This window comes from Somniosus microcephalus, unplaced genomic scaffold (assembly GCF_052327205.1).
Source record: "Somniosus microcephalus isolate GS21.2 unplaced genomic scaffold, FLI_Smic_1.0 unresolved_chr1, whole genome shotgun sequence".
Taxonomy (NCBI): domain Eukaryota; kingdom Metazoa; phylum Chordata; class Chondrichthyes; order Squaliformes; family Somniosidae; genus Somniosus; species Somniosus microcephalus.
This window is the reverse complement of record NW_028225179.1, coordinates 791960-863422: the sequence shown is the minus strand read 5'-3', so window position 1 is coordinate 863422 and position 71463 is coordinate 791960. Positions and strand designations below refer to the sequence as shown.

Genomic DNA, 71463 nt, shown 5'->3' with positions numbered 1-71463 from the left:
TCAGTTCCAAATACCGTAAATCTGTGAATTCAGGTAACCCACCCTCTGGTCACTGGAAACAGATTGTTCTTCTTAACTCTCCCCAAATCCTTCAAGTTTTTAATCACCTCCCTCAAATCTCCCCTTAATCTTCGCTGCTCCAACGAGAACAACCCAGCTTCTCCAGTCTCTGCACCTAACTGAAGTCTTTCATCACTGGTGCCACTCCAGTAAATCTTCACTGCACACTCTTTGAGGGCTTGACATCCTTCCTCACTGTGGAGCCCAGAATTGGCCACAATACTCCAGCTTGGGCCTAATTAGTCTTTTATGAAGTTTGAACATAAATTCCTTGCTTTTTCCTCAATTCCTCGATTTATAAAGTCATGGACCGCGAATGCCCTCCTTACAGCCTTCTCAACTTGTCCCACCACCTGCAAACACATGTGAACGTACACCCCGAGATCGCTCTGTTCCTGCACCCACTTTAAATGTAACACGTGGTTTATTTTGACTCTCCTGATACTTCCTACCAAACTTAATTAATTTGACAAATTTCCTCTGCCATGACCATTTCGCCGGTCTGTCTATGTCCTCCTGAAATCTGCCAATAACATACTCACTACTTATTACGTTGCCAACACATCCACAAACTTTGACATTTGACTCGCTATACCCAACTCCAGGTCATTTATATATAACAAGAAAAGAAATAATCCTAATACCCATCGCTGGGTGACCCACTGCAGCGAAAGCAGCGCATTACTGCCAGTGAAGCAAGATACCACATGGCCCAGCGAGGCCTCCTCATACACAGAACACATTGACAGTGAAATCCCAGGGCCTTCCAGCAACAGTTCGCGTTTTGTTTACCTCAGTGTGTAACTGCAGGGTCATTAGGTTTTGAATTAGGTAGTCAGAATGACCGAATGGTCTAAAGAGCTCTGTTTAAGTTGTAATTTTCTCTGGAGACGAGTGTTCGAATCCCACTTCTGACATTTTGTCCTTTACTTATACAGAACGATTTTTCCTAGATTTTTTGGAGGTAATTTTTCGGCCCAGTTGATTTATTCCTTCCAGAAAACAAAGCCCACTTCCATCCAAGGCAGGTTTGTTTTATTGGTTGTAAGTATGTATTGTGTTGGCAGTCAGCAGAACAGGGCCAGTGGAATCAATCCATTGTGTTCAAACTTGCAGTTCCACATCATAAATTATCAGATAGGACCCAACTCATTCCACAGCAATCTCCAGTGGCTTTGGAAGAAGGTTATTGTAAACTAGCATATTTACTTCAGGACTTAAAGGCACCCAATTAAAGTCTTTTTTTAGCAATCAATTACCTGTGATCCTTTAAAATATATTTGGGTGTGCCCATGTTAGATACACATGTATTTGCGAGTTGCTAATGTGTTGGCTGTAAATGATTTTGTGTCTCTGTTAGTTTCTAATATAGTTAGATGTTCTGTATTATTATTTAATATATTGGGTGGGGGATCTGTGTCAGTTATAAATGTATATCTGAGCGCTGCAAATGTCCAGTCCGACCACATTCTATCTTCCCATTGTCCCCACTTAGGACATGGCAGTCCAGCTGTTACATTCGGATTCAACTTTGCTTTCATTAACCATGTTGATATTTAGACAATGTGAAGTTTAGACGATAACAACTCTTGTTCCACCAGACTCGCTGCTACCACCTAAGCGTTCCTCAGTCTTTCTGATAAAACCTCATTTCCCACTCTGATATCTCCAGAGCATTGGTTACTCTCACTGATAGCTCCTCAGCGTCCCGTACCCTCTTCGATACATTCTGAGCGCCCCTTACTCTCTCTCATACCTCCCGAGCGCTCATTAACCTCTCTGATACCTCCTGAGTTCCCTTTCCCTCTACAATACCTTCTGAGTGTCCGTTACTCTCTCTGGTATCCATTTAGAGCCCACATACCCACGTGATACTATCTCAGAAACCCTTCAATTCCCTCACAGCCTCTGAGCTCCCCATTGCTCTGGCAATCCCCTCTGAGAAACTCTGAGACTCTCTGATGCCAGGAGCAAATTGTGTTTGGAATGTTGCAGCGCAGGACAATGTGGGCAGAAACGGCTGCCTTTACATCATGTGTGGGGAAAGTTAAGTAGATCTTGTGTGTGAGAAGATCACAGAAAAGTTTTGCTTGGAGCTGCGCCCTTGAGGCAAGTTTTGTGTTGTTGGGTAAACTGCTATCGTGAAAACACAAAATTAAAACAGAAAATGCTGGAAATATTCAATAGATCAGGCAGCATCTGAAGAGAAATTTTCCTTTTACCAGGACGTCACTGTCTACTTTGAATTCTACTTCACGTAACTTATATCTTACAATTTCAACACTGCCGTGCAAGAAACAGTTTGGGCTGAAATGAGGTCTTTGCTGATTTGTGCAAATAGAGTGAGGCAGCTAAACAAAACTTCCCACTGCGGATTGGGCAAGGAAAGGACTCAGATACAGGAGTCTTGAATGTGTTGAAAAAGATCTAGTCTTAAATGCAATAATGGTAGAATTCAAAACAATGCGTGTAGAGCACAGACAATTAGCGACCCACCGCCTTAAACTCTCAACCACCTCGCTCCATAAACACAGCTCAGAAAGCACTTTTATTTCCTTCTTTCTCACTGCAAAGCCCTTGACTCAATGCAAAAGCAATAGGAGAGCCGGCTTTCAATTATCAGTCACCAGTATCAGAAATGAGGTTACATTGGTGAGGTAGCGTGGCCGAGTGGTCTAAGGCACTGGGTTTAGGTGCAGGTTTTTTTGAGGGCTGTGGGTTCGAAAACCACTCCTGCCATAAAATTGTGTGGCTGTTGTTGTCTGAAGAAATGCTCGCTGCAAAGTTCAAAATAAAAAATATATGATGGAGCGAACGTTGATCAGGTCAAGCAGCATCTAGTGAGAAATGCACTTCATCAACAATCCCTTTATTAAGCAACATCATGCGTGAAAAAACTGTTCTTTTTATTCCTTCCTGGAATGTGGGCCTCGCTGGCAATCCCTAATTGTCCCTGAGAAGGCGATGGTGAGCCGCCTACTTGAACCGCTGCAGTCCGTGTGATGAAGGTACTCCCACAATGCTGTTAGAGAGGGACTTCCAGGATTTTGACCCAGCGACGATGAAGGAACGTTGATATATTTCCAACTCAGGCTGGTGTGTGACTTGGAGGGGTATATGGGGGTGATGGTGTTCCCATGCGCCTGCTGCCCTTGTTCTTCTAGGTGGTAGAGTTCGTGGGTTTGGCAGGTGCTGTTGAAGAAGCCTTGGCGAGTTGCTGCAATGCATCTTGTAGCTGGTACACACTGCAGCCGCGGTACACCACTGGTGAAGGGAGTGAATGTTTAAGGTGGTGAATGGGATGGCAATCAAGCGGGCTGCTTTGTCCTGTATGGTGTCGAGCTTCTTGAGTGTTGTTGGAGCTGCACTCATCCAAGCAATTGGAGAGTATTCCATCACACACTTGACTTGTGCCTTGTAGATGGTGGAAATGCCTTGGGGAGTCAGGAGATGAGACAATCGCCACAGAATACCCAGCATCGGACTTGCTCTTGTAGTCACAGTTTTCAGCGGCTCCCAGGCATGCCTCAAGCCGGGACCGGCAGCTCTCCACTGGTAGTGGCGGATTAGAGGGCGGGTATCCTGGCTGCTGCTGCTTCTGCCTCTTGCAGTCCGAGAGCCCGGGTGGCGGTTCACACCAATCTACCTTCTCTGGATTCGGTGTCACTTGCAAACTGTGGACCTAGTGGTGGGACGCCAGTGTATCTGCGTTCACAGTACAATGCTGTGTGTTTGAATCACTGCGGGATCACTGAGCTTTCACAGTGTGCAGTTCTGAGTTTATATCAGGGCAGTGTTTGAATGATTGAATATCCAGTTTTGGGGCAATAATTTTTTTCCGAATTAAGTGTCCCTTTTCTGTTACTTTTGATTACACTGTCAGTTTTTCTGTTCGAGAATATTTTTAAAATTTTATATGTGAACAATGTTGAAGGGATGTGCTGCGCTTACTGATTTTAGAATAACTCTCTCACCCACTAGATAGAGATTTCTGATGCAGTAACAGAGAGGGCTGATGAGCGCAATGCAATTGACGTGGTGTACATGGACTTCGAAAAGGTTTTTGACAATGTGACACTTAATAGGCTTGCCAGCAATGTTAAAGCCCATGGAATAAAAGGGACAGTTGTAGCATGGATACGAAATTGGCTAAGTACAGGAAACAGAGAGTTGTGGTGAACTGTTGCTTTTTGGACTTGAGGAAGTTTCACAGTGTTGATCCCCGGGCTCGGATCTGGGACCACTGCTTTTGTTGATATATATTAATGACTTGGGCCTAGGAGTTCAGGGCACAATTTCAAAACTTGCAGCTGATGCAAAACTTGGAAGTATATTGAACAGTGAGGAGGATAGTGACAGATTTCATGAGGTCATAGACAGCCTGGAGGAAAGCGCGGACACGTGGAAGATGAAATTTAATACAGAAAAGTGCGAAGTGATACATATTGGTCGAAAGAATGAGGAGAGGAAATGTAAACTAAAGGGTACAATCCTGCAGGGGATGCATGAAGAGAGAGACCTGGGGGTATATGTGCACAAATCTTTGAAGGTGGCAGGGCAAGTTGAGAAAGCAGTTAACAAATAAGGTTACAGGGTCCTGGACTTCATGAATAGATCTATAGATTACAAAAGCATGGAAATTATGATGATCCTGTGGGACACACTGGCTCGACTCCAACTGGAGTATTGTGTCCAATTCTGGGCACCACAATTTAGGAAGGATGTGAAGACCTTAGAGAGGGTGCAGAAAAAGATGAACGAGAATGATTCCAGTGATGAGGGAATTCAGTTACGTGGATAGACCGGAGAAGCTCAGGTTGATTTCCTTGGAGCAGAGAAGATTGAGAGGAAATTTAATAGAGGTTTTCAAAATCATGAGGGGTCTGGATAGAGTAGAGATAAACTGTTCCCATTGGCAGAAGTGTCGAGAACCAGAGGACACAGTTTGAATATGATTGGCAAAAAACCAAAGGCGACTTAAGCACAACCTATTTATACACAGCGAGTGGTTGGGATCTGGAATTCACTGCCTGAAAAGGTGGTGGAGGCAGTTCAATCATGGCTTTCAAAAGGGAGTTGAATAAGTATCTGAAGGAAAAAAAATGCAGGGCTACGGGAATGGGCGGGTGCCAGGTACTAGCTCAAGTGCTCTTGCCGAGAGCCGGCACGGCCTCGACGGGCTGAATGGCCTTCATCCGTGCTGTAAACATTCCATTCTATGATTCTATGAAAGGCGCTATATATATTCAAGTTGTTGTTGTTTACAGTTTGTTATAATATTCGTAACATGCAAAATCTAAAACTTTACAAAATTAAATCTACACAAATGTGTGGGGCTATTTTTTTGAAGGACATCCATTGCACCTTTGCTCTGGGCCGAGTAACACATCTTTCTGTTTATTTGTCTTTCTTCGGTTTGCTGATAAACGTTTAACTGGCGGCCAGTTCCCGTTAATGGTCACAAGCAGTAACAGACAGACAGAGCGTGTCTGACCATCCCAAGATGTGCAAAAGGCATCAGTTTAGGACAAATGCATCTAATGACGCTAATTTCTTATTTCTCTTGAAATGCCACTGAATTAACTGACTGGAGGAATTGCTTCAACTCCACGTGATCGGCTCAGTTCAACCTTGGGCCGAGTGGCGAGTGGTGCAAATAAGTTCTGCAACTGAATCATGAACATTCATCAAGGAAGGGAAACTGCCCCCATACACTTCCTGTTATACAAGTGGCTCCAGTCCATTCCGACTTTCATGATGCTTAATCCCCTCTGAGCTGGACTGACGAACCATTTTCAAGAAGGAGGTTCATCGTCTGCTCAGCAGAAAAGTCGATCTGCTGGATGTCCAGCTCTGCAGGACTGCATGTTCTTTCAGTATTTCTTTCCCCTTTTCTGCCCCTTTTGCGGGTTAGATCTGCCCTGGCGATCGACGTAAATGTAGCCCGGCAGCTCCAGCTCTTATTTATTCGAGCATTGTATGGAGCTTTAAACAGTATCGCAGCAAGCAGGAAAACCCGAGTGGATTTCAAGCCCAACGCATTAACCCTTCCGGCCATCGCAGCTGCAAGCGGCAGGTGCTGCACAGCCGGAGAGCATCGCTGCATGTATTGCTGTGTTATAATTGTATTTGCATTTATTTACGATTTAGTTACAAGCAACATAAGTACAAATATATACACAAAAATTACATTAATAATGAATACAGATGCGCCGCAGTACAATTGCAAATAAAACTGTTGCATTCAAATACATAAACACTAACACAAATAAATAAAATGTATTTGTATTCAACACAACAACTCACAACTACATTTGTTACTAACGCAGATTCAACAAAATACATTTACAACTATCAGAGATAAAAGAACATTTTACTCACTGCGGTTCCACGGCAAATGTTGCTGTGTCTGTTTTTGCTGTGCTTGTGCTCGGTGTGTAGGGAGGTTTGGCTGGGCCGGGGTATATCGTTTCCCAGGGATGGGCTGTAATACGCTGTCTGAGGCCACATGCACTGCTCTATTATATATAAGTAATGACCTGGACTTGGGTATACAGGGCATAATTTCTAAGATTCTATGATTCTACCGATCCAACGCTCGTTATAGACATTGCATGATTTTCATAGCTTAAGAATCGATGGCAACATAAATCGGGACATTCTTCTTAGGCAGTGCCTGGGAACCCGAGGATGGCTTGCTTCCACGTTAAAAATTAATTCTCAGGTGATTGATGAGTCCAATGCGCGACCTACAGACTCTGTCACAGGTGGGGCAGACGGTGGTTGAAGGGGCTGGTGGGTGGGATGCTTGGGTTAACATGAGCTCCTTGTGCTTGGCTTCCATTTGCTCCCGGCGAAGTGTCTCGAGGTGTTCAGTGCCTTCCCGGATGCTTCTCCGCCACTTTGTGCTGTCTTGGGCCAGGTTGTCAGTGGCGATGTTGCAGTTTTTCAAGGAGGCTTTGAGGTTGCCCTTAAAGCATTTCCTGGGGTTCTCTTGCTGTGTCGCAGTTGTGAGTCGAGCATTTGTTTTGCGAGTCTCGTACCGGGCATACGGACTAAATCGTCCGTGGTCAAAGCTTCGATGCTGGGGATGCTGGCCTGAGCGAGAACACTGATGGTGGTGCGCCTATCCTGCCAATGGATTTGCAGGATCTTGCAGAGGCAGCGTTGGTGCTTCCACTCCAGTGCTTTGAGTTGCCTGCTGTACATCGTCCATGTCTGGGAGGCATACAGGAGGGCAGGAATCACTACTGCTCTGTAGACCATGAGCTTGGTGCCGGATTTGAGGTCCTGGTCTTCAAACACTCTCTTCCGCAGGCGACCAAAGGCTGCACTGGTAACTGTGTTGGACTTGTCATCGATGTCTGCCCTTGTTGACAGTAGGTTCCCGAGGTAAGGAAAGTGGTCCAAGCTGTCCAAGGCCTTGTCCTGGTTTTTGATAATCAGGGTGCAGTACTGTGTGGCGGGTAGGTTGGTAGAGGACCTTCATCTTATGGATGTTTAGTGTAAGGCCCATGCTCTGGTACACTTCGGTGAAAGTGTTGATGATGGTTTGGCGTTCGACCTTGAAATGTATGCAGACGCAAGCATCGTCTGGATAATGTAATTAGACGACAGAGAATGGGACGACCTTGCATCTGGACTGGAGGCGATGGAGATTTCACAATTTCCCGTTTGTTCTGTAAATTAGCTTCACTCAAGCGGGGAGCTTACTGAGGGTGAGTTGGAGCATTGCAGCAAGGAAGATCGAGAAGAATGTTGGTGCGATGACACAGCCTTGCTTAACCCCGGTCCATACTTGAATTGGGTCTGTTGTGGAACCATACGTCAGGACCATGGCTTGCATATTGTCGTGAAGCAGGTGGAGGATGGTGGCAAACTTTTTAGGGCAGCCGAATTTGAGGAGGACACTCCATAATCCCTCACGGTTGACAGTGTCAAAGGTGTTTGTAGGTCAAGAAGGCCATGTACAGCAGTTGGTGCTGTTCCCTGCATTTCTCTTGTAATTGAGGCACGGTGAATGTCATGTCCATTGTGCTCTTTAGTGGGCGGAATCCGCATTGCGACTCTGGGAGGAGCTCTTCAGCCACTGGGGAGAAGGCAATTGATGAGGATTCTTGTGATGACTTTCCCTGGGGCAGATCGCAGGGAAACTCCTCTGTAATTATCGCAATCGGACGTGTCACCTTTCTTGAAGATGGTCATAATTACGGCATCTCTGAGATCCCCTGGCATGCACTCCTCCTTCCAGATAAGAGAAAGTAGTTCATGAATTCACAGCAGTAGTGCTTCTCTGCCATGTTTTAGTACCTCGTCAGGGATTCCATCTGCTCCTGTGCCTTTTTTGTTCTTCAGTTGTCGGATGGCCTTTTCAACCTCTTGCCGGCCTGGGGTTGTGATGAGGTGGTGGCGGGGAGCATGCTGCGGGATGGAGTTGAGTACACTTGCATCAAAGACAGATTCTTAGTTAAGGAGATCTTTGAAGTGCTCCTTCCAGCGGGATTTCACTGCCTCTCTGTTCTTGATGAGTACCTCGCCATTCTTGGCCCACAGTGGGGTAGGAGCTTGAGTGCTTGGTCCGTACGTGGTCTTGACTGCACTAAAGAATCCACGCACGTCGTGGTTGTTGGTTAGCTGCTGGATCTCCTGTGATTTATCCACCCACCATCTGTTTTTTTTGTCGCTAGTTTTATGTTGCACCTCGGCCTTCAGGCGGCTGTAGAGTTGCTTTCTTGCTTTCAAGTTCTGTTCCTGTTTCCAGGTCAGTCATGCCTTGTGCTTGTGGCTTATTAGCTCCTGGATCTCCTGGTCATTCTCGTCGAACCAGTCTTGGTTTTCCGGGTCGAGTGACCGAGCATCTCTTTACAGGTGCTTATTATGGAGGTCTTTATTGCAGACCAGGCGCTGTAGACACTCTGTGCCTCTGAATCACTGGGAGTCGTCAGGTTAATTGTGAGTTGCTGGCTGAATAGGGCTTTCTTAGCAGGGTCTTTGAGTGCTCCAGCGTTGATTTTCTTGTGGCATTGCTTCTGTTGCTGCCGCTGTTCTGTGGCTACGTTGATGGAGATGACAGAGTGGATTAGGCAGTGGACTGTCCAGCAATCGTCAGCTCCTGTCATGGCGCAGGTGATGCTGTCGTCCTTGTGGTCCCTCGCTTGGATGATGACGTAGTCCAGCAGATGGCAGTGCTTTGAGCGAGCATGTTTCCATGAAGCCTTGCACTTGACGCTCTGATGGAACAAGGTGTTGGTTACGTTCTAAGCATTTCATCAGGAGGAGGCTACCTTGGAGTTGGCTTTCCCTGTTCCCTATCTGCCGATCGCACCTCCACAGAGGTCTGTGTCCTTTTCAACTCTGGCATTGAAGTCACCAAGGAGGATCAGCTTGTAGCCCGTTGGGACTCGGGACTGGAGTAGAGTTCCTCTTTGTTCTCGTCTGTGACTTCCAGTGTTGGGACGTATGCACTGATGACCGCAGCGCACTGGTTCTGGGCTAAGGTGAGCCGTAGAGTCATCAGGCGTTCGCTTATTACACCAGGGGAGACTCTCAGACGTTCAACTAGCTCATTTTTTATGGTGAAGCCTATCCCATGGAGGCGGCATTCTTCTTCAGATTTGCCTTTCCAGAAGAAGGTTTAACCACCACCTTGCTCCTTGAGCTGGCCTTCCCCTGCATGCTAGGTCTCGCTTAGGGTGGCGACATCTATGTCTAAGTGGCTGAGTTCGCTGACAACGATAGCTGTACAGCATTCCGGGTTGTCGCTGTTGGGGTTGGCCATGAGGATCCCGATGTTCCAGGTCCCGAACTTCATTTTAAATGTTGGAAGATGCCTGTGCGTGAATTCTTCTAACGTGCAGTGGCCGTTTCACTCCAGCTACCACACGGGCTTGACAGAACAAGGTCTTGGTGCAATGGCAAGGGGATCAAAGATGATTGCAGACCAGGCTCTGCTACATCGGCCTAGCACACACAGCACACATGTAGGATCTTTATAGACATACAAACTTCGCTTATTGGGTTGAAATTTCGTCAGAGGTCACAGCCTCCCCAGCCCCCATGCGCTCCTGCCCCTTGCGAGGGAGTTTTTCAGGTTCAATTTACAGACTGGTTGAGTTGGTAATCAGGGGCGATGGAACCCTCAGTGCCCCCGGGTGAGACAGGGGTGAATCTGCCCGGGCCCGACCCTGAATGTGCGAATGTGGCAGAAAACACCAAGGGTGGTGGAGGAGATGGGTGGTGCTATGAACTGACAGCAAACCCCCTCCACAAGCAAAACTTGTCTCCGTCACAGAATCGAATGTCACTTCCGGGGCGATTGTTGCATCACTTGCTGCCTCCATGTCTTCTCACTGCCTTTGCTGATTCATTGTCCAAATCTGAGGCATCGCGCCAAACTAATGCAGAAACTCTGCTGCTGCCCAAGGATGGGCTCCTGCTGTCCCGATACATTACTGTCCTAACAGTTCATTAACTGACTGAGTGGAGCAGTGTGGCACTTTAGAAGACAGGTAGAGAAGGCAAAATCAGAGCTATTTCGGCCTCAAGTGCTCTGGTTATCAAGAATGGCTAACACATGGTTTGATTATGGATACCTCTTGAGTGCACTTGCTTCCACCAGCTGGCTCGTTGTTTTAGGGGTATGATTCTCGCTTCGGGTTTATTGGTTGGAACTTGAGAGAAGTCCCGGATTCAAATCCCGGGCGAGCCCTCGTTTTGTTCCCGGCTTTTGAACTTGAACTGCCGTTGAAAATTCAGAAAGCATGTTCCCAAATCAATCCGGGTGAATCTCAAGCGCAAGGGTGTTTGCAAATATTCTGGAATAAAGGCACCTCAACGACGTACACTTTATGTCAACGAGTTTTGCTGGAATTTGAATTTGCATTGGATGGACAGAAGTGGTGTCAAAGGCTGTCTGATTGGATGTGGCTGGCCATGAAATCATACACTGGCTGAACGGCAATGCGGCCAGTGGATTGTTGCTCTAGTGCTGTGATTCTCGCTAAGGCATTTCACTGACTGATATGCGAGAAGGCTTAGGTTCAAATCCCAAATGAGCGCAATATTGTAGTGAAAAGACGTCAGTTTATGGCGCAACACAACATATCTCGCCTCGTGCGTGCTGCAACATTGATGTATTAACAACTATGCACGCATTTAATGCTTCATTGCTGTGACTCGAGCTGCCTGTAATTTCAGGCTCCATAATCATATTTGATACGAAGCTGCCATACAGCGATTCTGCTTTGTCAAAAGTTGAACACGAAATGAAAATGTTCTTGTTCCCTCCGGGTTTCCATAGCTACCCAGCTTCCTGTTCTGTACACAGGGGTGGTGGATGAATGAGACTTGGTGCGAGTTAGGACTCGGGCAGCCAGGATGATCTCAGATTTACGGAGGATACAACGTGGGAGACCGGCCAGGCGTGCATTTTAATTGTCAAGTCTAGAGTTAAGAAAGGCATGGATGAGCTTTTTAGCAGCAGATGAGCCGAGGCAGGGATGGAGTCGGGCGATGTCCCGGAGGTGGAAGCAGGCAGTCTTGGTGATGGAGCACATATGTTGTCAGAAGCGCCTCTCGGGGTCAAATATGTCACCAAGTTTGTGAATACTATGCTTCAACCTCAGACAGTTACGAGTGAGAGAGGGATAGAGTTGATGGCGAGGGAATGGAGTTTGTGGCGGGGTCCGGAATCAATTGCATTGGTGTTTTGCATATACCATTAGAAGAAATATCCACTCAACCAGTACTGGATTATGTAGAAGCAGAATGACAAAACAGAGGCAGTGCAGGGGTGGAGAGCGGCAGTGGTGAGATAGAACTGGGTATCAGCATATATGTGGAAACTGACGCTGTGGTTTCGGATGATGTCGCCAAGGGGAAGCTTATTGATGAGGAGCAGAAGGGAACCAAGCATAGATCCTTGGGCTCACTAGAGATAATAGTGCGGGAGCTGGAGGATAAGCCATTGTAGATGATTCTATGGGTACGACTGAATAGATAAGAATGGAACCAGGCGTGTGCAGTCCCATCCAGCTGGACGGCGACCTGGAGGTGCTGGAGAAGCATGGTGAACTATGTCAAATGCTATAGCGAGTTCGAGAAGGGTGAAGAGGGATCGTTTATCTTTTGTCACAGTCGCATAGGATGTCAATTGTGACTTTGATAAGATCAATTTCCGTACTGTGGTGGGGCGGAAACGTGATTGGGGGATTAAAGCATGAGGTTCCGGTATAGATGGACACGGAATTGGGAGGCGACAGCATGTTAATGGGTTTGAAGAGGAAAGGGAGGGTGGAGATGGGGCGGTAGTTTGCACGGTTGCAAAAACAGCAGTGAAAATATAAATAATAATAAAAAAGCATCGTTTGGAATGAAATGCGTCATTGTGAGTAATGAGACCGAACGAGCTTTGGCATGAACTTAATGTTAAATAAACTCCGTTCTTTTCTCTGTTGGACATTTTAATCGAATTGTGCAGAGCAACCGCAATCGAACCTGAGAATACTTTAGTAATTAGCTTTGTCATATGACTGGGAACCGAACCCGGGTCTCTGCGTGGCAGGCGAGAATGTTACTCCTGAAACAGCAATGCTCACCTTACCTTGTGTTTTAATTCTCCAGTCGCATTCGTGTTTCTGTTAATGAAAGAATAAAAGGCAAATCAAAATACTGCACAGTTCTCCAGGTGTGGTCTCACCAAGATCCTGTACAATTGTAGCAAAGTTTCAGGGAGGGAGCAGAGGCTGAGGCTGATCTGTATCACGTGGGAGCAGAACATAATATTCCTGCTGTTTATTTTCATTATCCTGCAGGATATTCCATACTCTTAATATCGGAGGGTTTAGTTTATTGCAAAGATCCCTGCGATTCTTTTCAATTTTATGAATTTGCTGCAAATTAAATATCACCAAACCAACGAAATGGTTATGTAACAATCAGTGCAGCGTCAGATATTTCTGAATTCAGCATGGCCAATTGGTTAAAGGCACTGCAGAAAGCATTTCACGGTTCTGCCTGGGGAAGTTCAAAGCTTGTTGTATTTAAATGTTAATAAATCCAATTTGATAGAAAAGTTTAAAGCCTTGGTTGATCTTAGTTCTGATTACCCTAAAGAGTGAAGAGAGTTAATAGAAAAATCCTACAGAGTCTCAAGTCCAAAGTCGCATTTTCCTTCCAAGCATGCTGCACTTAGCTCATGGCACGGCTCAAATTACTGATACATACTTGGAATGAAAAACATTGGTCGGACTGTGTGTTAGAGCAGGGACGTGGCAATAATTGGACAGCTCGTGCAGAGAGCCGGCACGGGAAGGATTGGCCCAATAATTTTCATCACCACATTAAGAATTCTATGATTGTATTGCTCCAAGCGTTGAAAGTTTTTCTACCAGCGGCTCATTGCTCCAGGGGTATGATGCTTGCTTGAAAAGTATCTTTAGTCAAACATCAACAATTTCATCACCCTGGAGACATTGCAGAAGTCTTCAAATCAGTAATTGTTAGAAAATCAGCGCAGAGCCTAATTCCATTGTATCGCAAGAAACTCACGAGTTTATTTTTAACAGCGGGAATTCAGTCCCAGATGTGCAGAAACTGTGACATATATATGAAAATCCGTCTATTCCCAGAAGCCGCCTCGACAATTTCCATATTGTCAATCTGGGAGCACAGGCAGAAGAGGCGGTAAAGACGACTTTATTAATGATTGTTTCTATCCTTTGGAAACTAAAATATTAAAATAAAAGTGATTTTCGGACGGCCGTCTTTGGATAATAAAGGTAGATGGAGGTTGGTGAGAGGTTAAGGTGATGGACTGTTCATCCAGTTGGAAGACACTTGGCCTGAAAATCTTACAGTCCCCAAGTAAGACAATCTTACTTCTCGCTGTGTAAAATTCTCCCACTTTCTCAAACTAATCTTTCACCCAGTTCTAATGGAACAGAGATCTCGGATTAGAGATAGATCTTTCCCCCTTCCTTCCTTCCATTCCATTGCCTGCCGCGTTTCCTACATTACAACAGTGAATATACTTTAAAAGTACTTCATTGGCTGCAATGCACTTTGGAACGTCCGGTGGCCATGAAACGCGCTGCGGAATTTTGAACCTTTCTGTCTTTCCTTGTTCGCACTTTCCTGCCTTATTGGACAAGGAGCCTGATTTTGATGTTAATTCTGTGATCAAAAGCTTATCAGTTCCAGTACTAACCTCGGCTTTTTGCAGAATTATTAAAATCTATTTGATTGAAACTATCCAACATATAATAAATCGTCCATTTACAGCCAGTGAGTTATAACAGTCGTTTCAATGGTGAGGGGAATCTATAGAGGAACAGAACAACTCCTGCAGCATTAGAAATAGAGTCAGTGCCCAGCTCTGCTGTTCGGGGCAATCCTCGCCTCCTCCTGTTTCATTTTCACATCGATGGGAGAAGCTGAGAGCGAACTGCAATCTACACTGGCTTTACACCGCTTGAAAGATTGACGGGAAAAGCAAATGATGAGGAATCATAGAATCATAGATAGTTACAGCACGGAATGAGACCATTTCGGCCCATCGTGTCCGCGCCGGCCAACAAAGAGCTATCCAGCCTAGGAAGCTGCAAAAATGGTTTACTTTATCATTTGAAAATTAATTTAATTTCTTATTTTTATTGATTTTAGATGAGCGCAGTTTTCTGATTGGCACCAAGTCTGTACAATTAATTTCTTTTAAAATTTATTTTGCTCCCGCTCTTCATAAAGAACAATGTGTCCCTCGCCATGGGCTTTCAAATACCTTTCAATTATGGCCCACCTCCTGTAATCACTGCGTTCATCCAGTAGCGCTCTTTTCATTTATCTGTTAATTGGTTCAATCGCACATTTGAAAAGACCTGTTAAGATTAAGGCGGAACGATTTCGATCGTACTGCACCACACCAGCGAGTCAAAGCTTCACATTCCAACCCTCATTGGCAGCTAGGTGACGCTTCCCGTCGTTCACGCATCACGATAGTTTTGGGAAAAGTGTCAACCAGCAAGACAATAAAACCCAGTCCTTCAGTTAACAAGCCCACTATCACAAGCTTCCCCAAGAAAAAAGGTGAACAATCGGGCCACTGTCCTTGTCTGTCGAGCAGTCCCACAGATCTAAAGGTATCGACTGGTTCTAAGGCACTAATGTAAATTGGTGCGAATGGGTCCTGTGCCCAAACTAGCGGTGGTAGCAGATCAAACGTAAGGTGTAAGCAGCTGAAAGTGAATGTTGCATTAGGCAATACCGCAGGAAAGTGACAATGAAATGGAAGGAGGAAATTAACGGAGGGTTGGTGATTGTGAAAGGATGATAAGGTTGGCTGGTTTGTATTATGGAGCATCAACACAGGTATGTGAGAGCGCAGGGTTTTGAAGGAGTAAATCGGTTTTCATCACCAATAAGACACATTTCTTCAGGTTGTAAGTACTGATGGCTCGCAGCGGTCTATCAGAGAACAGGCAGACAATATAAAGCGAGCTGTGCTGTAATAAGGATTCGAACAGTGGTTGCTGTGGTTAGAACGCAGATCACCAGTCACTTTACGATAACGGCAGCACACATCAGTTGCGGGGTGTTTGCTCTCAGCACAGCATAGTTGCGCACGGCACGGATAGGTTTGCTGCTAAATATGAATAAAAAGCAACGTTTGTTTGCAGCTGTTTCAATCATAGGAACATAGGAACAGGTGGTGGCCATTTAACCATCGAGCATGCTCCGCCATTCAATTACATCATGTCTTAACTCCATCTACCTGCTCTGATTCCATAAATCTTCATATCCTTGCCTAACAAAAATCTATCAACCTCAATTTAGAAATTGTCAATTGACCCCCGGCCTCAACAGCCTTTTGTAGGAGAGAGATCCGGATTCCCATTACCCTCTGTGTGAAGAAGCCCTTCCTTACATCATCCCTGAACGCGATAGCTGTAATTTTATGGTTATCCCCCATTCTGCTGGACCCTCCCACCAGAGGAAATAGTTTCTCTCTCTCTCTCACACTTATTTGACTGCAGCTCTGACCGAAGTCCACATCCCAGGACATTAACTGTTCCTCTGATCCTGTCCCACTAATTGGGATTTTGAGCACATGCCTCTTTCCCTGATGATTCTTTGCGCCCTGTCTCTGCAGTTGGATTTGCTGTAGATCACTGGCAGCTGGCGGCAGAAGCAAGCGGGATATGGGCGCTCACAGGGAATGCTGCTTCTCATGGCTGCCTCACCCCGCGGGAGCTGGTGGGGGTTGGAAAGCCGTCATGTATTACAAAGTCAGGATTTAAGAAGTGTTGTCTCAAAGTATAACCATATGAAGGAAGCGCCTCTTTATGGGGGTATTTGAGACACAACAGGATTTTGGGAACTTGCCTGACTCCAGATCATAAGACTACGTGTCCGGGTCACGGCAACTTTTTCTTACCAGATAGTGTGTGAATAACTCGAAACCCCTCACAGTAAACACTGTCGCCTTTCACTGATTAGCGGACGAGCTTCTCGGAGTGATGTGCCTGACCCTCTCATTCATTCGTTTGTTCAAACCTCGGGAAAAGACGGAGGTGGAAATGATTTACAGGAAATTATCAAAACATATCTTCAAGTCTCGCGTTCACCCATAAAGAAGCTCAAACTTACGGATTCATAATCTTCAAATGTAATCGGTTCTGTGGGTCAATGGATAGCGCGTTGGCCTTCTAATTAACGGTGGGAAGGTTGTGTGTTTGAGTTCCACCAGAGTCGCTGTTCAGTCAGGTTTTGGTGATGACCTTTTGCAGCAAAACCACAACTCGTTCATGGATGCCATTCAAGGAATGGGAATCGCCAATGAGTACGTTTGAATTGTGATTAATTAACATGTCAGCTTCAATTTGCACACCTCATGTCAGCTTCAATCTGCGCACCTCATGTCAGCTTCAATCTGTGCACCTCATGTCAGCTTCAATCTGCGCACCTCATGTCAGCTTCAATCTGCGCACCTCATGTCAGCTTCAATCTGCGCACCTCATGTCAGCTTCAATCTGTGCACCTCATGTCAGCTTCAATCTGCGCACCTCATGTCAGCTTCAATCTGTGCACCTCATGTCAGCTTCAATCTGCGCACCTCAGGTCAGCTTCAATCTGCGCACCTCATGTCAGCTTCAATCTGCGCACCTCATGTCAGCTTCAATCTGCGCACCTCATGTCAGCTTCAATCTGCTCACCTCATGTAAGCTTCAATCTGCGCACCTCATGTCAGCTTCAATCTGCGCACCTCATGTCAGCTTCAATCTGCGCACCTCATGTCAGCTTCAATCTGCGCACCTCCTGAAAAAATGTTCTTTACTCCACGAGTGTTGTGTCGACAAACCCTGTGCCTTCTGTCCACTGGAGCTCAAACATTCTCTGGCGAAAAGAGAATCCGAACTCCTGAAACGGTAAAAAGCCATCATTTGAACCTGGGAACCTCTCCCATATCAATCAATGAAACCCCCCGAGCGAGAATCAAACCCGAGACCGTTTCTGAGTCGGGACTTAGTGAATGGGTCCGATCCCGGTGCAGCTCACACACAGTCTACCCCTGACAGAGTCACATCTTTAAACCTTGTATTGATTCAGTGATTCCTCATCTGACCTCCGCTCTGTCAGTTCAGTGCTTTATTTTAACCGACACTCGGAGCTGTCTTTTACAGGGTATCTGCTGTTTAGGTATTTCTCAGTCCCACGACTCCCATTAATAACACCATTTGCAGCTAACTGATGACCCGGGACTGTAAGCACTCCCGGTTTAAACAGACACACAGTGATTCGCAAATGACCATGAAACCGCCCATTATAGACAGGCCTGATTTCCAATGCTTATGAAATCGATGGCTGTTTCTATAATGGACGACCGATTACGATGCCCGGTTTATTCTTGGACGCCTTAATCTCCGTCATTTCATTCATGAGACTATGCCGAACTGAACGAGGATTTCTCACCCATTATTTATCTCTCAAGCAAAGGCACTAAAACAGAAAAATTAACGGGTGGCCGATTACGATGCCCGTTTTTTTCTTGGACGACAAATTGAAAGTTTACTCCATCATCATTTTTCCCTTTATCTCCGTCATTTCTCTCCAGCCAAATGAACTGTGTGTAAGTGTCAGCTGTGGTTCAGCGGCAGCAAAGTCAAGCACCACTCCAGAGACTTGAGTACAAAATCCAGGCTGACACTCCAGTGCAGTACTGAGGTAGTGCTGCACTGTCGGTGCCTCCGTCTTTCTAGTAAGACGTTAAACGGGGCCCTCCGATCCCAGGAGAGAATGCCGAAAAGAACGAGGATTTCTCGCCCATTATTTATCTCTCAACCAAAGACACTAAAACAGAAAATCTCATCATTAAGGTGGATAAATATTTTTGAAATTACATTGCCTCCTAAAGGAGAAATTTATGTTTCTGCTCCCTAATCATTTGCCTCTGTTCCTGCTATTCTTTCATTCGGTGACAATCTCAGCAGAAGAAAGGAGGAGTTTGACAATCTCCGAATCGCGATCACTGCTCCACCTGCATTCAAGAAGTTGAAGAATTGCAGTGGTCTCTTTTAATTTTAACAAGACATGAGTAATGCATGGGGCACAGACCAGGAGTACCAGGGCGATTCTGACGAAATTGCATTTGAAAGCTTATTTTAGGCAAGATTCAGTTAAATGCTCGGAAAGTGTACCAGTATCAAACGCAATAACGACGAGGAGGGATCCGAACCCTCGCTTACAGATCGGCAATGGATTAACAACCCATCGCCTTAACTTCTCGACCACCTCATCTCAACCATACACTGCTGTCAGGCATTCCATTTCCTGCTTTTTGCATCTAAGCAGAAATACCCTGAAAGAAAGTCCACTTCACCGCTTATCCTGCCCGTGCAAACATATCTACAATGTTGAAAATGTACAATCAGCTTAATGTAAGCAAAAGGCCTTCCGCTGCTTCAGTTGAGGGACTGTCAAAAATGGTCGGTTTGAAGCTAGATTCAGAGCAGAAAATGTGTCGCCCAGTTAATTAAACGACCGCGGCAGGACTCAAACCTGTAATCTTCTGATAATTGAAAAACTCGCAACCGAAGTCAGACGTCTTATCCATTAGGCCACGCACCGTTGCTGCTGCTGAGCTTCTTTTTATGGGGAGAATTGTGTGCAGATTCAAGGAAACTGCTCGCAAAAAGAAGCGGATTGAGGAAAAGATAAACATTTCAACTGAATGAACAGGACTTCTGCTAGCTGGGTTTGCACCAGCGCAGGGAATTGCAATGCAACTTGAAGTAAAGCATCGGCGGCTCGTTGGTCTAGGGGTATGATTCTCGCTTAGGGAATTTTTGTGGCTTAAATATGCGAGAGATCCCGGAGGAGACCCGCCACATTTAGTGAAACTCAACACCTCGGTCATGAAAGCTGAAATCGCTCTACTTTAAAAAAAAAACGGAATGATCCGGGACTGTGAGCTCTGCCATTTTAAACAGACACAGAATGACCGGGACTTTGAGCACTCCCGGTTTAAACAGGCCCAGAGTGATTAACAACTGACCACGACCCATTCCATTATAGACAGGCCTGATTTTCAATGCTTATGAAATCTATGCCATCATAAATCGGACTGTTTGTATAACAGGCGGCCGATTACGATGCCCGCTTTTCTGTTGGACGACAAATTGAAGGTTTACTCCATTATAATATTTCCCTTTATCTCCGTCATTTCTCTCCAGCCAAATGAACTGAGTGCAGGTGTCAGCCGTGGCTCAGCGGCAGCAAAGTCAAGCACCACTCCAGAGACTTGAGCACGTAATCCAGGCTGACACTCCAGTGCAGTACTGAGGTAGTGCTGCACTGTTGGTGCCTCCGTCTTTCTAGTAAGACGTTAAACCGGGCCCTCCGATCCCATGAGAGTATGCCGAAAAGAACGAGCATTTCTCGCTCATTATTTAGCTCTCAACCAAAGACACTAAAACAGAAAATCTCGTCATTAAGGTTGATAAAATGTTTTGAAATTACATTGGCCCAGTAATTCCTCTCTGAACGCGTGAGTACGGACGATGTACTCACGCGTGTGGCCGGAGGAATTGCCGGTTTTCAGCTTGCACAACGCATGCGGGGAAAACTGGCATTTCCTGTCCCCTGACCTTAGGGGGTCAGAGGCACAGCACGTGCGTCCGCACAGGCAGCGCGTGCGCAGTGAACTTCGTCGATTTCATTCATGGATTCAGTGAGGGTCCTGACAACTTGGAAATGAAAAAAGCAGGAGTAAAGCTATCGAGAAGCTGCGGAGGAAAAGCCTGTCATCGTGGAGCTTCTGAAAGACATTTTATTTCTGTTTGGGAAAGGGAGGAAAGTTATTTTAAGAAAGGCTGAGGTAAGTTTAAAAACATTTTTTTGTTTAAAACGGTTTTTCAGTACTGTAGGTAGAAGGAGCAATTGTGGCTGTGGGCAAGGCCTCATTGAATTTATTTTTATAAATTGTGAAATTTACAGTTTTAAAAATAATAAAATGCTTACAAAATGAAATTGTCATGAGTAATGTTTAGTAAGTATGTATGTATGATTGTATTTATGTCTGTATATATTCCATTAAGGATGTGCATTTATGTATGTATTCCTTTCAGTACCTGGATGAATGTATTTATGTAATGATGAATTTCTGCAAATGTAATTTATTGGAAAAGGATCTAGGCCTGTGATATTCATCAGGCGGGAAGGATGTGTTTGCAAGCCGTTAAAGCAAGCTTCCTGGCATAGGCCGAGTTGATGTTATAGGCACTAAGTTTATTAAAATAACTGTAACAACTATTTCCATTTACTCCGAACAGGTACGCCTGTGTAGTGAGGAGTCCTGTGAGCGAGAAACATGCCCTCTTATAGAAATGTTGCCACGATGTTCTATGTGTATTTGCTTCAAATAAATCGCAACGCCAGGGAGCAACGTAGAAGATTGAGGAACCATAACCATCGCCTGATCAGAAGAAACAACTACCCACCACACAGAGTTTACAGGGAGAGGCGATCTTTTGAAATGCTTTCCGAGGAGTTGTGTGTCAGGAAGCTGCGCTTCAGTAAAGAGGAAGTTGGCCGACTATGTGACATGTTGAAGGCGGACTTGGAACCACGCTCAAAAACACGCACTGCCTTGTCAGTGAACATGAAGGTAACCACAGCATTGAACTTCTTTGCAAGTGGATCATTTCAAGCAGGCACCGGTGACATATGCAACATCTCCAAGAATGCTGCGAAGGTCTGCATTCACCAGGTCACAGAAGCCATTTGCCGTAGGCTTTCAGATTTCATTCGTTATGACTTGTCCACTCGACATCAGAAGGAGATGGCCTTAGCTTTTTATCGCATTGCTGGATTCCCCAAAGTGTTTGGGGCTGTCGATAGAACCCACATTGCTTTGAAGGCACCCAAGGATGCACCTGTGACATTCATTAACAGGAAGGGGTATCATTCATTGAATGTTATGATATTATGTGTTGCACACCTCCAGATCCTAAACGTGAATGCAGGGCACCGGGAAAGTAATCATGACTCCTTCGTCCTCCGTAACTCTAAATTGTATGATTCTCTCAGCAAATTGCCGACAGGTTCCGCATGGATATTGGGCGACAAGGACTACCTGCTAAAACCATGGCTGATGACGCTCTACCGCAATACCATTAATCAGTCTCATGAGAGATACAACCATGCACACGTGACTACACGTCAAGTGGTGGAGAGGACAATAGGAGTTCTGAAATCACGCTTCCGGTACCTGGATAGGTCAGGGGGGACCTTGCAGTACTCTCACCAGAAAGTGGCACGGATTGTGCTGGCCTGTCCTTGCCCTGCAGGAAGGACTGACCCTTAACAATGACGCCTGTTGAAGTGGAGGATGAAGGCGATGGCAATGTGCATGTTGCCAGGCCTCATGGGGAGGAGCCAAGTGCCGCCGAATCTAAGGCTGTTCGTGAACTGCTGGCAGCTAAAAGTTTCATGCGGTAGTTACGCCCTGTACCTACCCCTCCCCCCGCAAGGCAAAGACAGAAGCAGACACATATTAAAGTGAAAGAGTGACCTTTTATTGCATCATCAAAAACTTTTCATCTTCAATTTCGATGTATACAGTGAATAACTTGTAAATTTTAAGTAAAGCTTCTGTAGTTTTAAAAATTTTCTAAAAATGAACAATGCGGAAGAAATATTGTAAACAGTTCGTTTTTACTTGTCTTTCTTTTGTTGTGCAAGTAAAACATTCAGGATGTTAAGGACCTCTTTTATGCACTTTAATAATATTAAAGTTAACAGTTTTGAAATCACTTTATAAGCAGGTTTAAGTAATTTTTGTCTGATTTACAGTGAAATGGCAAAATTTAAGATGGGTACTACCTCATGTAACGTTTTCAAACATGTGCATAATGCTAACTGTTGGCAAAGAAAGTGTAAACATTTTACAGTAATTTTTACTTTCTTACTGTAATACAAACATTCAAGGTAAGAACTAGCTAGTTTCTACTTGTGTAACTGTTGTAAAAAAATTTGAAATAAAAGAAATGTTTAAATTGTTTTAAGATTGACTATTGGGTGTACTGCTTAAACGAAAAGGTAACATATCCTTTCATGCTGAAATAAACATTTAAATTTAAATATGAAAGAAAACATTAAACATTTCAATAAAATGAGAAATATAACAATTTAACGAATTGGCCACTGGCCTCCGTGGCTGAGGGTTGAAGGAGGCAGAATGGGCAGAAGGTGACACGCTAACGTTTCCTGCGCCTTTTCAATGCCCTCTGCGGCCGCTGACTCCACGCACTGCTCATCCCGTGTTTGAGAGGTACTCTGTCCAGCTGTGGGAATGAAGCAGAAAACATTTGCAAAGGTAAAGCAAGATGTGCCACATCACCGATATTCAACACACACCTATCCTTCTTCAACATATAGCTGGGCAGGGCAACTCACTATGAGGGTCAGCAATGTTTGTTTCAGATCCTTCAGCAGGGCGATTGCTAGCAAATCCACACACCTGTTCGACCCGTTCCTCATGCTCGGTCAAAACCCTCAGCAACACCACTGCCTGTGCGTGTGCGTTCTCTGGCATTGTGAGAACTCTTACTCTGATATTAAAGAAGAGGAAATAGAATCATACAGCTGCATTTCTGACATGGTCAGCAGAGGCTTTGAAGACTGGGTTGGGTGTTTCTTAAAATCTCTGATTGAAGTTTTACAGCTCAAAGCACTGGAATCAAAATAAGAGAACCGAAGGTAACCCTGAGCTGCCCCCAAAGCCACAAAGTTTTATTGTCAGCTCAGGTCACTTTACCATGAATTAGCTTTAGAAAATTTAATGCAGAAGCCTTTTGCAATCCAGTTAAAATAAACTCTTAGCAATTTAACAGTACACTTTCGTTAAAACTGTACAAACCCTGACACATCGCAACAAGTCACTGAATTTCTTGCGACATTGTTCCGCTGTACGTGGTATGGTGGAGCTCGCGCTGACAGCTTGTGCAACTTCCGACCACGCTGCCATCTGACCTTTTTGCGGTGCCCTCGACTGCTCATTCCCCATGATGCGCAGACGCCTCGCCTCCACCTCGCTGAGGAGACTTCTGAGGTCATCCTCAGTGAAGTTCTGAGTTCTTTTAATCACGTTAAATGTGGTCATTCCAGCCATCTCAATTTGCTAATTAACTGAACAGAATTAAAAGATTGATTTCAAGGCTTTAAAAACTGCTCAAACAGCTTCAATTCTCTTTAAAACATTCTGAGAGTCATCAAAATCATTCAAAACTTTTTAAAAGTTTATAAAAGTTACCAAAACATTGATAAAAATACACAGAACCTACCTGCACTTCTCTTCTGCAAGAAAGAGTGCTCTCCAGCTGCTTTCACAGATTATGGGCGTGTCCTATTAAAATGAGACCTCAAGGGGCGTGTCTCACTTGCACAGCGCACCGCAGGCTTCGCGCTGGCTGCGCTCCTGGGCGGCGTGACGTCATACGCTGCCCGGGATTCTTCTCTTTCAAAAAGGAATTCCAGGCGTCCCTGGAGGTGAACGGCAGGCACGTCGGGTAAGTGCAGATCGGGGGCTTGCACGCGCGACAAGCCCCCGATCGTAATTTCTGCCGCATGACCTCCTAAAGGAGAAATTTATGTTTCTGCTCCCTAATCATTTGCCTCTGTTCCTGCTACTCTTTCATTCGGTGACAATCTCAGCAGCAGAAAGGAGGAGTTCGACAATCTCCGAATCGCGATCACTGCTCCACCTTCATTCAAGAAGTTGAAGAATTGCAGTGGTCTCTTTTAATTTTAACGAGATATCAGTAATGCATGGGGCACAGACCAGGACGATGCTGACGAAATTGCATTTGAAAGCTTATTTTAGGCAAGATTCAGTTAAATGCTCGGAAAGTGTACCAGCATCAAACGTAATAACGTCGAGGATGGGATCCAAACCCTCGCGTACAGATCAGCAATGGATTAACAGTCCATCGCCTTAACCTCTCGGCCACCTCGTCTCCACCATACACTGCTCTCAGCCATTGCATTTCCTGCTTTTTGCATCGAAGCAGAAATACCCTGAAAGAAAGTCCACTTCACCGCTTATCCTGCCCGTGCACACAGATCTACAATGTTGAAAATGTACAATCAGCTTAATGTAAGCAAAAGGCCTTCCGCTGCTTCAGTTGAGGGACTGTCAAAAATGGTCGGTTTGAAGCTAGATTCAAAACATAAAAAGTGTCGCCCAGGATTCGAACCTGCAATCTTCTGATAACTGAAAAACTCACAAGGGAAGTCAGGTGCTTTATCTATTCGGCTATGCAGCCGCTGATATTGGTGAACCTCTTTATATGGGGAGAATTGTGAGCAGATTCAAGGAAACTGTTTGCAAAAAGAAGCGGATTGAGCAGAAGATAAACATTTTAACTGAAAGAACAGGACTTCTGCGAGCTGGGTTTGCACCAGCGCAGGGAATCACAATGCAACTTGAAGCAGAATATCGGCGGCTCGTTGGTCTACGGGTATGATTCTCGCTTAGGGTAATTCTGTGGCTTAAAATGCGAGATGTCCCGGGTTGAAATCCCGGACGAGCCCCGCCGCATTGAGTTAAACTCAACACCTCGGTCATGAAAGCTGAAATCGCTCTACTTCAAAAAAAACGGATTGATCCGGGACTGTGAGCTCTGCCATTTTAAACAGACACAGAATGATCCGGGACTGTTAGCACTCCCGGTTTAAACAGAACCAAAGTGATTAACAACTGACCACGACCCATTCCATAATAGGCAGGCCTGATTTTCAATGCTTATGAAACCGATGGCAACATAAATCGGACTGTTTCTATAACAGGCGGCCGATTACAATGCCCGCTTTTCTGTTGGACGACAAATTGAAGGTTTACTCCATTGTAATTTTTCCCTTTATATCCGTCATTTCTCTCCAGCCAAATGAACTGAGTGTAGGTGTCAGCCGTGGCTCAGCGGCAGCAAAATCAAGCACCACTCCAGAGACTTGAGCACATAATCCAGGCTGACACTGCAGTGCGGTACTGAGGTAGTGCTGCACTGTTGGTGCCTCCGTCTTCCAAGTAAGACGTTAAACTGGGTCCTCAGATCCCTTGAGAGTTTGCCGGAAATAAAGAGGATTTCTCGCCCATTATTTATCTCTCAACCAAAGACACTAAAACAGAAAATCTCTTCATTAGGGTTGATAAATAGTTTTGAAATTACATTGCCTCCTAAAGGAGAAATTTATGTTTCTGCTCCCTAATAATTTGCCTCTGGTCCCGCTAGTCTTTCATTCGGTGACAATCTCAGCAGAAGAAAGGAGGAGTTCTCCAATCTCTGAATCGCGATCACTGCTCCAACTGCATTCAAGAATTTGAAGAATTGCAGTGGTCTCTTTTAATTTTAACAAGATATGAGTAATGCATTGGGCACAGACCAGGAGCACCAGGGCGATTCTGACGAAATTGCATTTGAAAGCTTATTTTAGTCAAGATTCAGTTAAATGCTCGGAAAGTACACCAGTTTCAAACGTAATAACGACGAGCATGGGATCCGAATACTCACGTACAGATCGAGCAATGGGTAAACAGTCCATCTCCTTAGCCTATCGGCCACCTCGTCTCCACCATATCCTGCTCTCAGCCATTCCATTTCCTGCTTTTTGCATCTAAGCAGAAAAATCCTGAAAGAAAGCCCACTTCACCGCTTATCCTGCCCGTGCACACAGATCTACAATGTTGAAAATGTACAATCAGCTTAATGTAAGCAAAAGGCCTTCCACTGCTTCAGTTGAGGGATTTTAAAAATGGTCGGTTTGAAGCCAAATTCGGAACAGAAAAAGTGTCGCCCAGTTAATTAAACGACCGCAGCAGGATTCGAACCTGCAATCTTCTGATAACTGAAAAAACTCGCAACCGAAGAACAAACGCCTTATCCATTAGGCCACGCAGCCGCTTATGCTGCTAAGCCTCTTCTTATGGGGAGAATTGTGAGCAGATTCAAGGAAACTGCTCGCAAAAAGAAGCGGATTGAGGAACAGTTAAACATTTTAACTGAATGAAGAGGACTTCTGCGAGCTGGGTTTGCACCAGCGCAGGGAATCGCAATGCAACTTAAAGCAGAACATTGGTGGCTCGTTGGTCTAGGGATATGATTCTCGCTGAGGGAATTTCCGTGGCTTAAAATGCGAGAGATCCCGGGTTCAAATCCCGGACGAGCCCCGCCACATTTAGTTGAATTCAACACCTCGGTCATGAAAACTGAAATCGTTCTCCTTTAAAAAAAACGGAATGATCCGGGACTGTGAGCTCTGCCATTTCAAACAGAAACAGAATGATCCGGGACTGTGAGCACTCTCTTTTTAAACAGACCCAGAGTGATTAACAACTGACCACGACCCATTCCATTATAGACAGGCCTGATTTTCAATGCTTATGAAATCGATGGCAACATATATCGGACTGTTTCTATAACAGGCGGCCGATTACGATGCCCGCTTTTCTGTTGGGTGACAAATTGAAAGTTTACTCCATTGTAATTTTCCCTTTATCTCCGTCATTTCTCTCCAGCCAAATGAACTGAGTCTAGGTGTCAGCCGTGGCTCAGCGGCAGCAAAGTCAAGCACCACTCCAGAGACTTGAGCACATAATCCAGGCTGACACTCCAGTGCAGCAATGACGGAGTGCTGCACTGTTGGTGCCTCCGTCTTTCTAGTAAGACGTTAAACCGGGCCCTCGGATCCCATGAGAGTATGCCGAAAAGAACGAGGATGTCTCGCCCATTATTTATATCTCAACCAAAGACACTAAAGCAGAAAATCTCGTCATTAAGATTGATAAATATTTTTGAAATTACATTGCCTCCTAAAGGAGAAATTTATGTTTCTGCTCCCTAATCATTTGGCTCTGGTCCCGCTACTCTTTAATTCGGTGACAATCTCAGCAGAAGAAAGGAGGAGTTCGACAATCTTCGAATCGCGATCACTGCTCCAACTTCATTCAAGAAGTTGAAGAATTGCAGTGGTCTCTTTTAATTTTAACAAGATATGAGTAATGCATGGGGCACAGACCAGGAGCACCAGAGCGCCTCTGACGAAATTGCATTTGAAAGCTTATTTTAGACAAGATTCAGTTAAATGCTCGGAAAGTGTACCAGTATCAAACGTAATAACGACGAGGATGGGAGCTGAACCCTCGCGTACAGATCGGCAATAGATTAACTGTCTATCGCCTTAACCTTTCGGCCACCTCGACTCAACCATATACTGCTCTCAGCCATTTCATTTCCTGCTTTTTGCATCGAAGCAGAAATACCCTGAAAGAAAGTCCACTTCACCGCTTATCCTGCCCGTGCACCCAGATCAACAATGTTGAAAATGTACAATCAGCTTAATGTAAGCAAAAGGCCTTCCACTGCTTCAGTTGAGGGACTGTCAAAAATGGTCAGTTTGAAGCCAGATTCGGAACAGAAAAAGTGTCGCCCAGTTAATTAAACGACTGCGGCAGGACTCGAACCTGCAATTTTCTGATGACTAAATAACTCATAACCGAAGTCAGACGCCTTATCCATTAGGCCACGCAGCCGCTGATACTGCGGGTTGTCTTTTTATGGGGAGAATTGTGAGCAGATTCAAGGAAACTGCTCGCAAAAAGAAGCGGATTGAGGAAAAGTTAAACATTTTAACCGAATGAACAGGACTTCTGCGAGCTGGGTTTGCACCAGCGCAGGGAATCGCAATGCAACTTGAAGCAGAGCATCGGTGGTTCGTTGGTCTAGGGGTATGACTCTCGCTTAGGGAATTTCCGTGGCTTAAAATGCGAGACGTCCCGCGTTCAAATCCCGGACTGAGCCCCGCCGCATTTAGTTAAACTCAACACCTCGGTCATGAAAGCTGAAACCGTTCTACTTTAAAAAATACGGAATTAATCGGGACTGTGAGCTCTGCCATTTTAAACAGAAACAGAATGATCCGGGAATGTGAGCACTCCCGGTTTAAATAGACCCAGAGTGATTAACAACTGACCACGACCCATTCCATTATAGACAGGCCTGATTTTCAATGCTTATGAAATCGATGGCAACATAAATCGGACTGTTTCTATAACAGGCGGCCGATTACGATGCCCGCTTTTCTGTTGGGTGACAAATTGAAAGTTTACTCCATTGTAATTTTTCCCTTTATCTCCGTCATTTCTCTCCAGCCAAATGAACTGAGTCTAGGTGTCAGCCGTGGCTCAGCGGCAGCAAAGTCAAGCACCACTCCAGAGACTTGAGCAGATAATCCAGGCAGACACCCCAGTGCAGTAATGAGGTAGTGCTGCACTGTTGGTGCCTCCGTCTTTCTAGTAAGACGTTAAACCGGGTCCTCCGATCCCATGAGAGTATGCCGAAAAGAACGAGGATGTCTCGCCCCTTATTTATATCTCAACCAAAGACACTAAAACAGAAAATCTCGTCATTAAGGTTGATAAATATTTTTGAAATTACATTGCCTCCTAAAGGAGAAATTTATGTTTCTGCTCCCTAATCATTTGCCTCTGGTCCCGCTACTCTTTCATTCGGTGACAATGTCAGCAGAAGAAAGGAGGAGGTCGACAATCTCCGAACCGCGATCACTGCTCCAACTTCATTCAAGAAGTTGAAGAATTGCAGTGGTCTCTTTTAATTTTAACAAGATATGAGTAATGCATGGGGCACAGACCAGGAGCACCAGAGCGCCTCTGACGAAATTGCATTTGAAAGCTTATTTTAGACAAGATTCAGTTAAATGCTCGGAAAGTGTACCAGTATCAAACGTAATAACGACGAGGATGGGAGCTGCACCCTCGCGTACAGATCGGCAATAGATTAACTGTCTATCGCCTTAACCTTTCGGCCACCTCGACTCAACCATATACTGCTCTCAGCCATTTCATTTCCTGCTTTTTGCATCCAAGCAGAAATACCCTGAAAGAAAGTCCACTTCACCGCTTATCCTGCCCGTGCACCCAGATCAACAATGTTGAAAATGTACAATCAGCTTAATGTAAGCAAAAGGCCTTCCACTGCTTCAGTTGAGGGACTGTCAAAAATGGTCGGTTTGAAGCCAGATTCGGAACAGAAAAACTGTCGCCCAGTTAATTAAACGACTGCGGCAGGACTTGAACCTGCAATCTTCTGATGACTGAATAACTCATAACCGAAATCAGACGCCTTATCCATTCGGCCACGCAGCCGCTGATACTGCTGGTTGTCTTTTTATGGGGAGAATTGTGAGCAGATTCAAGGAAACTGCTCGCAAAAAGAAGCGGATTGAGGAAAAGTTAAACATTTTAACTGAATGAACAGGACTTCTGCGAGCTGGGTTTGCACCAGCGCAGGGAATCACAATGCAACTTGAAGCAAAGCATCGGTGGTTCTTTGGTCTCGGGGTATGACTCTCGCTTAGGGAATTTCCGTGGCTTAAAATGCGAGACGTCCCGGGTTCAAATCCCGGACTGAGCCCCGCCGCATTTAGTTAAACTCAACACCTCGGTCATGAAAACTGAAATCGTTCTCCTTTAAAAAAAACGGAATGATCCGGGACTGTGAGCTCTGCCATTTCAAACAGAAACAGAATGATCCGGGACTGTGAGCACTCTCTTTTTAAACAGACCCAGAGTGATTAACAACTGACCACGACCCATTCCATGATAGACATTCCTGATTTTCAATGCTTATGAAATCGATGGCAACATATATCGGACTGTTTATATAACAGGCGGCCGATTACGATGCCCGCTTTTCTGTTGGGTGACAAATTGACAGTTTACTCCATTGTAATTTTCCCTTTATCTCCGTCATTTCTCTCCAGCCAAATGAACTGAGTCTAGGTGTCAGCCGTGGCTCAGCGGCAGCAAAGTCAAGCACCACTCCAGAGACTTGAGCAGATAATCCAGGCTGACACCCCAGTGCAGTAATGAGGTAGTGCTGCACTGTTGGTGCCTCCGTCTTTCTAGTAAGACGTTAAACCGGGCCCTCGGATCCCATGAGAGTATGCCGAAAAAACGAGGATGTCTCGCCCATTATTTATATCTCAACCAAAGACACTAAAGCAGAAAATCTCGTCATTAAGGTTGATAAATATTTTTGAAATTACATTGCCTCCTAAAGGAGAAATTTATGTTTCTGCTCCCTAATCATTTGCCTCTGGTCCCGCTACTCTTTCATTCGGTGACAATGTCAGCAGAAGAAAGGAGGAGTTCGACAATCTCCGAATCGCGATCACTGCTCCAACTTCATTCAAGAAGTTGAAGAATTGCAGTGGTCTCTTTTAATTTTAACAAGATATGAGTAATGCATGGGGCACAGACCAGGAGCACCAGAGCGACTCTGACGAAATTGCATTTGAAAGCTTATTTTAGGCAAGATTCAGTTAAATGCTCGGAAATTGTACCAGTATCAAACGTAATAATGACGAGAATGGGAGCTGAACCCTCGCGTACAGATCGGCAATAGATTAACAGTCTATCGCCTTAACCTTTCGGCCACCTCGACTCAACCATATACCGCTCTCAGCCATTCCATTTCCTGCTTTTTGCATCTAAGCAGAAATACCCTGAAAGAAAGTCCACTTCACCGCTTATCCTGCCCGTGCACCCAGATCTACAATGTTGAAAATGTACAATCAGCTTAATGTAAGCAAAAGGCCTTCCACTGCTTCAGCTGAGGGACTGTCAAAAATTGTCGGTTTGAAGCCAGATTCGGAACAGAAGAAGTGTCGCCCAGTTAATTAAACGACCGCAGCAGGACTCAAACCTGCAATCTTCTGATAACTGAAAAACTCGCGAACCGAATTCAGACGCCTTACCCATTAGGCCACGCAGCCGCAGATGCTGCTGAGCTTCTTTTTATGGGGAGAATTGTGAGCAGATTCAAGGAAACTGCTCGCAAAAAGAAGCGGATTGAGGAAAAGTTAAACATTTTAACTGAATGAACAGGACTTCTGCGAGCTGGGTTTGCACCAGCGCAGGGAATCGCATTGCAACTTAAACCATAACATCGGCGGCTCGTTGGTCTAGGGGTATGATTCTCGCTTAGGGAATTTCCATGGCTTAAATTGCGAGAGGTCCCGGGTTCAAATCCCGGACGAGCCCCGCCACATTTAGTTGAATTCAACACCTCGGTCATGAAAACTGAAATCGTTCTCCTTTAAAAAAAACGGAATGATCCGGGACTGTGAGCTCTGCCATTTCAAACAGAAACAGAATGATCCGGGACTGTGAGCACTCTCTTTTTAAACAGACCCAGAGTGATTAACAACTGACCACGACCCATTCCATTATAGACAGGCCTGATTTTCAATGCTTATGAAATCGATGGCAACATATATCGGACTGTTTCTATAACAGGCGGCCGATTACGATGCCCGCTTTTCTGTTGGGTGACAAATTGAAAGTTTACTCCATTGTAATTTTCCCTTTATCTCCGTCATTTCTCTCCAGCCAAATGAACTGAGTCTAGGTGTCAGCCGTGGCTCAGCGGCAGCAAAGTCAAGCACCACTCCAGAGACTTGAGCACATAATCCAGGCTGACACTCCAGTGCAGTAATGACGTAGTGCTGCACTGTTGGTGCCTCCGTCTTTCTAGTAAGACGCTAAACCGGGCCCTCGGATCCCATGAGAGTATGCCGAAAAGAACGAGGATGTCTCGCCCATTATTTATATCTCAACCAAAGACACTAAAGCAGAAAATCTCGTCATTAAGGTTGATAAATATTTTTGAAATTACATTGCCTCCTAAAGGAGAAATTTATGTTTCTGCTCCCTAATCATTTGGCTCTGGTCCCGCTACTCTTTAATTCGGTGACAATCTCAGCAGAAGAAAGGAGGAGTTCGACAATCTCCGAATCGCGATCACTGCTCCAACTTCATTCAAGAAGTTGAAGAATTGCAGTGGTCTCTTTTAATTTTAACAAGATATGAGTAATGCATGGGGCACAGACCAGGAGCACCAGAGCGCCTCTGACGAAATTGCATTTGAAAGCTTATTTTAGACAAGATTCAGTTAAATGCTCGGAAAGTGTACCAGTATCAAACGTAATAACGACGAGGATGGGAGCTGCACCCTCGCGTACAGATCGGCAATAGATTAACTGTCTATCGCCTTAACCTTTCGGCCACCTCGACTCAACCATATACTGCTCTCAGCCATTTCATTTCCTGCTTTTTGCATCTAAGCAGAAATACCCTGAAAGAAAGTCCACTTCACCGCTTATCCTGCCCGTGCACCCAGATCAACAATGTTGAAAATGTACAATCAGCTTAATGTAAGCAAAAGGCCTTCCACTGCTTCAGTTGAGGGACTGTCAAAAATGGTCGGTTTGAAGCCAGATTCGGAACAGAAAAAGTGTCGTCCAGTTAATTAAACGACTGCGGCAGGACTCGAACCTGCAATTTTCTGATGACTGAATAACTCATAATCGAAGTCAGACGCCTTATCCATTAGGCCACGCAGCCGCTGATACTGCTGGGTGTCTTTTTATGGGGAGAATTGTGAGCAGATTCAAGGAAACTGCTCGCAAAAAGAAGCGGATTGAGGAAAAGTTAAACATTTTAACTGAATGAACAGGACTTCTGCGAGTTTGGTTTGCACCAGCGCAGGGAATCACAATGCAACTTGAAGCAGAGCATCGGTGGCTCGTTGGTCTTAGGGGTATGACTCTCGCTTAGGGAATTTCCGTGGCTTAAAATGCGAGACGTCCCGGGTTCAAATCCGGGACTGAGCCCCGCCGCATTTAGTTAAACTCAACACCTCGGTCATGAAAGCTGAAACCGTTCTACTTTAAAAAATACGGAATTAATCGGGACTGTGAGCTCTGCCATTTTAAACAGAAACAGAATGATCCGGGACTGTGAGCACTCTCTTTTTATACAGACCCAGAGTGATTAACAACTGACCACGACCCATTCCATTATAGACAGGCCTGATTTTCAATGCTTATGAAATCGATGGCAACATATATCGGACTGTTTCTATAACAGGCGGCCGATTACGATGCCCGCTTTTCTGTTGGGTGACAAATTGAAAGTTTACTCCATTGTAATTTTCCCTTTATCTCCGTCATTTCTCTCCAGCCAAATGAACTGAGTCTAGGTGTCAGCCGTGGCTCAGCGGCAGCAAAGTCAAGCACCACTCCAGAGACTTGAGCACATAATCCAGGCTGACACACCAGTGCAGTAATGACGTAGTGCTGCACTGTTGGTGCCTCCGTCTTTCTAGTAAGACGGTAAACCGGGCCCTCGGATCCCATGAGAGTATGCCGAAAAGAACGAGGATGTCTCGCCCATTATTTATATCTGAACCAAAGGCACTTAAGCAGAAAATCTCGTCATTAAGGTTGATAAATATTTTTGAAATTACATTGCCTCCTAAAGGAGAAATTTATGTTTCTGCTCCCTAATCATTTGGCTCTGGTCCCGCTACTCTTTAATTCGGTGACAATCTCAGCAGAAGAAAGGAGGAGTTCGACAATCTCCGAATCGCGATCACTGCTCCAACTTCATTCAAGAAGTTGAAGAATTGCAGTGGTCTCTTTTAATTTTAACAAGATATGAGTAATGCATGGGGCACAGACCAGGAGCACCAGAGCGCCTCTGACGAAATTGCATTTGAAAGCTTATTTTAGACAAGATTCAGTTAAATATTCGGAAAGTGTACCAGTATCAAACGTAATAACGACGAGGATGGGAGCTGAACCCTCGCGTACAGATCGGCAATAGATTAACTGTCTATCGCCTTAAACTTTCGGCCACCTCGACTCAACCATATACTGCTCTCAGCCATTTCATTTCCTGCTTTTTGCATCTAAGCAGAAATACCCTGAAAGAAAGTCCACTTCACCGCTTATCCTGCCCGTGCACCCAGATCAACAATGTTGAAAATGTACAATCAGCTTAATGTAAGCAAAAGGCCTTCCACTGCTTCAGTTGAGGGACTGTCAAAAATGGTCGGTTTGAAGCCAGATTCGGAACAGAAAAAGTGTCGCCCAGTTAATTAAACGACTGCGGCAGGACTCGAACCTGCAATCTTCTGATGACTGAATAACTCATAACCGAAGTCAGACGCCTTAACCATTAGGCCACGCAGCCGCTGTTACTGCTGGGTGTCTTTTTATGGGGAGAATTGTGAGCAGACTCAAGGAAACTGCTCGCAAAAAGAAGCGGATTGAGGAAAAGTTAAACATTTTAACTGAATGAACAGGACTTCTGCGAGCTGGGTTTGCACCAGCGCAGGGAATCACAATGCAACTTAAAGCAGAGCATCGGTGGTTCGTTGGTCTTGGGGTATGACTCTCGCTTAGGAAATTTCCGTGGCTTAAAATGCGAGACGTCCCGGGTTCAAATCCCGGACTGAGCCCCGCCGCATTTCGTTAAACTCAACACCTCGGTCATGAAAGCTGAAACCGTTCTACTTTAAAAAATACGGAATTAATCGGGACTGTGAGCTCTGCCATTTTAAACAGAAACAGAATGATCCGGGAATGTGAGCACTCCCGGTTTAAATAGACCCAGAGTGATTAACAACTGACCACGACCCATACCATTATAGACAGGCCTGATTTTCAATGCTTATGAAATCGGTGGCAACATAAATCGGACTGTTTCGAAAACAGGCGGCCGATTACGATGCCCGCTTTTCTGTTGGGTGACAAATTGAAAGTTTACTCCATTGTAATTTTTGCCTTTATCTCCGTCATTTCTCTCCAGCCAAATGAACTGAGTCTAGGTGTCAGCCGTGGCTCAGCGGCAGCAAAGTCAAGCACCACTCCAGAGACTTGAGCAGATAATCCAGGCAGACACCCCAGTGCAGTAATGTGGTACTGCTGCACTGTTGGTGCCTCCGTCTTTCTAGTAAGACGTTAAACCGGGTCCTCCGATCCCATGAGAGTATGCCGAAAAGAACGAGGATGTCTCGCCCCTTATTTACATCTCAACCAAAGACACTAAAACAGAAAATCTCGTCATTAAGGTTGATAAATATTTTTGAAATTACATTGCCTCCTAAAGGAGAAATTTATGTTTCTGCTCCCTAATCATTTGCCTCTGGTCCCGCTACTCTTTCATTCGGTGACAATCTCAGCAGAAGAAAGGAGGAGTTCGACAATCTCCGAATCGCGATCACTGCTCCAACTTCATTCAAGAAGTTGAAGAATTGCAGTGGTCTCTTTTAATTTTAACAAGATATGAGTAATGCATGGGGCACAGACCAGGAGCACCAGAGCGCCTCTGACGATATTGCATTTGAAAGCTTATTTTAGGCAAGATTCAGTTAAATGCTCGGAAATTGTACCAGTATCAAACGTAATAATGACGAGAATGGGAGCTGAACCCTCGCGTACAGATCGGCAATAGATTAACAGTCTATCGCCTTAACCTTTCGGCCACCTCGACTCAACCATATACTGCTCTCAGCCATTCCATTTCCTGCTTTTTGCATCTAAGCAGAAATACCCTGAAAGAAAGTCCACTTCACCGCTTATCCTGCCCGTGCACCCAGATCTACAATGTTGAAAATGTACAATCAGCTTAATGTAAGCAAAAGGCCTTCCACTGCTTCAGTTGAGGGACTGTCAAAAATTGTCGGTTTGAAGCCAAATTCGGAACAGAAGAAGTGTTGCCCAGTTAAATTAAACGACCGCAGCAGGACTCGAACCTGCAATCTTCTGATAACTGAAAAACTCGCTAACCGAATTCAGACGCCTTACCCATTAGGCCACGCAGCCGCAGATGCTGCTGAGCTTCTTTTTATGGGGAGAATTGTGAGCAGATTCAAGGAAACTGCTCGCAAAAAGAAGCGGATTGAGGAAAAGTTAAGCATTTTAACTGAATGAACAGCACTTCTGCGAGCTGGGTTTGCACCAGCGCAGGGAATCGCAATGCAACTTAAAACATAACATCGGCGGCTCGTTGGTCTAGGGGTATGATTCTCGCTTCGGGAATTTCCATGGCTTAAATTGCGAGAGGTCCCGGGTTCAAATCCCGGACGAGCCCCGCCCCATTTAGTTGAATTCAAAACCTCGGTCATGAAAACTGAAATCGTTCTCCTTTAAAAAAAACGGAATCATCCGGGACTGTGAGCTCTGCCATTTTAAACAGAAACAGAATGATCCGGGACTGTGAGCACTCCCGGTTTAAATAGACCCAGAGTGATTAACAACTGACCACGACCCATTCCATTATAGACAGGCCTGATTTTCAATGCTTATGAAATCGATGGCAACATAAATCGGACTGTTTCTATAACAGGCGGCCGATTACGATGCCCGCTTTTCTGTTGGGTGACAAATTGAAAGTTTACTCCATTGTAATTTTTCCCTTTATCTCCGTCATTTCTCTCCAGCCAAATGAACTGAGTCTAGGTGTCAGCCGTGGCTCAGCGGCAGCAAAGTCAAGCACCACTCCAGAGACTTGAGCAGATAATCCAGGCAGACACCCCAGTGCAGTAATGAGGTAGTGCTGCACTGTTGGTGCCTCCGTCTTTCTAGTAACACGTTAAACCGGGTCCTCCGATCCCATGAGAGTATGCCGAAAAGAACGAGGATGTCTCGCCCCTTATTTATATCTCAACCAAAGACACTAAAACAGAAAATCTCGTCATTCAGGTTGATAAATATTTTTGAAATTACATTGCCTCCTAAAGGAGAAATTTATGTTTCTGCTCCCTAATCATTTGCCTCTGGTCCCGCTACTCTTTCATTCGGTGACAATCTCAGCAGAAGAAAGGAGGAGTTCGACAATCTCCGAATCACGATCACTGTTCCACATTCATTCAAGAAGTTGAAGAATTGCAGTGGTCTCTTTTAATTTTAACAAGATATGAGTAATGCATGGGGCACAGACCAGGGGCACCAGAGCGACTCTGACGAAATTGCATTTGAAAGCTTAATTTAGGCAAGATTCAGTTAAATGCTCGGAAATTGTACCAGTATCAAACGTAATAATGACGAGAATGGGAGCTGAACCCTCGCGTACAGATCGGCAATAGATTAACAGTCTATCGCCTTAACCTTTCGGCCACCTCGACTCAACCATATACTGCTCTCAGCCATTCCATTTCCTGCTTTTTGCATCTAAGCAGAAATACCCTGAAAGAAAGTCCACTTCACCGCTTATCCTGCCCGTGCACCCAGATCTACAATGTTGAAAATGTACAATCAGCTTAATGTAAGCAAAAGGCCTTCCACTGCTTCAGTTGAGGGACTGTCAAAAATTGTCGGTTTGAAGCCAGATTCGGAACAGAAGAAGTGTCGCCCAGTTAATTAAACGACCGCAGCAGGACTCGAACCTGCAATCTACTGATAACTGAAAAACTCGCTAACCGAATTCAGACGCCTTACCCATTAGGCCACGCAGCCGCAGATGCTGCTGAGTTTCTTTTTATGGGGAGAATTGTGAGCAGATTCAAGGAAACTGCTCGCAAAAAGAAGCGGATTGAGGAAAAGTTAAACATTTTAACTGAATGAACAGGACTTCTGCGAGCTGGGTTTGCACCAGCGCAGGGAATCGCAATGCAACTTAAAACATAACATCGGCGGCTCGTTGGTCTAGGGGTATGATTCTCGCTTAGGGAATTTCCATGGCTTAAATTGCGAGAGGTCCCGGGTTCAAATCCCGGACGAGCCCCGCCACATTTCGTTGAATTCAAAACCTCGGTCATGAAAACTGAAATCGTTCTCCTTTAAAATAAAACGGAATGATCCGGGACTGTGAGCTCTGCCATTTCAAACAGAAACAGAATGATCCGGGACTGTGAGCACTCTCTTTTTAAACAGACCCAGAGTGATTAACAACTGACCACGACCCATTCCATTATAGACAGGCCTGATTTTCAATGCTTATGAAATCGATGGCAACATATATCGGACTGTTTCTATAACAGGCGGCCGATTACGATGCCCGCTTTTCTGTTGGGTGACAAATTGAAAGTTTACTCCATTGTAATTTTCCCTTTATCTCCGTCATTTCTCTCCAGCCAAATGAACTGAGTCTAGGTGTCAGCCGTGGCTCAGCGGCAGCAAAGTCAAGCACCACTCCAGAGACTTGAGCAGATAATCCAGGCAGACACCCCAGTGCAGTAATGACGTAGTGCTGCACTGTTGGTGCCTCCGTCTTTCTAGTAAGACGTTAAACCGGGCCCTCGGATCCCATGAGAGTATGCCGAAAAGAACGAGGATGTCTCGCCCATTAGTTATATCTCAACCAAAGACACTAAAGCAGAAAATCTCGTCATTAAGGTTGATAAATATTTCTGAAATTACATTGCCTCCTAAAGGAGAAATTTATGTTTCTGCTCCCTAATCATTTGGCTCTGGTCCCGCTACTCTTTAATTCGGTGACAATCTCAGCAGAAGAAAGGAGGAGTTCGACAATCTCCGAATCGCGATCACTGCTCCAACTTCATTCAAGAAGTTGAAGAATTGCAGTGGTCTCTTTTAATTTTAACAAGATATGAGTAATGCATGGGGCACAGACCAGGAGCACCAGAGCGCCTCTGACGAAATTGCATTTGAAAGCTTATTTTAGACAAGATTCAGTTAAATGCTCGGAAAGTGTACCAGTATCAAACGTAATAACGACGAGGATGGGAGCTGAACCCTCGCGTGCAGATCGGCAATAGATTAACTGTCTATCGCCTTAACCTTTCGGCCACCTCGACTCAACCATATACTGCTCTCAGCCATTTCATTTCCTGCTTTTTGCATCTAAGCAGAAATACCCTGAAAGAAAGTGCACTTCACCGCTTATCCTGCCCGTGCACCCAGATCAACAATGTTGAAAATGTACAATCAGCTTAATGTAAGCAAAAGGCCTTCCACTGCTTCAGTTGAGGGACTGTCAAAAATGTTCGGTTTGAAGCCAGATTCGGAACAGAAAAAGTGTCGCCAAGTTAATTAAACGACTGCGGCAGGATTCGAACCTGCAATCTTCTGATGACTAAATAACTCATAACCGAAGTCAGACGCCTTATCCATTAGGCCACGCAGCCGCTGATACTGCTGGGTGTCTTTTTATGGGGAGAATTGTGAGCAGATTCAAGGAAACTGCTCGCAAAAAGAAGCGGATTGAGGAAAAGTTAAACATTTTAACTGAATGAACAGGACTTCTGCGAGCTGGGTTTGCACCAGCGCAGGGAATCACAATGCAACTTGAAGCACAGCATCGGTGGTTCGTTGGTCTAGGGGTATGACTCTCGCTTAGGGAATTTTCGTGGCTTAAAATGCGAGACGTCCCGGGTTCAAATCCCGGGCTGAGCCCCGCCGCATTTAGTTAAACTCAACACCTCGGTTATGAAAGCTGAAACCGTTCTACTTTAAAAAATACGGAATTAATCGGGACTGTGAGCTCTGCCATTTTAAACAGAAACAGAATGATCCGGGAATGTGAGCACTCCCGGTTTAAATAGACCCAGAGTGATTAACAACTGACCACGACCCATTCCATTATAGACAGGCCTGATTTTCAATGCTTATGAAATCGATGGCAACATAAATCGGACTGTTTCTATAACAGGCGGCCGATTACGATGCCCGCTTTTCTGTTGGGTGACAAATTGAAAGTTTACTCCATTGTAATTTTTCCCTTTATCTCCGTCATTATTCTCCAGCCAAATGAACTGAGTCTAGGTGTCAGCCGTAGCTCAGCGGCAGCAAAGTCAAGCACCACTCCAGAGACTTGAGCACATAATCCAGGCTGACACTCCAGTGCAGTAATGAGGTAGTGCTGCACTGTTGGTGCCTCCGTCTTTCTAGTAAGACGTTAAACCGGGTCCTCCGATCCCATGAGAGTATGCCGAAAAGAACGAGGATGTCTCGCCCCTTATTTATATCTCAACCAAAGACACTAAAACAGAAAATCTCGTCATTAAGGTTGATAAATATTTTTGAAATTACATTGCCTCCTAAAGGAGAAATTTATGTTTCTGCTCCCTAATCATTTGCCTCTGGTCCCGCTACTCTTTCATTCGGTGACAATCTCAGCAGAAGAAAGGAGGAGTTCGACAATCTCCGAATCGCGATCACTGCTCCAACTTCATTCAAGAGGTTGAAGAATTGCAGTGGTCTCTTTTAATTTTAACAAGATATGAGTAATGCATGGGGCACAGACCAGGAGCACCAGAGCGACTCTGACGAAATTGCATTTGAAAGCTTATTTTAGGCAAGATTCAGTTAAATGCTCGGAAATTGTACCAGTATCAAACGTAATAATGACGAGAATGGGAGCTGAACCCTCGCGTACAGATCGGCAATAGATTAACAGTCTATCGCCTTAACCTTTCGGCCACCTCGACTCAACCATATACTGCTCTCAGCCATTCCATTTCCTGCTTTTTGCATCTAAGCAGAAATACCCTGAAAGAAAGTCCACTTCACCGCTTATCCTGCCCGTGCACCCAGATCTACAATGTTGAAAATGTACAATCAGCTTAATGTAAGCAAAAGGCCTTCCACTGCTTCAGTTGAGGGACTGTCAAAAATTGTCGGTTTGAAGCCAGATTCGGAACAGAAGAAGTGTCGCCCAGTTAATTAAACGACCGCAGCAGGACTCGAACCTGCAATCTACTGATAACTGAAAAACTCGCTAATCGAATTCAGACGCCTTACCCATTAGGCCACGCAGCCGCAGATGCTGCTGAGTTTCTTTTTATGGGGAGAATTGTGAGCAGATTCAAGGAAACTGCTCGCAAAAAGAAGCGGATTGAGGAAAAGTTAAACATTTTAACTGAATGAACAGGACTTCTGCGAGCTGGGTTTGCACCAGCGCAGGGAATCGCAATGCAACTTAAAACATAACATCGGCGGCTCGTTGGTCTAGGGGTATGATTCTCGCTTAGGGAATTTCCATGGCTTAAATTGCGAGAGGTCCCGGGTTCAAATCCCGGACGAGCCCCGCCACATTTCGTTGAATTCAAAACCTCGGTCATGAAAACTGAAATCGTTCTCCTTTAAAATAAAACGGAATGATCCGGGACTGTGAGCTCTGCCATTTCAAACAGAAACAGAATGATCCGGGACTGTGAGCACTCTCTTTTTAAACAGACCCAGAGTGATTAACAACTGACCACGACCCATTCCATTATAGACAGGCCTGATTTTCAATGCTTATGAAATCGATGGCAACATATATCGGACTGTTTCTATAACAGGCGGCCGATTACGATGCCCGCTTTTCTGTTGGGTGACAAATTGAAAGTTTACTCCATTGTAATTTTCCCTTTATCTCCGTCATTTCTCTCCAGCCAAATGAACTGAGTCTAGGTGTCAGCCGTGGCTCAGCGGCAGCAAAGTCAAGCACCACTCCAGAGACTTGAGCAGATAATCCAGGCAGACACCCCAGTGCAGTAATGACGTAGTGCTGCACTGTTGGTGCCTCCGTCTTTCTAGTAAGACGTTAAACCGGGCCCTCGGATCCCATGAGAGTATGCCGAAAAGAACGAGGATGTCTCGCCCATTAGTTATATCTCAACCAAAGACACTAAAGCAGAAAATCTCGTCATTAAGGTTGATAAATATTTCTGAAATTACATTGCCTCCTAAAGGAGAAATTTATGTTTCTGCTCCCTAATCATTTGGCTCTGGTCCCGCTACTCTTTAATTCGGTGACAATCTCAGCAGAAGAAAGGAGGAGTTCGACAATCTCCGAATCGCGATCACTGCTCCAACTTCATTCAAGAAGTTGAAGAATTGCAGTGGTCTCTTTTAATTTTAACAAGATATGAGTAATGCATGGGGCACAGACCAGGAGCACCAGAGCGCCTCTGACGAAATTGCATTTGAAAGCTTATTTTAGACAAGATTCAGTTAAATGCTCGGAAAGTGTACCAGTATCAAACGTAATAATGACGAGGATGGGAGCTGAACCCTCGCGTGCAGATCGGCAATAGATTAACTGTCTATCGCCTTAACCTTTCGGCCACCTCGACTCAACCATATACTGCTCTCAGCCATTTCATTTCCTGCTTTTTGCATCTAAGCAGAAATACCCTGAAAGAAAGTGCACTTCACCGCTTATCCTGCCCGTGCACCCAGATCAACAATGTTGAAAATGTACAATCAGCTTAATGTAAGCAAAAGGCCTTCCACTGCTTCAGTTGAGGGACTGTCAAAAATGGTCGGTTTGAAGCCAGATTCGGAACAGAAAAAGTGTCGCCCAGTTAATTAAACGACTGCGGCAGGACTCGAACCTGCAATCTTCTGATGACTGAATAACTCATAACCGAAATCAGACGCCTTATCCATTAGGCCACGCAGCCGCTGATACTGCTGGTTGTCTTTTTATGGGGAGAATTGTGAGCAGATTCAAGGAAACTGCTCGCAAAAAGAAGCGGATTGAGGAAAAGTTAAACATTTTAACCGAATGAACAGGACTTCTGCGAGCTGGGTTTGCACCACCGCAGGGAATCACAATGCAACTTGAAGCAGAGCATCGGTGGTTCGTTGGTCTAGGGGTATGACTCTCGCTTAGGGAATTTCCGTGGCTTAAAATGCGAGACGTCCCGGGTTCAAATCCCGGACTGAGCCCCGCCGCATTTAGTTAAACTCAACACCTCGGTCATAAAAGCTGAAACCGTTCTACTTTAAAAAATACGGAATTAATCGGGACTGTGAGCTCTGCCATTTTAAACAGAAACAGAATGATCCGGGAATCTGAGCACTCCCGGTTTAAATAGACCCAGAGTGATTAACAACTGACCACGACCCATTCCATTATAGACAGGCCTGATTTTCAATGCTTATGAAATCGATGGCAACATAAATCGGACTGTTTCTATAACAGGCGGCCGATTACGATGCCCGCTTTTCTGTTGGGTGACAAATTGAAGGTTTACTCCATTGTAATTTTTCCCTTTATCTCCGTCATTTCTCTCCAGCCAAATGAACTGAGTCTAGGTGTCAGCCGTGGCTCAGCGGCAGCAAAGTCAAGCACCACTCCAGAGACTTGAGCAGATAATCCAGGCAGACACCCCAGTGCAGTAATGAGGTAGTGCTGCACTGTTGGTGCCTCCGTTTTTCTAGTAAGACGTTAAACCGGGTCCTCCGATCCCATGAGAGTATGCCGAAAAGAACGAGGATGTCTCGCCCCTTATTTATATCTCACCCAAAGACACTAAAACAGAAAATCTCGTCATTAAGGTTGATAAATATTTTTGAAATTACATTTCCTCCTAAAGGAGAAATTTATGTTTCTGCTCCCTAATCATTTGCCTCTGGTCCCGCTACTCTTTCATTCGGTGACAATGTCAGCAGAAGAAAGGAGGAGTTCGACAATCTCCGAATCGCGATCACTGCTCCAACTTCATTCAAGAAGTTGAAGAATTGCAGTGGTCTCTTTTAATTTTAACAAGATATGAGTAATGCATGGGGCACAGACCAGGAGCACCAGAGCGACTCTGACGAAATTGCATTTGAAAGCTTATTTTAGGCAAGATTCAGTTAAATGCTCGGAAATTGTACCAGTATCAAACGTAATAATGACGAGAATGGGAGCTGAACCCTCGCGTACAGATCGGCAATAGATTAACAGTCTATCGCCTTAACCTTTCGGCCACCTCGACTCAACCATATACCGCTCTCAGCCATTCCATTTCCTGCTTTTTGCATCTAAGCAGAAATACCCTGAAAGAAAGTCCACTTCACCGCTTATCCTGCCCGTGCACCCAGATCTACAATGTTGAAAATGTACAATCAGCTTAATGTAAGCAAAAGGCCTTCCACTGCTTCAGCTGAGGGACTGTCAAAAATTGTCGGTTTGAAGCCAGATTCGGAACAGAAGAAGTGTCGCCCAGTTAATTAAACGACCGCAGCAGGACTCAAACCTGCAATCTTCTGATAACTGAAAAACTCGCTAACCGAATTCAGACGCCTTACCCATTAGGCCACGCAGCCGCAGATGCTGCTGAGCTTCTTTTTATGGGGAGAATTGTGAGCAGATTCAAGGAAACTGCTCGCAAAAAGAAGCGGATTGAGGAAAAGTTAAACATTTTAACTGAATGAACAGGACTTCTGCGAGCTGGGTTTGCACCAGCGCAGGGAATCGCAATGCAACTTAAACCATAACATCGGCGGCTCGTTGGTCTAGGGGTATGATTCTCGCTTAGGGAATTTCCATGGCTTAAATTGCGAGAAGTCCCGGGTTCAAATCCCGGACGAGCCCCGCCACATTTAGTTGAATTCAACACCTCGGTCATGAAAACTGAAATCGTTCCCCTTTTAAAAAAACGGAATGATCCGGGACTGTGAGCTCTGCCATTTCAAACAGAAACAGAATGATCCGGGACTGTGAGCACTCTCTTTTTAAACAGACCCAGAGTGATTAACAACTGACCACGACCCATTCCATTATAGACAGGCCTGATTTTCAATGCTTATGAAATCGATGGCAACATATATCGGACTGTTTCTATAACAGGCGGCCGATTACGATGCCCGCTTTTCTGTTGGGTGACAAATTGAAAGTTTACTCCATTGTAATTTTCCCTTTATCTCCGTCATTTCTCTCCAGCCAAATGAACTGAGTCTAGGTGTCAGCCGTGGCTCAGCGGCAGCAAAGTCAAGCACCACTCCAGAGACTTGAGCACATAATCCAGGCTGACACTCCAGTGCAGTAATGACGTAGTGCTGCACTGTTGGTGCCTCCGTCTTTCTAGTAAGACGTTAAACCGGGCCCTCGGATCCCATGAGAGTATGCCGAAAAGAACGAGGATGTCTCGCCCATTATTTATATCTCAACCAAAGACACTAAAGCAGAAAATCTCGTCATTAAGGTTGATAAATATTTTTGAAATTACATTGCCTCCTAAAGGAGAAATTTATGTTTCTGCTCCCTAATCATTTGGCTCTGGTCCCGCTACTCTTTAATTCGGTGACAATCTCAGCAGAAGAAAGGAGGAATTCGACAATCTCCGAATCGCGATCACTGCTCCAACTTCATTCAAGAAGTTGAAGAATTGCAGTGGTCTCTTTTAATTTTAACAAGATATGAGTAATGCATGGGGCACAGACCAGGAGCACCAGAGCGCCTCTGACGAAATTGCATTTGAAAGCTTATTTTAGACAAGATTCAGTTAAATGCTCGGAAAGTGTACCAGTATCAAACGTAATAACGACGAGGATGGGAGCTGCACCCTCGCGTACAGATCGGCAATAGATTAACTGTCTATCGCCTTAACCTTTCGGCCACCTCGACTCAACCATATACTGCTCTCAGCCATTTCATTTCCTGCTTTTTGCATCCAAGCAGAAATACCCTGAAAGAAAGTCCACTTCACCGCTTATCCTGCCCGTGCACCCAGATCAACAATGTTGAAAATGTACAATCAGCTTAATGTAAGCAAAAGGCCTTCCACTGCTTCAGTTGAGGGACTGTCAAAAATGGTCGGTTTGAAGCCAGATTCGGAACAGAAAAAGTGTCGCCCAGTTAATTAAACGACTGCGGCAGGACTCGAACCTGCAATCTTCTGATGACTGAATAACTCATAACCGAATTCAGACGCCTTATCCATTAGGCCACGCAGCCGCTGATACTGCTGGTTGTCTTTTTATGGGGAGAATTGTGAGCAGATTCAAGGAAACTGCTCGCAAAAAGAAGCGGATTGAGGAAAAGTTAAACATTTTAACTGAATGAACAGGACTTCTGCGAGCTGGGTTTGCACCAGCGCAGGGAATCACAATGCAACTTGAAGCAGAGCATCGGTGGTTCGTTGGTCTAGGGGTATGACTCTCGCTTAGGGAATTTCCGTGGCTTAAAATGCGAGACGTCCCGGGTTCAAATCCCGGACTGAGCCCCGCCGCATTTAGTTAAACTCAACACCTCGGTCATGAAAGCTGAAACCGTTCTACTTTAAAAAATACGGAATTAATCGGGACTGTGAGCTCTGCCATTTTAAACAGAAACAGAATGATCCGGGAATCTGAGCACTCCCGGTTTAAATAGACCCAGAGTGATTAACAACTGACCACGACCCATTCCATTATAGACAGGCCTGATTTTCAATGCTTATGAAATCGATGGCAACATAAATCGGACTGTTTCTATAACAGGCGGCCGATTACGATGCCCGCTTTTCTGTTGGCTGACAAATTGAAAGTTTACTCCATTGTAATTTTTCCCTTTATCTCCGTCATTTCTCTCCAGCCAAATGAACTGAGTCTAGGTGTCAGCCGTGGCTCAGCGGCAGCAAAGTCAAGCACCACTCCAGAGACTTGAGCAGATAATCCAGGCAGACACCCCAGTGCAGTAATGAGGTAGTGCTGCACTGTTGGTGCCTCCGTCTTTCTAGTAAGACGTTAAACCGGGTCCTCCGATCCCATGAGAGTATGCCGAAAAGAACGAGGATGTCTCGCCCCTTATTTATATCTCAACCAAAGACACTAAAACAGAAAATCTCGTCATTAAGGTTGATAAATATTTTTGAAATTACATTGCCTCCTAAAGGAGAAATTTATGTTTGTGCTCCCTAATCATTTGCCTCTGGTCCCGCTACTCTTTCATTCGGTGACAATGTCAGCAGAAGAAAGGAGGAGTTCGACAATCTCCGAATCGCGATCACTGCTCCAACTTCATTCAAGAAGTTGAAGAATTGCAGTGGTCTCTTTTAATTTTAACAAGATATGAGTAATGCATGGGGCACAGACCAGGAGCACCAGAGCGACTCTGACGAAATTGCATTTGAAAGCTTATTTTAGGCAAGATTCAGTTAAATGCTCGGAGATTGTACCAGTATCAAACGTAATAATGACGAGAATGGGAGCTGAACCCTCGCGTACAGATCGGCAATAGATTAACAGTCTATCGCCTTAACCTTTCGGCCACCTCGACTCAACCATATACCGCTCTCAGCCATTCCATTTCCTGCTTTTTGCATCTAAGCAGAAATACCCTGAAAGAAAGTCCACTTCACCGCTTATCCTGCCCGTGCACCCAGATCTACAATGTTGAAAATGTACAATCAGCTTAATGTAAGCAAAAGGCCTTCCACTGCTTCAGCTGAGGGACTGTCAAAAATTGTCGGTTTGAAGCCAGATTCGGAACAGAAGAAGTGTCGCCCAGTTAATTAAACGACCGCAGCAGGACTCAAACCTGCAATCTTCTGATAGCTGAAAAACTCGCTAACCGAATTCAGACGCCTTACCCATTAGGCCACGCAGCCGCAGATGCTGCTGAGCTTCTTTTTATGGGGAGAATTGTGAGCAGATTCAAGGAAACTGCTCGCAAAAAGAAGCGGATTGAGGAAAAGTTAAACATTTTAACTGAATGAACAGGACTTCTGCGAGCTGGGTTTGCACCAGCGCAGGGAATCGCAATGCAACTTAAACCATAACATCGGCGGCTCGTTGGTCTAGGGGTATGATTTCTCGCTTAGGGAATTTCCATGGCTTAAATTGCGAGAGGTCCCGGGTTCAAATCCCGGACGAGCCCCGCCACATTTAGTTGAATTCAACACCTCGGTCATGAAAACTGAAATCGTTCTCCTTTAAAAAAAACGGAATGATCCGGGACTGTGAGCTCTGCCATTTCAAACAGAAACAGAATGATCCGGGAATGTGAGCACTCTCTTTTTAAACAGACCCAGAATGATTAACAACTGACCACGACCCATTCCATTATAGACAGGCCTGATTTTCAATGCTTATGAAATCGATGGCAACATATATCGGACTGTTTCTATAACAGGCGGCCGATTACGATGCCCGCTTTTCTGTTGGGTGACAAATTGAAAGTTTACTCCATTGTAATTTTCCCTTTATCTCCGTCATTTCTCTCCAGCCAAATGAACTGAGTCTAGGTGTCAGCCGTGGCTCAGCGGCAGCAAAGTCAAGCACCACTCCAGAGACTTGAGCAGATAATCCAGGCTGACACTCCAGTGCAGTAATGAGGTAGTGCTGCACCGTTGGTGCCTCCGTCTTTCTAGCAAGACGTTAAACCGGGCCCTCGGATCCCATGAGAGTATGCCGAAAAGAACGAGGATGTCTCGCCCATTATTTATATCTCAACCAAAGACACTAAAGCAGAAAATCTCGTCATAAAGGTTGATAAATATTTTTGAAATTACATTGCCTCCTAAAGGAGAAATTTATGTTTCTGCTCCCTAATCATTTGGCTCTGGTCCCGCTACTCTTTAATTCGGTGACAATCTCAGCAGAAGAAAGCAGGAGTTCGAAAATCTCCGAATCGCGATCACTGCTCCAACTTCATTCAAGAAGTTGAAGAATTGCAGTGGTCTCTTTTAATTTTAACAAGATATGAGTAATGCATGGGGCACAGACCAGGGGCACCAGAGCGCCTCTGACGAAATTGCATTTGAAAGCTTATGTTAGACAAGTTTCAGTTAAATGCTCGGAAAGTGTACCAGTATCAAACGTAATAACGACGAGGATGGGAGCTGAACCCTCGCGTACAGATCGGCAATAGATTAACTGTCTATCGCCTTAACCTTTCGGCCACCTCGACTCAACCATATACTGCTCTCAGCCATTTCATTTCCTGCTTTTTGCATCCAAGCAGAAATACCCTGAAAGAAAGTCCACTTCACCGCTTATCCTGCCCGTGCACCCAGATCAACAATGTTGAAAATGTACAATCAGCTTAATGTAAGCAAAAGGCCTTCCACTGCTTCAGTTGAGGGACTGTCAAAAATGGTCGGTTTGAAGCCAGATTCGGAACAGAAAAAGTGTCGCCCAGTTAATTAAACGACTGCGGCAGGACTCGAACCTGCAATCTTCTGATGACTGAATAACTCATAACCGAAGTCAGACGCCTTATCCATTAGGCCACGCAGCCGCTGATACTGCTGGGTGTCTTTTTATGGGGAGAATTGTGAGCAGATTCAAGGAAACTGCTCGCAAAAAGAAGCGGATTGAGGAAAAGTTAAACATTTTAACTGAATGAACAGGACTTCTGCGAGCTGGGTTTGCACCAGCGCAGGGAATCACAATGCAACTTGAAGCAGAGCATCGGTGGTTCGTTGGTCTAGGGGTATGACTCTCGCTTAGAGATATTTCTGTGGCTTAAAATGCGAGACGTCCCGGGTTCAAATCCCGGACTGAGCCCCGCCGCATTTAGTTAAACTCAACACCTCGGTCATGAAAGCTGAAACCGTTCTACTTTAAAAAATACGGAATTAATCGGGACTGTGAGCTCTGCCATTTTAAACAGAAACAGAATGATCCGGGAATGTGAGTACTCCCGGTTTAAATAGACCCAGAGTGATTAACAACTGACCACGACCCATTCCATTATAGACAGGCCTGATTTTCAATGCTTAAGAAATCGATGGCAACATAAATCGGACTGTTTCTATAACAGGCGGCCGATTACGATGCCCGCATTTCTGTTGGGTGACAAATTGAAAGTTTACTCCATTGTAATTTTTCCCTTAATCTCCGTCATTTCTCTCCAGCCAAATGAACTGAGTCTAGGTGTCAGCCGTGGCTCAGCGGCAGCAAAGTCAAGCACCACTCCAGAGACTTGAGCACATAATCCAGGCAGACACTCCAGTGCAGTAATGAGGTAGTGCTGCACTGTTGGTGCCTTCATCTTTCTAGTAAGATGTGAAACCGGGCCCTGCGATCCCATGAGAGTATGCCGAAAAGAACGAGGATGTCTCGCCCATTATTTATGTCTCAACAAAAGACACTAAAACGGAAAATCTCGTCATTAAGGTTGATAAATATTTTTGAAATTACATTGCCTCCTAAAGGAGAAATTTATGTTTCTGCTCCCTAATCATTTTGGTCTGGTCCCGCTACTCTTTCATTCAGTGACAATCTCAGCAGAAGAAAGGAGGAGTTCGACAATCACCGAATCGCGATCACTGCTCCAACTTCATTCAAGAAGTTGTAGAATTGCTGTGGTCTCTTTTAATTTTAACAAGATATGAGTAATGCATGGGGCACAGACCAGGAGCACCAGAGCGACTCTGACGAAATTGCATTTGAAAGCTTATTTTAGGCAAGATTCAGTTAAATGCTCGGAAATTGTACCAGTATCAAACGTAATAATGACGAGGATGGGAGCTGAACCCTCGCGTACAGATCGGCAATAGATGAAAAGTCTATCGCCTTAACCTTTCGGCCACCTCGACTCAACCATATCCTGCTCTCAGCCATTCCATTTCCTGCTTTTTGCATCTAAGCAGAAATACCCTGAAAGAAAGTCCACTTCACCGCTTATCCTGCCCGTGCACCCAGATCAACAATGTTGAAAATGTACAATCAGCTTAATATAAGCAAAAGGCCTTCCACTGCTTCAGTTGAGGGACTGTCAAAAATGGTCGGTTTGAAGCCAGATTCGGAACAGAAAAAGTGTTGCCCAGTTAATTAAACGACTGCGGCAGGACTCGAACCTGCAATCTTCTGATGACTGAATAACTCATAACCGAAGTCAAACGCCTTAGCCATTAGGCCACGCAGCCGCTGATACTGCTGAGTCTCTTTTTATGGGGAGAATTGTGAGCAGATTCAAGGAAACTGCTCGCAAAAAGAAGCGGATTGAGGTAAAGTTTAACATTTTAACTGAATGAACAGGACTTCTGCGAGCTGGGGTTGCACCAGCGCAGGGAATCGCAATGCAAATCGAAACAAAACATCGGCGGCTCGTTGGTTTAGGGGTATGATTCTCGCTAAGGGAATTTCCGTGGCTTAAAGTGCGAGAGGTCTCGCGTTCAAAGCCCTGACGAACCCTGCCGCATTTAGTTAAACTCAACACCTCGGTCATGAAAGCTGAAATCGCTCCACTTTAAAAAAAACGGAATGACACGGGACTGTGAGCTCTGCCATTTTAAACAGTCACAGAATGATCCGGGACTGTGAGCACTCCCGTTTTAAACAGACCCAGATTGATGAACAACTGACCACGACCCATTCCATTTTAGACAGGCCTGATTTTCAATGCTTATGAAATCGATGGCAACATAAATCGGACTGTTTCTATAACAGGCGGATTACGATGACCGCTTTTCTGTTGGATGACAAATTGAAGGTTTACTCCATTATAATTTTTCCCTTTATCTCCGTCATTTCTCGCCAGTCAAATGAAATGAGTGTAGGTGTCAGCCGTGGCTCAGCGGCAGCAAAGTCAAGCACCACTCCAGAGACTTGAGCAGATAATCCAGGCAGACACCCCAGTGCAGTAATGACGTAGTGCTGCACTGTTGGTGCCTCCGTCTTTCTAGTAAGACGTTAAACCGGGCCCTCCGATCCCATGAGAGTATGCCGAAAAGAACGAGGATGTCTCGCCCATTATTTATATCGCAACCAAAGACACCAAAACAGAAAATCTCGTCATTAAGGTTGATAAATATTTTTGAAATTACATTGTCCCCTAAAGGAGAAATTTGTGTTTCTGCTCCCTTATCATTTGCCTCTGTTCCCGCTACTCTTTCATTCGGTGACAATCTCAGCAGAAGAAAGGAGGAGTTTGACAATCTCCGAATCGCGATCACTGCTCCACCTTCATTCAAGAAGTTGAAGAATTCAGTGGTCTCTTTTAATTTTAACAGCATATGAGTAATGCAAGCGGCACAGACCAGGAGCATCAGAGCGGTTCTGACGATGTTGCATTTGAAAGCTTATTTTAAGCAAGATTCAGTTAAATGCTCGGAAAGTGTACCAGTATCAGACGTAATAACGATGAGGATGGGATCCGAACCCTCGTGTACAGAGCACAACTAAATTAACAGTCCATCGCCTTAATTTCTCGGCCACCTCCTCTCAACCATTCACTGCTCTCAGTCATTCCATTTCCTGCTTTTTGCATCTGGGCAGAAATACCCTGAAAGAAAGTCCACTTCACTGCTTATCCTGCCCGTGCACACAGATCTACAATGTTGAAAATGTACAATCAGCTTAATGTAAGCAAAAGTCCTTCCGCTGCTTCAGTTGAGGGACTGTTAGAAATGGTCGGTTTGAAGAGAGATTCAGAACAGAAAAAGTGTCGCCTAGTTAATTAAACGACCGCGACAGAACTCGAACCTGCAATTTTCTGATAACTGTAAAACTCGCAACCGAAGTCAAAAACTTTATCCATTAGGCCACGCGGCCGCTGATGATACTGAACCACTTTTTATGGGGAGAATTGTGAGCAGATTGAAGGAAACTGCTCGCAAAAAGACGTGATTAACAACTGACCACTCATAACTCTTGTGCCAAATCCTATTGCATTTAATACAGACTTTTTTTTAAATTATTCATTGATGGGATGTGGGCGTCGCTGGCTGGTTGGCCTGCATTTAGTGCCTATCCCCAATTGCCCTTGAGAAGATGGTGATGAGCCGCCTTCTTGAACCGGTGCAGTCCATATGGTGTAGGTACTCCCACAATGCTGTTCGGAAGGGAGTTCCAGGATTTTGGCCCAGCGGCAGTGAAGGAACGGCGATACAGGTCCAAGTACGGATGGTGTGTGGCTTGGTGGGGAACTTGTAGGTGGTGATATTCCGATGCGTCTGCTGCCCTTGTCCTTCTAAGTGGTAGAAGTCACAGGTTTGGAAGGTGCTGTTGAAGGAGCTTTGGCGAGTTGCTGCAGCGCATCTTGCAGATGGTACACACTGCAGCCACAATGTGCCGGTGGTGGAGTGAGTGAATGTTGAAGGTGGTGGATGGAGTGCCAATCAAGCGGGCTGCCTTATCTTGAATGGTGTCGAGCTTCTTGAGTGTTGTTGGAGCTGCACTCATCCAGGCAAGTGGAGAGTATTCCATCACACTCCCGACTTGTGCCTTATAGATGGTGGAAAGGCTTTGGGGAGTCAGGAGGTGAGACACTCGCCGCAGAATTCCCAGCCTCTGGCCTGCTCTTGTAGCCACAGTATTTATATGGCTGGTCCAGTTCAGTTTCTGATCAATGGTAACCCCCAGAATGTTGATAGTGGGGGATTCAGCGATGGTAATGCCATTGAATGTCAAGGGGTGATGGTTAGAGTCTCGCTTGTTGGAGATGGTCATTGCGTGGCAGTTGTGTGGTGCGAATGTTACTTGCCACTTGTCAGCCCAAGTCTGAATGTTGTCCAGGTCTTGCTGCATATGGACATGGACTGCGTCATTATCCAACGAGTCTCGAATGTTGCTGAACAGTGTCCAATCATCAGCGAACATCACCACTTCTGACCTTATGATGGAGGGAAGGTCATTGATGAAACAGCTGAAGATGGTTGGGCCTAGGACACTGCCCTGAGGAACTCCTGCAGTGATGTCATGTGATTGAGATGAATGTCCCCCAACAACCACAGCCAACTTCCTTTATGCTAGGTATGATTCCAACCAATGGAGAGTTTTCCCCTTGATTCCCATTGACTTCAGTCTTGCTAGGGCTCCTTGATGCCATACTCGATCAAATGCTGCCTTGATGTCAAGGGCAGTGACTCTCACGTCACCTCTTGAGTTCAGCTCTTTTGTCCATGTTTGGACCAAGGCTGTAATGAGGTCAGGAGCTGAGTGGCCCTGGAGGAGCCCAAACTGGGTGTCAGTTAGTAGGTTATTGCTGAGTAAGAGCCGCTTGATGGCACTGTCAAGGACACCTTCCATCACTTTGCTGATGATTGAGAGTAGACTGATGGGACGGTAATTGGCTGGGTCGGATATGTACTGCTTTTTGTAGACAGCACATACTTGGGCAATTTTCCACATTGCCGGGTAGATACCAGTGTTGTAGCTGTACTGGAACAGCTTGGCTAGGGGCGCAGCTTGTTCTGGAGCACAAGTCTTTAGTACTATTGCCGTAATGTTGTCAGGGCCCATAGCCTTTGCAGTATCCAGTGTCTTCAGCCGTTTCTTGACATCACGTGGAGTGAATTGAATGGGCTGAAGACTGGCATCTGTGATGCTGGGGACCTCAGTAGGAGGCCGAGATGAATCATCCACTCGGCACTTCTGGCTGAAGATAGTTGCAAATGCTTCAGCCTTGTCTTTGCACTCACGTGCTGGGCTCCACCATCATTGAGGATGGGGTATGTTTGGAGCCTCCTCCTCCTGTTAACTGTTTAATTGTCCACCACCACTCACGACTGGATGTGGCAGTACTGCAGAGCTATGATTTGATCCGATGGTTGTGAGATCGCTTAGCTCTGCCATCTCCTTTACTGCAGCTATCTGTTCCTCCAAGGCAGCCACTTTAACTTTCTGCTGGTTGTCTACCTCGGTCGCCCATCTGATCAGTTCATCAAAGGTCTGCATGGTGACCAAACCAGTTTTCAGTATGGCCTGATGGGCACCACACAGCCCTTCCTTGTACATTTAAAAACATGCCAAATTGTCTTGTTGTGGTGCTATTATACCTGAGTGGGCTACAAAACTAGTCCACTTCCGTTCTCCATAGTCATGGGCGGACTCCCCTTTCCCCTGACTAATTCCCATGACTTGTCCCTACTTTACTTGTACAAATCCTAAAACGTGCGTAACAGCGGTCCTAAATGCTGTATAATCCATATCTCGTTGCTGCTTTGTAGGGGCTACATTTTGATACCATGTTCCGTCCCTATATTGTTGAGGTAATTGACCCCACATACCTCCACTCATCTTTGCCCTCACTACTCCATCAGCATCCCGGTTTTTGAAGTTCTGACCTATTCTCATTTCTCTTAGTTTCTGTCAGAATATGGCATTACTCTGTCGGGGCTTTAGTTCCGGCAGTATTTGAAGCAACTTTAATTTATCTCCTGGGGAGAAAGGTACGTCAGTGTTTTTTATCTGAACTGGTACTGCTGGGATGGTAATGGTACCTGGGGGTACCCCTACCAGTGTAGGCACCGCCGGGGTGCCCGGAATAAATTCCACCTTAATAGGTGCCGCTTTTATGTCATCATATGGGGGCGGGACATCCCCATCATTATAGTCGAGGTCATGTTCAGCCCCTTTTTCGCTTAGCACCTCCCAGTCTATCCTGTCCTTGAATACTCTTTTCACCTCTGATGGCGCTACAGGATCTGTTGCCATTACTGGTACTTCGGTACAATTTTCGCGCCCATTTTTGGTCCAAATTCGAGCACGGCTACTCAACTCATAATATGCGCGAGCCACTAAATTGATGGCCTTTTCTTCATTTAATTTTGTTTCTTTAGCTTACCATTCTCTTTGTTTGGCTGGTGGGTCATTCGGTTGCCAATGGTTATTAACAATTTTGTCAATTAATCTTTTATTTTTGTCCGCTAAATAGCGTGTCAGAGACCCCACCGGTCCCCACTCGAGTTTTTCACTTTCCATGGTTAATTGTTGTCAGCAGTACGTCCCGTACTTTACTCTCGCAGAGTGAGACAATACTTGCAACCACAGTTGTCAGAGTTACCATCTTTGCTTTACTCTCGCAGAGTGAGATGTTACTTGCAAACGCAGTTCTCAGAGGTACCTCCCTTATTTACTCTCACAGAGTGAGTCCATCCTGGCAACAATTTTGTTCGGGTAATTTGTTGTCAGATGTATTCTGAGCACTACTTGCAACTGGAGTTGTCAGAGGTATGCTTAAACTTTCTGCATTGCTTGCAACTCGAGTTGTCAGAGTTATGCTTTAGACTTTTTCTCCAAAGTTAACGCACTACTTGCAACACATACCACGCCTACACTTCCGCGCATTTCACCTGCACCCCAAGACCGCTTGACTTATCGATTCAAATATTTTATTTCTTTGATTCAAAAGGGGGCGGTGGACATGAGACGGTGTTGCCTTGCCCTCACTGTATGTGGCTTTTTAAAGTACTCACGTTTTTGGCTCAGCTTCACTCGCCCATGCATCCCGTCCGTGAGGATCCTGTTCATGATGCCAATAGATGTGGAGCATTTTAAACAAACACTTGAAACAAGGTTTTCTGATCGATAATCAAGTCTTCTTTATTACACTGGTGGGGAGACAATCTGCTCTGTCTTAGCCAGACTTCACCAAATTAGTACAGCAAACACTACATTTTTATACATTAAAACACATATGTCCTGCTCGCTCAGAATTCATTCCTGCCACCTGATTGGACCTTGGCCGTATGCATTTTCACTGATTGGTTGCCTATGCTGCATAACATTAAAGTACCACTTTTATTATCGTAAACCTTTATGTCCGTTATCCCCCACGCTGTTGTTGCACCTATGATATTTGCTTATGCCAGATAGGGTCTCATCAACATTGTACTTCTGACTCATTGTCCTCCTTTCCTGCCTCTCTAGGCCTCTTTACTTCCAACTCATTGTTTTACTTTCCTGCCAGAACAGAACTTACATCCTCTAGGCCTCTTATGGTTTCCACATCTGACTATTTGCAATTGTCTGTAAGTGACACAGTATGCAGTTCTAACACTACCGCTTAGGTTATCTCAACTGCCAGTTCAGCAATTTAGAAAAAGCTTACTACTGCAATGGCTTATTAGATTATTTTCTTTATTACACCATTCAGTGAAACTGCCAGCGATGTCACTTTAACTCTTTCCCCACTGCAGAAGGAACCATTTATTTAATATCAACGTTTATAAACGGGCCATGCTGGGACATCCTGGCAGGATCTGTGGGGAGAGGAAGGCAGAGTTAAGGTTTCAGCTCGATGACCATCTGTTCCTACAAATAAACATCACGCATATGTTAGTAGCTTTTAAACAGTAAAAAAGAGAACTTGCCCTGCTATAGCACCTTTCCGACCGTCGGACGTCCCAGTTGCTCACCAATGCTCTGTTTGAGTCCCGACAGGACCACTAGGTTCCAGACCACATTACAGCCTTGATTCTAACATGGACAAAGGAGCTGAATTCTAAAGGCGAGGTGAGAGTGATTGCTCTTAGCAGCAAAACAGCATTAGACCAAGTGTTGCATCAAGGAGCCCGAGTAAAATTGAAGTCAATGGAACTTGTGGGTGGACGCAGGGGAAAGTCGACTGTTGGAGACATACCTAGCATAAAGGAAGATGCTTGTGGATGTTGGAGGCGTATCATGTCAGCACCGGGACATCACTGCAGGAGTTAATCTTCAGCTGCTTCATCAATGACCTTCCTTCTATCATAAGGTCAGACCTGGGGATGTTCAGCGATGATCGCAAAGTGTTCAGTTCCATTCTCGTCTTATCAGATAATGAAGCAATCCTGGCCTGCATGCAGAAAGACCTGCACAACATTCAGGCTTGGGCTGATATGTGGTAAGTAACCATCGCGCTACACAAGTGCCAAATCTTCTTCCACAGCACCTCCCAAAACCGCGACCTGTACCTCATAGAAGGACAAGAGCAGTTAGCGCATGGGAACACCACCAGCTGCAAGTTCCCCTCCAAGGCATGCACCATCCTGACTTGGAAATATATCATCGTTCCTTCATTGTCTCTGGGTCAAAATCCGGGATCTCCATCCCTAAAAGCAACGTGGGTACCTTCACCTCACGGACTGCAGTGTTTCAAAAAGGCGCTCATCACCACCTTTTCAAGGGCAATTAGGGATGTGCAATAAATTCTGATGTTGCCAGCGACACCCACATCCCATCAATGGTGATTTTTTTTAAATTGCTTTACAGAAAATGAAGTACCTTTTGAAGCGTAGTCACTGCTTATAATATAGGAAAACACGGCAGCCGATTTCTACACAGCAAGATCCCACTGTGATGTTAGCTGTCGGACACAGCTATGCCCAGGACACCTAGGAGAACTCAGTACCTCTTAGACTCAAAGAACCTTAGAAATTTACAGCACAGAAGGAGGGTCATAGGCTCTGGCTGAAAGACCGACCCAGCCTAATCCGACTTTCCAGCTATTGGTCCGTAGCCTTGCAGTTTACGGCACATCAAGTGAATATCCAAATTCTTTTCAAATATGACGTGGGTTCCTGCTCTACCACCATTTCAGGTAGAGAGTTACAGACCCCCACCACCCTTTGGGTGAAAAAAGTTCTCCCCAACTTCCCTCTAATTCTTCTACCAATTACTTTAAATCTATTCCTCCTTGTTATTAACCTCTCTGCTAACTGAAATGGATGCTTCCTATCCACTCTAGCTTGGCCCCACAATATTTCATACACCTGAATTAAGTCTCAACTCCGCCTCCTCTGTTCCAAAGAAAACAACTCCAGCCAATCCAATCTTTCCTCAGAGCCAAAATTCTCCAGTCCTGGCAACACCCAGAGGACAACAGTCGAAATGTAATTGGCAAAAGAACCAGAGGGGAGATGAGGAGTTTTTCTTTTTTACATTACGAGTTATTATAATCTGTAATGCTCTGCCTGAAATGGTGGTGGATGCAGCTTCAATAGTAAGTTTCAAAAGGGAATTGGATAAATACTTGAATTGGAAAATTGTGCAGGGGTATGGCGAAAGAGCTGGGAATAATTGGATTGCTCTTTCAAGAGCACGACGGGGCAAATGGCCTCATTCTGTGATGTATGATTCTGTGATTCTCTGAAAGGTTTTATTAAAGGATTCATCTAAATGAGGCGGTTATTTGCCGGCTCCACTATCTCATTTTATTGCTGTATACAAGTGTCTGTTCTGTTTTCCCTCAACCTCAACTCAAGCTCTGAGTACTGCGCGGTGGCCAAGTGGTAAGGCGTCCGTCTCATAAACCAAATATCACCCCAACTGTGCCTGGGAGGGTTTTATCATATTTAATTTGACATTTCTAAGGTTTCTCCTTTTTTATCTCTATCAAAACCATTCTTAATTTTGAACATATCTATCAACAATCTTCTTGACATTCACTGCTCTAAGGAGAAAAATCCCAGCTGCTCCAGTCACTTCGCATAAATGAGGTCCCCCATCCCTGGTACCATTCCAGTAACTCTATTCTGGACTCTCTACAAGGCCTTGAGTTCTTTCCTAAAGTGTGCTGCCCAGAATTGAACGCAATACTCCAGCTGAGGCTTCACCAGTGCTTTATACATGTTTAGTATAATTTCCTTGCTTTTATGCTCTATTCATCTATTAATAAAAGAAAGGAACCCTAATCATTTCTAACATCCTTCTCGCCTTGTCCTGCCACCTTCAAAGATTTGTGTGCACACACCCAATGTCTCCCTGTTCCTGCACCCTCTTTATAATTGTACCATTTAGAGCTGGTTAATAAATTGCAGGGGAGAGCATTGTGAGCAATTTAGGGGCCAGTGATCTCCAGAGGGAGCCGATAAAAGGAAATAATCGGCCCCATTAAATTAGTACCATTTAATTTATATTGCCTCTCCTCATTCTTCCGACCAAAATATATCCATTTGCACTTACCTACGTTAACTTTCATCTGCCATGTGTCTGCCCATTTCACCAGTCTCTTTCTGTTCATACTCCCTCTTTGTAGCTCTTACTATATGCTCTTACTATCTGTGCTTTGTATCTTTCCCATTCGTCAGGATCTGTGCTATGTTTAGCTTTTTTATATGCTTTTTATTTTATTTTACCGCTGTCTGTCTCTTACCTCTTTAGTCATCCATGCCTGTTTTTTTGTCCAGTAGAGTTCTTGCCCCTCAGCGGTATAAACTGATTCTGTACCATGTTAAATTTATTTTGAACACCTCCCACTGATCTTCTGTCATTTTACCTATTAACAGATTTGCCCAGTTTAATGTGGACAGTCTCTGCCTCATCCCGTTGAAGTCGGCCCCACCCAAATCTAGAACCTTCGCAGCTGTTTCGCGTTTCTTCCTTTCAAACACTATGTTGAACTCGATCCTGCTATGATCACTATTAAACAAATGTTCATGCGCCTTTAGTCTGTTGAATAAATCTGACTCATTACTCATTACTGAATCAAATATGGCCTGCCTGCGTGTTTTTTCTAAGGCATATTGTTGTAGAAAACCATTCCGGATGCACTCAATAAATTAATTAACTCTCTGACAGGTGCTAGTCTGCTTATCGCTATCTATAGGAAAATTAAAATCCTCCATTAAAACCACTCTGCTTTTCCTACACGCTTGTCTAATTTCTGCATTTATAAAATCTAACATTTCACAGCTGCGGCCAGGGGGCCTCTACCCAACTTCCCTACAGTCTTAATTCTTTTCCTAGCTCTTAATTCTACCCATAAAGTCTCCATAGCCTACTTATCTCTCATTATATCCTCTCTTAGCATTGTAGTGATTTCATGCTTAATCACGAAGACTACGACTCCCCCTGTACCATTTCCCTATCTTTCCTGTTGACTTCCAACAGAACTTCCACCACTCTGTATTACCGCCAACTTGATATGAAGGCTACAATTCCATGAACCTTTCATTTTATGTTGTACCTGTCCAGTAGTTTAAAGGAATTACTCTACGTTAAGTTTTAATATTTTCTGCTCCTCCAGAGTTCCTAACTCCTCACCTTTTTGAATAGACTCTGATTTGTATTACTCAGGTCTAAAGTGGATGATCTCACAGTTCTCCACGTTGAACTCCATCGGCCACAGTTTTGCCCACTCACTTAATCTATCAATGTTCCTTTGGAACTTTCTGCTCTCACCTACACTACTTACTGTGCCACCTAACTTAATGCCATCAGCAAACTTGGTTATAGGATGGACCTCATCGAAATGTGAAAGAGGGCTGGGAATGGGAATAGATCTGCGGGCTGAGCTGACAGGATATTGGAATTCAGAATGTATAAAGTGCAGTCTCCAATGCTCCACTTATCTAAATCAGACTGAAAGTAATTTGTAATACATCATCGATCCATATTGGTCGCTGTAACCTGAGGTTGTAGCTCGGTGTTTCAGTTTGGACAGGGTTGTGTTTCTGTGGCACAATCGGTTGACAAGGTCAGCTGTCAGCTCAAATAATTGATGGTTCCATTAACGATCGAGTAATCTTTATCTTATTGTCTCACAGTTTCAGTTTTCAACGAATGAACACAAATGTGATACAAACATTGCCAGCTGGGCCCGGTTGATATTCCCAACATTTACCCTGCGGTCGGATAGCACGCACATCAAAAATATTAAAAAGCCTGAGACTGGCTTCACGGAAATCAGAATTCATCTTAGCAGGCTAGGCCCCGAAAGGACGGATGGGAGGCCGCACTGGTTGCAGGAGAGCTGGTTCGCTGTGACATGGATGTTTCCGCAGTGAGCCACACCAGGCTCTCTCCGTGTTTCCACAATGAATGTCACACCGTTTATTTTGGAAAAGCAAAATGATATTCACATTCTCACTGGCTTCAGTTGATTTGTGAGAGATCATTATAAGATCCTGCAGGGCTGCATCGGTTAATAATAACTGTTTTAAGCTGAATTTGAGACACGGCAGCAAATCTATCATTTTGTTGCTGTTTTCCAGAGCCCAGAATGAGTGAGGCCGCGAAAAGCAGCTCTCTTCAATAACCCGCTGCTGGCAAATAGCAGCGAATGTGGCAACACAGTGCATTACAGCCCATCTCTGGGGAACAAGATCCCACTGAAGCAGAGTTGTGCAGAGCATTACATCTCACGCCTATAGGTGACGCCATGGAGGTCGATAACATAGAATCATAGAATGATAGAATATTACAGCACAGTAGGGGGCATTCGGCCCATCGAGCCTTTGAAATAGTGAACCAATTAGTCCCACTCCCCTGCGGATTCCCCATAGCCCAGCATATTTTATATTTCCAAGTGTTTATCCAATTACCTTTTAAATGTTAGCATTGAATCTGCTTCCACTACCCCTTCAGGCAGTGCATTACAGATCATAAAAATTCACTGTATTAATGTTTCCTCCTGTCACTTCTGTTTCAGTTCCAAATACCGTAAATCTGTGAATTCAGGTAACCCACCCTCTGGTCACTTGAAACAGATTGTTCTTCTTAACTCTCCCCAAATCCTTCAAGCTTTTAATCACCTCCCTCAAATCTCCCCTTAAGCTTCTCTGCTCTAACGAGAACAACCCAGCTTCTCTAGTCTCTGCACGTAACTGAAGTCTTTGATCACTGGTACCATTCTAGTAAATCTCAACTGCACACTCTCTGAGGGCTTGACATCCTTCCTCACTGTGGAGCCCAGAATTGGTCACAATACTCCAGCTTGGGCCTAATTAGGGTTTTATGAAGTTTGAACATAAATTCCTTGCTTTTTTGCTCTATTCCCTGATTTATAAAGTCAAGGACCGCGAATGCCCTCCTTATAGCCTTCTCAACTTGTCCTACCACCTCCAAGTACTTGTGACCGTACACCCCCAGGTCGCTCTGCTCCTGCACCCACTTTAAACGTAGCATGTGGTTTATTTTCACTCTCCTGATACTTCCTACCAAAATTACTTCGTCAAATTTCATCTGCCATGACCATTTCGCCGGTCTGTCTATGTCCTCCTGAAATCTGCCAATAACATTCTTGTGACGGGTCCACCGGGTGTCCCTTACATATATTATACATAATTCACTTTAACATATTTAAGTATGCATATAACTTACCAGTTTGGGCCGTTACCCCTTTAACTTACCTGTTTGGGCCGTTGCCCCTTTAAGGACACGACATAACGCGCTGACGTCACGCCACGCTTCACGTTACGCACATAAACGCGTCGGCTGCCGCCCTAGTTCGGCCGTCCGCTCCCTCGACGGTCGCAACGGCCGGCCACAGTGCCGGGTGCCTCTCGCGCTGGTGACTTCTGCCGCAACGGCCAGCCTCAGTGCCGGGTAAACGCGCCGCCATATTGGCGGAGGTCACGTGATCGCCCCAAGCGCGGGCGAACGCGCTGGCGTCACAAAGCGGTCACCTGACACCCGAAGCGTGGGAAAACACAGCCGAGCGTGATGACGTCATCACGGAATACACAGGACTGCGGACTCAGTCCTCGTGGCATCCCCACTGGGTTAAGACGTACCTCCCGGCTCTCCTGCATCCAACTCCATTGTCTGCTGTATAACATCTGTTTCCTGCATTAAATAACTTATTGATTGTTCTCCTGCAGTCCAATTCGATTATTTAGTAGTCATTCGTCCAATACCTACCTAGGTGAACACGATCTGCTACATTGGTGACCCCAACTACAAAGACTCGTTCCCCGCCGACGATACAACAGCCCGTCAGCCTGCTGGTTGTGTTACCGACCACACTTTTCAGCGAGACGGAGAAGCGTGCTGCCCTCTCAGCAGTTTTTCCAACAAGTCAACAACAACAAAAAGCTTTGCCGCCCTCCAGGCAGTTTACCGCTACCGAAATTCACAACAACCCGGACCATTGACGCCCTTTCTCCAGTTTTCTCCTTAACATGTGCAAACATCTACTGACACTGCAAACATCGAGGACGGGTCCAACGGGCATCCCGTGGCCGTGATCTGCCATGGTAAAGTTGCTGTTCTCACCGAGCACTGATCAACGCAGCAACTTTTCACCCTCCATTGTGTTATCATCGTAGCACTGTGGCATGCAGCATTCTGTGCGTTCCAGCCTCCCGAAGGTTTTGCTCACCTGTCGGCGAGTTCACTGACCTTGCCTGTCAAGTCCTTCTGGATCGATCGTTTGGAGTTCCTGCAGAGTTTGTCAGAACAAGGACTTGTTTAAACATCAACGGAGACATTGCCCGCATCCGCCCAACCTGCCCATCACTCTGATAAGGCCTGCTGTTTCGCACGTCTCCACGGTCCTTCACCTGATGGATGCATTTCATTTGCCACGACACGCGTAAGGATCCGCTTATGACCAGCACCTTCAAACCTGGCCTGCCAAGTCGAGACAGCACGCCCACCAAGGCCACTAGCTCGTCAGACCATCTCATATTTTAACTTGCATTAAAGCGAATTCTGGGGTGGAGCATGTGGCGGTTCCACCGGGTGACCCTTACTATGTATATACATAATTCCCTTTAACTTACCTTTGTATGTACATAACTTACCTGTTTGGGCCGTTGCCCCTTTAACTTACCTGTTTGGGCCGTTGCCCCTTTAAGGACGCGTCCTAACGCGCTGACGTCACGTCACGCATCACGTGACGCACGGGCGGCGGCCGCCGGCCCGGCTCGCCCTCCCGTGACGGCTGCCAGCACAGCTCGTCCTACCGCGCCCGCGTCTTTGGCCGCATCGGGCAGCCACAGTGCGAACTTTGAAATTTGAGTCCCTATACCCAAGTCCAGGTCATTTATAAATAACAAGAAAAGCAATTATCCTAATACCCATCGCTGGGGGACCCACTGCAGCGAAGGCAGCGCAATACTGCTAGTGAAGCAACATACCACACGGCCCGCCGAAGCCTCCTCATACACAGAGCACGCTGACATTGAAATCCGGGGAGTTTGTATCCCGATCACTCGGCCTTCCAGCAACAGTTCGCGTTTTGTTTACCTCAGTGTGTCAGTGCAGGGACATTGGATTTTGCATTAGTAAGTCAGGATGGCTGAGCAGTCTAAAGTGCTCATTTCAGATCGCAGACGTGTGTTCAAATCCCACTTCTGGCATTTTGTCCTTTACTTATACTGAACGATTTTATCTGGATCTGCTGAAGGTCATTTTTCGGCCCAGTTGACATATTCCTTCTAGAAAACGAAGCCCACTTCCATTCAAGGCAGGTTTGTTTTATTGGTTGTAAGTATGTATTGTGTTGAGAGTCAGCAGAACAGGGCCAGTGGAATCAGTCGAATGTGCTTCAACCTTGCAGTTCCACGTCATAAATTATCAGATAGGTCTCAAATCATTCCACAGCAATCACCAGCGGCTTTGGAAGAAGGTTAATGTAAACTACCATATTTACATCATGGCTTTAAAGACACACAATTAAAGTCATTTTTTAGCAATCAATTACCTGTGATCCTTGTAAATATATTTGGGTGTGTTCATGTTAGATACACATGCATTTGCGAGTTGCTAATGCGTTGAATATAAATGATTTTGCGTCTCTGTTAGTTACTGATATGCTTAGATGTGTCTATTGTTATTTAATGTATTGGGTGGGCGATCTGTGTCAGATATAAATGTATTCCTAAGCGCGGAAAATGTCCAGTCCGACTCCATTCTACCTTATCTTTGTTGTCCCTGAGGACACGGCAAACCATCTGTCACATTCGGATTCAACTTTGCTTTCATTAACCATGTTGATATTTAGAAAATGTGATGTTTAGAAGATAGCACCTCCTGTTCCACCAGCCTCGCTGCTACCACCTAAGCCTTCCTCAATCTTTCTGATAAAACTTGAGTGTTCATTAACCACTCTGATATCTCCAGACCATTGGTTACTCTCACTGATAGCTCCTCAGTTTCCCTTACTCTCTTCGATACATTCCGAGCGCCCCTTACTCTCTCTCATAACTCCCGAGCGCTCATAACCTCTCTGATACCTCCTGAGTTCCGTCATCCTCTGCGATACCTTCTGAGAGTCCGTTACTCTCTCTGATATCCAGTTCGTGCCCTCATACCCACGTGGTACTATTTCAGAAACCCTTCAATTCTCTCAGAGCCTCTGAGATCCCATTGCCCTCGCAATCATAGAGTCATAGAGTCATAGAGTTTTACAGCACAGAAAGAGGCCCTTCGGCCCATCGTGTCTGCGCCGCCCATCCATCCCTGTCCAGTCTAATCCCATTTTCCAGCATTTGGTCCATAGCCTTGTATGCAATGGCATTTCAAGTGCTCATCCAAATGCTTCTTGAATGTTGTGAGGGCTCCTGCCTCCACCACCCTTTCAGGCATTGAGTTCCACATTCCAACCACCCTCTGGGTGAAAAAGTTCCTCCTCAAATCCCCTCTAAATCTCCTGCCCCTTACCCTGAATCTATGCCCCCTTGTTATTGACCCCCCCACTAAGGGGAAAAGTTCCTCTTTATCTACCCTATCTATGCCCCTCATTATTTTGTACACCTCAATCAGGTCCCCCCTCAGCCTTCTCTGCTCCAAGGAAAACAACTCCAGCCTGTCCAGCCTCTCTTCATAGCTGAGGCGCTCCATCCCAGGTAACATCCTGGTGAATCTTCTCTGCACCCTCTCCAAAGCAATCACATCCTTCCTACAGTGAGGCGACCAGAACTGCACACAGTACTCCAGCTGTGGCCTCACAAGTGTTTTGTACAGCTCCATCATAACCTCCCTGCTCTTATATTCTATGCCTCGGCTAATGAAGGCAAGTATCCCATATGCCTTTTTAACCACCTTATCTATCTGCTCCGCTGCCTTCAGGGATCTATGTACATGTACACCAAGGTCCCTCTGACCCTCTGTACTTCCTACGGTCCTACCACTCATTGTGTATTCCCTTGCCTTATTTGTCCGTCCAAAATCCATCACCTCGCACTTTTCAGGGTTAAATTCCATTTGCCACTTTTCCGCCCATCTGACCAACCCGTTTATATCGTCCTGTAGCCTGAGGCTTTCCTCCTCGCAATTTACCACCCCACCAATTTTCGTGTCATCTGCGAACTTACTGATCATACCTTTTACATTCTCATCCAAATCATTTAAGTAGATCACAAACAATAAGGGACCCAGCACCGATCCCTGAGGTACCCCACTGGACACAGGCTTCCAGTCACAAAAGCAACCTTCGACCATCACCCTCTGCCTCCTGCCACTCAGCCAGTTTAGGATCCAACGCGCCAAGGCACCCTGTATCCCATGGGCTCTTACCTTCTTGACCAGTCTCCTATGCGGGAGTTTGTCAAAAGCTTTACTGAAGTCCATGTAAACCACATCCACAGCATTTCCCTCATCCACCCCACTAGTCACCCCCTCGAAAAATTCGATCAGATTTGTTAGACATGATTTACCCTTGACAAAGCCATGCTGACTATCCCCGATTAATCCTTGCCTCTCCAAGTGGAGATTAATTTTGTCCCTCAGAATTTTTTCGAATAATTTCCCCACCACAGATGTTAGACTCACTGGCCTGTAATTCCCTGGTTTATCCCTGCTATCCTTCTTGAATAATGGTACTACGTTAGCTGTTCTTCAGTCCTCTGGTACATCCCCTGTGGCCAGAGAGGTTCTGAAAATTAGTGTCAGAGCCCCTGCAATCTCCTCCCTTGCCTCCCACAGCAGCCTGGGATACATCTCGTCCGGGCCTGGGGATTTATCCACTTTTTGGCCCGCTAAAACCGCTAGCACCTCCTCCCTCTCGATGCTAATATGTTCAAGTATGTCACAGTCCCCTTGCCCGATTTCTATGTCTGCATCGTCTTTCTCCAGAGTGAACACAGATGCAAAAAATTCATTTAAAACCCCGCCTACATCCTCTGGCTCTACACACAGATTGCCACTTTGGTCCCTAATGGGCCCTACCCTTTCCCTGGTTATCCTCTTCCCCTTAATATACTTATAAAACACCTTAGGATTTTCCTTTATTTTGCTCGCCAGTGTTATTTCATGGCCCCTCCTCGCCCTCCTAATTTCTTTTTTAAGTATGCCCCTGCACTTTTTATACTCCTCTAGGGCTTCTTCTGTCTTTAGTCTTTTGTAACTGCCAAAAGCCCCCCTTTTATTTCTAATGCATTTTTGTATATCCCTTGTCATCCAAGGTTCCCTTTGCTTGTTGGTCCCACCCTTGACCTTTACAGGAACATGTTGGCGTTGTACTCTCTCTATTTCCCTTCTGAACGTCTCCCACTGTTTTGATGTGGATTTTCCTATAAGCAGCTGCTCCCAGTCCACTTTGGCCAGATCCTGCCTTATCATATTAAAATCGGCCTTCCCCCAATTTAGAACCCTTATTTCCGGGCCGTCTTTGTCTTTTTCCATGACCACCTTAAATCTCACCGAATTATGGTCACTGTCGCCAAAATGCTTTCCTACTGACACTTCCACCACTTGCCCGGCTACATTCCCCAGAATTAGGTCCAGTACCGCCCCCTCTCTTGTAGGACTTTCTACATGTTGGCTCAAAAAGCTCTCCTGGATGCACTTTAAGAATTTTGCACCCTCTAAGCCTTTCACACTCTGACTGTCCCAATTTATATTGGGGAAGTTGAAATCCCCCACTATTATTACCCTATTATTTTCGCACTTCTCTGAGATTTGCCTACATATCTGTTCCTCTATCTCCCCCTGACTGTTTGGGGGCCTATAGTACACTCCCAGCAAAGTGCTTGCCCCCTTTTTGTTTTTAAGTTCTACCCATATGGCCTCATTAGAGGAACCCGCTAATATATCATCTCTCCTTACAGCAGTAATTGACTCCTTAATTAATATTGCAACACCCCCTCCCCTTTTACACCCCCCTCTGTCTCGCCTGAAGATTCTATACCCCGGAATATTGAGCTGCCAGTCCTGACCCTCCCTCAACCATGTCTCCGTGATAGCAACAATATCGTACTCCCATGTGTTCAACAACAACTTCAGTTCATCCACCTTATTTGCAAGACTCCTTGCATTAAAATAAATGCCTTCCAGCCCTGCCATATTCTATTTTGCCTTCACATATTTGCTCTGCCTTCCCAGCTGACTTGTTTTTCCCTCTGTATTTGACCGTAAATCACCCCCTACTATAGCTCCACTCTGTACCCCAACCCCCTGCCAAGTTAGTTTAAACCCTCCCCAGCAGTGCTAGCAAACCTCCCCGCAAGGATATTGGTTCCCCCCTGGTTCAGGTGTAAACCGTCCGACTTGTACAAGTCCCACCTTTCCCAGAATCCCCACTGAGAAACTCTGAGACTCCCTGATACCAGGAGCAAAGTGTATTTGGAATGTAGCGGCGCAGGACAATGTGGGCGGAACCGACTGACCTTACAGCGTGTGTGGGAAAGTTAAGCGCGATCTTGTGTGTGGGAAGAGCACAGGAACGTTATGCCTGAAGCTGCGCCCTTGAGGCAAGTTTTGTGTTGTTGGGTAAACTGCAAAAGTGAAAGCACAAAATTAAATAAAGAAAATGTTGGAAATATTCAGCAGCTCAGGCAGCATCTGAAGAGAAATTATCGTTTTACCAGGACATCACTATCCACTTTGATTGATACAACACGTAACTCATATCTTACAATTTCAGCACCTCCGTGCAAGGAGCAGTTGGGGCCGAAATGAGGACTTTGCTGATTTAAGCAAATAGAGTGAGGCAGCAAAACAAAACTTCCCACTGCGGATTGGGCAAGCAAAGGACTCAGATACAGGAGTCTTGGATGTGTTGAAAAAGGGGAAAAAGATCAATCATAAATGCAATAATGGTAGAATTCGGAACAACGCATGTAGAGCATAAACGATTAGCGACCCTCCGCCTTAACCTCGCAACCACCTGCCTCCATGAACACAATTGCAAAGCCCTTGACTCAATGCAAAATCAACAGGCGAGCCGGCTTTCAATTATCAATCAATAGTATCAGAACTGCAGCAGCGTTGGCGTGGTAACATGGCCGAGCCGTCTAAAATGCTGGATTTAGGCTCCAGTATTTTCGGGAGCGTGGGTTCGAATCCCACCGCTATCATAGAATTGTGTTGGTTTTGTTGTTGTCCGAAGAAATGCTGGCTGCAATGTTAAAACTAAAAAAAGATAATGGAGGGAACGTTGATCAGGTGACGCAGCAATTAGTTAGACAGGCACTTCATCAACAATCCCTTTATTAAGCAACATCATGCGTGGAAAAACTGTTCTTTCTATTCCTTCTTGGAATGTGGGCCTTGCTGGCAATCCCTAATTGTCCTTGAGAAGGCGATGGTGAGCCGCCTTCTTGAACCGCTGCAGTCTGTGTGAAGAAGGTACTCCCACAATGCTGTTATAGAGGCTGTTCCAGGATTTTGACCCAGCGACGATGAAGGAACGATGATATATTTCCAACTCAAGCTGGAGTGTGACTTGGAGGGGAACTTGGAAGTGATGGTGTTCCCATGCGCCTGCTGCCCTTGTTCTTCTAGGTGGTAGAGTTCTTGGGTTTGGCAGGAGCTGTTGAAGAAGCCTTGGCGAGTTGCTGCAGTGCATCTTGTAGATGGCATACACTGCATCCGGGTACACCACTGGTGAAGGGAGTGAATGTTTAAGGTGCTGAATGTGATGCCAATCAAGCGGGCTGCTTTGTCCTGTATGGTGTCGAGCTCCTTGAGTGTTGTTGGAGCTGCACTCATCCAAACAATTGGAGAGTATTCCATCACACACCTGACTTGTGCCTTGTAGTTGGGGGAAATGATTTGGGAGTCAGGAGATGAGACAATCGCGGCAGAATACCCAGCATCTGACTTGCTCTTGTAGTCACTGTTTTCAGCGGCTCCCAGGCATGGCTCCAGCCGGGACTGGCAGCTCTCCACCGGTAGTGGCTGGATTAGAGAGCGGCAAGCCTGGCTGCTGCTGTTTCCACCTTTCGCAGTCCGAGAGCCGGGTGGCGGTCCACACTGATCTACCTTCTCTGGATTCGGTGTCACTTGTAAACTGTGGACCTAGTGGTGGAACACCAGTGTATCTGCATTCACAGTAAAATGCTGTGTGTTTGAATCATGGCGGGATCACTGAGCTTTCACAGTGTGCGGTCCTGAGTTTATATCAGGGCAGTGTTTGAAGGATTGAATGTCCAGTTTTGGGGCAATAATTATTTTCAGAATTAAGTGCGCTATTATCTGTTACTTTTGATTACACTCTCAGGTTTTCTGTTAGAGAGTATTTTTTAAATTTTATATCTGAACAATGTTGAAGGGATGTGCTGCGCTCACTGATTGTAGTATAACTCTCTCACCCACTTGATATAGATTTCTGATGAGGTAAGAGAGAGGGTTGATGAGTGCAATACGATTGACGTGGTGTAGATGGACTTCCAAAAGGTTTTCGACAATGCGCCACATAATAGGCTTGCCAGCAATGTTAAAGCCCATGGAATAAAATGGACAGTGGCAGCATGAATACGAAATTGGCTAAGCAGAGGAAACAGAGAGTTGTGGTGAACTGTTGCTTTTCAGTCTTGAGGAAGGTTTACAGTTTTGATCCCCAGTGTCGGATCTAGGACCACTGCTTTTCTTGATATATATTAATAACTTGGGCCTGGGAGTTCAGTGCAGTTTCAAAAGTTGCAGCTGATGCAAAACTTGGAAGTACAGTAAACAGTGAGAAGGATAGTGATAGAGTTCATGTCGTCATAGACAGTCTGGAGGAATGGGCGGACACGTGGCAGGTGAAATTTAACG

General features: G+C 45.2%; 11 non-coding genes across 11 annotated transcripts; 6 read left to right on the top strand and 5 right to left on the bottom strand.

The window, feature by feature from the left end:
- Window positions 1-29680: 29680 nt before the first annotated feature.
- trnar-ucg (transfer RNA arginine (anticodon UCG)) lies at window positions 29681-29770 on the bottom strand. Its single transcript is given in 2 exon segments — window positions 29681-29716; window positions 29734-29770. It is a non-coding gene; the product is annotated as a tRNA-Arg (tRNA).
- Window positions 29771-31579: 1809 nt separating this feature from the next.
- On the top strand, window positions 31580-31669 carry trnap-agg (transfer RNA proline (anticodon AGG)). Its single transcript is given in 2 exon segments — window positions 31580-31615; window positions 31634-31669. It is a non-coding gene; the product is annotated as a tRNA-Pro (tRNA).
- A 2904-nt stretch (window positions 31670-34573) lies between these two features.
- On the bottom strand, window positions 34574-34663 carry trnar-ucg (transfer RNA arginine (anticodon UCG)). The gene is given in 2 exon segments: window positions 34574-34609; window positions 34627-34663. It is a non-coding gene; the product is annotated as a tRNA-Arg (tRNA).
- Window positions 34664-36475: 1812 nt separating this feature from the next.
- On the top strand, window positions 36476-36565 carry trnap-cgg (transfer RNA proline (anticodon CGG)). The gene is given in 2 exon segments: window positions 36476-36511; window positions 36530-36565. It is a non-coding gene; the product is annotated as a tRNA-Pro (tRNA).
- A 1542-nt stretch (window positions 36566-38107) lies between these two features.
- Window positions 38108-38197, top strand: trnap-agg (transfer RNA proline (anticodon AGG)). Its single transcript is given in 2 exon segments — window positions 38108-38143; window positions 38162-38197. It is a non-coding gene; the product is annotated as a tRNA-Pro (tRNA).
- Window positions 38198-39470: 1273 nt separating this feature from the next.
- trnar-ucg (transfer RNA arginine (anticodon UCG)) lies at window positions 39471-39560 on the bottom strand. The gene is given in 2 exon segments: window positions 39471-39506; window positions 39524-39560. It is a non-coding gene; the product is annotated as a tRNA-Arg (tRNA).
- A 1811-nt stretch (window positions 39561-41371) lies between these two features.
- trnap-agg (transfer RNA proline (anticodon AGG)) lies at window positions 41372-41461 on the top strand. Its single transcript is given in 2 exon segments — window positions 41372-41407; window positions 41426-41461. It is a non-coding gene; the product is annotated as a tRNA-Pro (tRNA).
- Window positions 41462-42734: 1273 nt separating this feature from the next.
- trnar-ucg (transfer RNA arginine (anticodon UCG)) lies at window positions 42735-42824 on the bottom strand. Its single transcript is given in 2 exon segments — window positions 42735-42770; window positions 42788-42824. It is a non-coding gene; the product is annotated as a tRNA-Arg (tRNA).
- Window positions 42825-44635: 1811 nt separating this feature from the next.
- trnap-agg (transfer RNA proline (anticodon AGG)) lies at window positions 44636-44725 on the top strand. Its single transcript is given in 2 exon segments — window positions 44636-44671; window positions 44690-44725. It is a non-coding gene; the product is annotated as a tRNA-Pro (tRNA).
- A 3173-nt stretch (window positions 44726-47898) lies between these two features.
- trnap-agg (transfer RNA proline (anticodon AGG)) lies at window positions 47899-47989 on the top strand. The gene is given in 2 exon segments: window positions 47899-47935; window positions 47954-47989. It is a non-coding gene; the product is annotated as a tRNA-Pro (tRNA).
- Window positions 47990-49261: 1272 nt separating this feature from the next.
- Window positions 49262-49351, bottom strand: trnar-ucg (transfer RNA arginine (anticodon UCG)). Its single transcript is given in 2 exon segments — window positions 49262-49297; window positions 49315-49351. It is a non-coding gene; the product is annotated as a tRNA-Arg (tRNA).
- Window positions 49352-71463: the final 22112 nt, after the last annotated feature.